Raw genomic sequence first — 71336 nt, forward strand, 5'->3', positions numbered from 1 at the left:
GAATGATACAGTTAAGGTCACAAGACAAGGACATAAAATCATGGACAAGCCTGGCATCGAAACCAGGACCTCTCAGTGTGCTACCATTACACAACTCGCGCCGTTTGACCATGCCGGTATAGGCTGTTAAACTCTATACCGATGGGAACAGATATCCATTCTCCAACACTCTCCTCAACTGTGAAAGTTCAGTATGTACCTCCACTGAATGGTCTGCTTCGTGCATCTGTGCCGAAACATTCAGCATACAACTGATGCAGCATGCTTTGACCCATTCAAGCTAAGTTGTAATAGGAGGGCTAATGCGGAAGCTCAGTCTCCATGAATGAAGAACTGAATTTATTACAGTTAATACTAACCTAATGCGGAAGCTATAGTACAGAGTAAGTAATGTAACTAGTAACTAAAACCAAAGATACTAACCTCAGTCTCCATGAATGAAGAACTGAGGGGAAAAGGAAAATAGACTAAAAACAATTACCTATATACAATGCAGTCACAGTATCAATACAACGGAAACGAAAAGTAAGATCATGTGAGTTTGGTTAGTGAGTCATGCATCGTTGTAACTAGAGTGCTCACCTTGCTTCGCCAAACCTGCACAGCGTGGCATGCATTAATTTAGCATAAATAAATACTTTCAAGCAGATAGCATCCCTGGCCCCTTTGATGTGTAAGAGCTTTCCTTTGTCTACTCATCACACTGCTTTCATCTTACAACTCCCTTCATCATCATTCTTATGTCTTATTCATCTTCCCCTCCTAGCCTCGCTGCCATACTCGAACAGTGACATGCATGAGTGTTGTACTGGAGAGAAGAAATAACCGATATAACCGAGATAAATGAATGACCAGAGAAAATATTCACACGTTTTCAGCATCAGAAGTTACGTAATTGTGGGCTGGGGAAGTGACTCTGCTGTGCAGGTAACTCCAACATGCCCACTCAATGCTTGTTGACTCATCCCAATCCCAAACTTGATCTGAGCTTCTTGAATTTTGATGCGGGTAATGGCTTTGTGAATATATCTGCCACTTGATTGGCAGTAGGTGTTGAAATAACCACCTCAGCCTAACAGGGCATATGGTGTAATGGCAGTGCACGCTGAGTTCGCGATCCAGAAGACTGGAGTTTGATTCCCAGTATGTCCAACTTTTAGGTTTCCCTAAAAGACCATGTGCAAATTCCAACATGGTGGACATTCTGTGGAATACACCGAGCACACCCAAATCTGGTTGCTGCCACATGAGCTGGGCACATGAAGTTAAGCATTAAATTAGCCGGCCTGACAAAGTTGTTAGAAGTTAGGAAGGAATATCGACATCCCATATTTTGGGCGCACGGACCTGCAGCCGCCAGAGATTTTCCTTTATTCCTTTCTTGTCTTTCTTGTAGATCGACGTTGCTGTAGGCTTAAAAGCCACTGGATGCAACCTTTTCTTGCTTCCCTCAGTTCTACTCTCATGAACTGAGGTGAGGTCTACCTTTTCTTATGTGACTACTCGTTACTGAGAGATCATGTACTTTACTTAGCACTTATTGTCCGCTAGGTACATTAATCACATCTAGTTCTACTCTCATGAACTGAGCGCTTATTGTCTGCTAGTTCTCTCACAAAAGTTTCAGGGGGTGGCTCAGAGCACTAAGGACCCAAATCTGGCTGCTTCAGACCACATGATTACATGTAGGAGATTAGCAGTAAGTCTGGCCTGAATATGAATTCAGGGGGTGATGGCTCACAGGTTGTTGGAACCCTGGTGGTTTGGGTCACATGTGGATCACATGGTCAATCCAATGTGAAGGGGGTGTGTTGAAATAACCACCTCAGCCTAACAGGGCATATGGTGTAATGGCAGTGGACACTGAGTTCGTGATCCAGAAGACTGGAGTTCAATTCCCAGTATGTCCAACTTTTAGGTTTCCCTAAAAGACCATGTGCAAATTCCAACAGTAGGGACATATTCCAGGTTCAAGATACCAGTTTTGATTTTTTTGCAGATCCAATGGTGTCTGACATCAATGTGTTTTGTTCACACATGGAATATAGGATTTTTGGCAATGGCAAGTGCTGATTGATTATTGACAAAGATGGTGATGGGTTTTTGGGAGGATATGTCAGAGTTGTGGAGTAGGTGATCCAGATAAGTAGCCTCTTTCCCTGCATGCGTGGTGGCCATATATTTGGCCTTGGTGCTTGATAGCGCTATCATGGGTTGCTTCTTTGAAGACCATGCTACTGTGGCACCACCGAATATGAAGCAGTATCCAGATACTGACCTTCTTGTGCTAGGATCTCCAGCCCAATCTGCATCGAAAAATCCACATAAACCCTTATCCAATTTCTTTCCATCAAATGTCAATGCAAGGTTGTGTGTCCCATTTAGATATCGGTACACCTGCTTAATAGTGGATAGGTGTTGTTGTCTGGGAGCCACAGCATGTTGAGATAACAATCCAATGGCAAAGGAAGTATCAGGATGAGTGCTAATCGCTGTGTACATTAGCAATTCAAGCATAGATTGGTATAGCGTTTGGTCGATTTCTGGTGAGTTTAACTTTTCAAGTTTTAAATTTGGGGTACTCATTGGTCATGCTTTTTCCAGCCTGAATCACATGAGGATGTTGGTGACATATTGTCGCTGGCTTATCGTAATAGTACATGCCACTCTATTGCATGTGATTCCCATTGCTAAAAACCAATGGACTTCTCCTAGGTCCCACATCTTGAATTTTCCGGTAACCTCGGCCTTCATGTTGGCCAACTCGGACTTTGGAGCAACGAGTAACAAATCATCAACATAGACGAGAATGAAGCATGAGTGATCCACATAGTATAAACAAGGATTGTATCTAGATTGCTGATATCCAAGTGACTTTAGGTGCTTTCGGAGCATGCAGTACCATTCCAGCCTGGCTTGTTTCAAGCCATACAGAGCTTTCTTTAGTAACCAGACCTTGCCCGGTGTTGTCAGGACTCCAGCAGGAGGTTTGATGTAGATCTCCTCCTGGAGGTCACTATTCAGGTAAGCAGTGATGGCATCTAACTGGTAGATTTCGAGGTTGTGTCCAGTGGCATAAGTGAGGCATGCAAATAAAGTGTTGCAGCCAAGTGTGGGTGAGTAAGTCTGGAAGTAGTCCACTCCCAGAACCTTGGTATACCCTTTTGCCACCAGTCTAACTTTCTTTTTTATGATTTCTCCTTCAGCATTAGTTTTCTCAGCAAAAACCAACCAGCCATTGTGGACTCAGATGCCTTTGGGAACATCGGTTTCCTCGAATACCTTTTGATTGATAGCATTTGGCTGAGGTGTTGTTGAACCTGGGCCAAATTGGCTGATCCAGGGGGTGATCTGGCCAGGGAAGTTCACTGGGGAGTATGCCTGGGGCTGCAGCAGCAAATGCTGCCCCTGGAATGGCGCTTGTTGTGCCATCGGTGCAGTTTGCACTGCATATGGTTGAAAGCCCCTTTGAGGAGGCTGGGGGTATGCGGTGCCTGTTGGCAACATGGATGGTTGTTGGTTTGCGGCACTCATTTGTGCCGGATGTGTCATGTAGTCTATGGCGCTTATCTGCGCCTGGTGTTGTTCTGGGGAGCCTTGCTCCCCAGGTTGTCGTATCTCAATGTCCAGTGGCTTGTTTGGGTCAAATTGAGGGTTGCCTCCCCCCAAGAACGACATTTTTGTCATTTTGTTTCTCATGGTGGTCGGAGGGGTTTAGGTTCTTGCATGCATGGGATTCACTGCAAGTGTGTGTGGTTTTACACATGAACCTGTGGTTCATGTAATCTAGGTGGGTTACTCCTAGCCGGGCAAGTTGCTCACCCAGAATTTCCCCACGCTCTTGGCTGTGGGCAATCGCCCCTTGGCTTTACTTCTTCTGCCTCCGTTTTTGGGGGCATAGTGATGCCAAGAGTTCCCTATCTTCTTTGATAGGGAGGTTTTCTGGTTCCCTCACATTTTGTAATGTGAGGTACTCATCCAGGTGGACGAGGTTGTTGCAATTTCCTAGGGGTTCCCATGTGATGTCCCCTAGCTCCCATTTAACCTTAAACCAGAGTTCATCATGAACCCATGCATGGTTTAAGATTTTGTGAACTACTGCTTTGCAATCGGGGTCTTCCCCGAAATCGTAAAATATGTTTACTTCCCTATTTGAGAAGATTTCTTGGTCATTCGGCTTGTGAGGTGCAAGCCAGGATATGTGGAATCTTGGGTGGATTCCGCATTGTTCAAGTTGTGATGGCAACTTGAGGACGTAGTTTGACATCTCTGGAAATGTTTCCAGAATTTCATAAGGCCCTATATACAGGGGCTTTAGTTTGCCTGCCCTCCCTTTGGGTAGGTTCAACTTATCTGTGGACAAGTATGCAAGCTTGCCTTTTCTCAAAGGCGGGTCCAGGCATCTTTTCTTATTTGCCTGGATTGTTTGAGCGGTGCGATTGTGTATTATTGCATCATGTGCTGCCATGAGGTTTTCCTTCGCCTTTTGGGCGAAGTCATTCACTCCCAGGTAGTCTGAGGGTGGTGCTGTTAGGCACATCTTTGGCATGTGGCCATAGATTAATTTGAACGGGGCAAATCCTGTTGATGTGTTCAAGCTTGCATTGATTGCAAATTCTGCCATCAACAGCTTTGCTGCCCAGTCACGTTGATCTGGTCTGACCATCACACATAGTATCTGTACTACTTTTTGTATCATTCTTTCTGCTTGGCCGTCGCCTTGCGGGTGGAATGCAGTTGTGACTTTCAACTGCACACCGAGTATTCGGTGTAGTTCGTGCCAAAATTTTGATGTGAATTTCGAGTCTTGATCTGATATGATCGAGTGTGGTAGACTGTGGAGTCTTACAACTTCACGAAGAAATACGAATGCTAGTTCTAGTGCGTTCGTTGTTGTCTTTACTGGAATTAGGTGGACGTTGGACGTCAACCTACAAATGATTACCCAGAGGTGATCATATCCCAAGCTTGTTGGGAATGGACCTGTGAAGTCCATGGCTATTGATGACCACGGTGTTTCCAGGGTTGGGAGTGGGTGAAGCAGTACGGGATTTCTCCTGGTGCTTTCCTTTGTTGTTTGACAAGTTCCGCAAGGCATGCAGATCTTGTGGGTGTCCTTCCTCATTGACTTCCACCAGAAGTATCGATGGAGGGTTTCCACTGTTTTCTTGGATCCTAAGTGTCCAAGTGTTTTGTGGATATTATTCCTCAAATGGACTTCCTTTCATAGCTTCCTTTTGGGACTACTATTTGGGTCGTCCCTCCTTCTCCAAGTCAGGTTATCAGCCCATCTTTTATGGAGAAGTTTTTGAAATTCCCCGGGTTCTCTAGGATTTCCTGGTGGATCTGGCTTTGCAAGTATCCAGATTTTATTGCCTCAATGAGGTCTTTTCCTTCAAATTGTTTTCAAAGGTTCTCTTCTGGAATTATGATTTCTTCCAGGTTCTGGGCACTCCCCCCTAGAGTTTCCTCTAGGTTATTGCTCCCCCCTAGAGCTTCCTCTAGGGTATTTCTCACACATATTGCTGCAAGTCTCTTTTTCTCTGAGTTTTTACTCAGAGTACTGCTTAGCAGCAGTTCTTCATATTCCTCAACTCTGTTGGGGATAATATCTTCTGCATTTTTATCCAGATGGATATCTGCCAACATGTAGTCATCAAAATGCAGATCCTCATCAGTTGACAAGTCGTAGTACCATGAAAGTGCATCTGCCACTTTGTTCTTGTGGCCTTCCACATATTTTATTTCACAATTAAAGCTTGCAAAGAAGGCTTGCCATCTCAGGTGTCTACCTGAGTTGTGGTTTTTCACTTTGAAATATCCCAAAGCTTTGTGGTCTGTGATTACTGTGAATTCACAGCCTCCCATGAGATCATTTTGCCATCTCATGAGTGCCTTGAGCTCATAGGTGAAGTACCTACCTTGTGTGTTGGTGAACTTTTTGGACATGAATGTGGCCAGGCAGCAAGTCTGCCACTTTTCACCTTGTCCAATTAGTGCGCCCATGCCTGCTGGGCATGTGTCTGTTATGACCCAGATGTGGAGTTTGCTCCTCTCTTCTTCTGAGAGGCTTTCCAGTGGGTTCCACTGGATGGGCTTCAGGATCGGAGCCCTGCATGTGAGATGTTTAATCTCATCAAAGCATTTCTGGTGGAGTGGTGTCCACCTGAATGTCTGCTTTTTGAGCAGATTGTTTGCAGTGGCCCTGTGTAGCCACTGACATTCAGCATGAATATCAACAGGTATTCTACCATTCCCAGGAATCTTAGGACTCCTGTGTGGTCTACTGGCTCTCGTGTCAGGGTTCAGCACCCTGCCCTAGGGTGCCCCAGACTCCCCAACCAATCCCTTCCTTCCATTCCTTCATTGTTGCCTTGTTGTTGCCTTTCTGTGTTGTGTATCCACATGCATGGGATAGCATGGGAACTTTCTGAGCAAGCAGCTTGCCCAGAATGTTCCCATGCTTACTGGGCACTGCCACCTGGATGTTCCCTCCAGGTCACACTTGGCATGGGGTTTGACAGCGAAATAAAGGTGCAGGGACCAAGGGTTTGATTGTTCATAGTCACGGACCATAAGATTCTAGGTCCATTTGTCACGACCCGACATATCCGACACTTCCCGCTACGCGTCCTAGTGCCACTTGGCCCGTCCCTCCCGCTATCATCATCATCCGTTCACCCATCCGTCCACCCATCACCCTCATCCGCACTTCCTCCCTCGCGCGCGTGCCTACCAATCTAGGTTACCCGCTTCACTATTGTCTGCCCCCAGCCGGACGGCTTGCTAGACGGCCGGATGGTTCTTTCTCTTTTGTCCGCTTGCGGACTATTGTTCTTCCTTTTGTTTCTTGCTTTCCTTTTGTTGACCAAGTTTGCCGATATTGATTATTTGTTCCTTTCTTCATTCATTAATATCGCGCTTGATCCGCCACTCCTTCCGGGCCGCTCTCATTTAGTTACTTGTGTTTATAACGCGTGTAGGTTACACCGGATGTACCTCAGTTCGTATATCGACTTGGATTCCCCTCTAAGCTCTTATCCTCATCGTAAGGCTCCTGTCTGAAATTGGGACACCAACGTAAGAACGAAGCGCAGCGCTCCACCCGAGTCGCTGAAGCTAAAGTCCCGCCCCTCCGACCTTACGAGCCCAGATGACTTCGCGCGCCTCGCGGGTCACCCGGATACGCGTCTGGCACGTTCCTGACACCATTCCTATAACACTAAGTCTCCGATTCCACTCCGGAGTCGTCTGTATCCGCCCGTTTCTAACATCTATTCCCCTTTGACATCTCCAAAAGAACATGGCATACATTGGACTGGCATAAAGTGGAATCTACAATGGATCTACTAGCACTAAGAATGGCTCAATTGAAGGAAAGGGATGACAATATAGACCAGGCATCAAAGGATCTAGAAGCCCAACAGTGGAAAAATGCGCAAGCAATTTGGGACAAATATGGAAAACCGCAATACAAAGATCCAATCAAACTGTTAGACACTGATCCAGGGTCGGCACCGAAGGTCGCCGATGTGGGCCGCTATAGGTCGCGATGGCCGTGATGCCGTGAACAAGGCCTGGGGGTAGGGCATTTGGCCTCAGCAACTCTAAAGGGAGTGCTGTGCCCCCTAGCTGTCTCTTGGCCCTCATTTCGGACTCACTGGGGTTGCCTTGTTGGGGTCAGGACTTAGAGGTCATGGTCACATCGATATTAGAGCTAAGGTACAATAAAGTATCATACAGGATATATATAGGAAGAAGAAATGAATGGAAGCGGACCCGGGCCGGAGGCCGAAGGGTCCGGAAGCAAACAAGAAGAAGGAGCGGGGTTGGCCGCATAGCGGCCGGCAATGACCGAGGGTCAAAACAAACAATAATAGATAAATAAAGGAAAGAGCGTAGGGCCGCGATAGCGGCGATGGTATCGTAGCGGCGCTGGACTCGGAGTTGGGCCGGAGTCGGGCGCGGGGATGATAGCGGCCCTGTAGGGGCCAAGTGGGCGGGGTAGGGGAGTCGCGCTGGGCATGGTGCCGGAGGCGGACTCAGGGTGGGGAGGTTGGTGCAGCAGCGGGGGAGTCGGCCAAGTGTAGGGGAGCCTAGGGGCAAGCGGGGAAGTGAGCAGGGAGTCCTCAGGGAGGATAGGGCTGAGGTTGGGGCTCGCGCTCACGCTCGCATAGCGGGAATGGGCTCGGGCGGCATCGGGACGGGCGGCTAACGGGCCGGAATGCACGGCCGTGACACAAACCCAGTACTATGGTATTAGTATATAAGAATTTCCTAGATAATCAACAAGGAAATAAAGGAGCGCTGAGATGGTTTGGGCCATATTACGTGGTAGAAAACCGACCATCTGGGGCGTATGTCTTAGCGGAGTTGGATGGAACAGTATTGTCCAAGCCCATAGCAGCCCAATGGGTAAAAATGTTTTATTTTCACGAGAACAACGAGCCTATCATACATGAACGGAAGCCTGAACAAGAGGGAAAATGGAAAACAATTGAGAAATGGCATAATTTGGAAAGGAAACAGTGGTTAGGAGAGGAGGAGGCTGACGGGACCCCATCAGAAAAGAGTGAGAATGGAGATGACTCAGGAGATGATGACTCAGGAGGATTATCTGACGAAAATCCAGAGAGTCTGGAGAAGTGTCAGGGCACAAGCCCTGGGCCCCCATTACATGTAGTCCCGTTGTAGATTAGTGTCACGTGACAGGTGATGGGTTGAAACCTATCGCTTATCACCCCGTAATACCCACACCTTTGTGACACTTATGGCCTGGTGACCTGAGCGAGCCCCACAGACCTCACACTTTTTTAAGTGCATGAGGTGTGATTAAAACTAATCTACACATCCTTTTTGCATCTGTTCCGGGGACGGTGCCTGACATGGCACCGTCATACCCCCAAACAGGGAAGCTTGCATCTGCAGCGAGAACAAAGGGTAGCTTTGTTAAAAAGCCGCGATCTCCCAATTTGGGAGATAACCTAAACACTGTGTCATCGGATGATGACGAAGACCTGCCACATATTGGTAGGACCTCAGGGACAAACCCTGAGGATCCCAAAAACTTACATGGGGTAAATGCAGGGAACAATACCCTTAGAACCCCATGTGCCAACATGATCTCTCCTAGAAAGAGAGAGTTCTCACCACTGGGTGAGGAGGCAAACATGCGCACACATAAGCGCGCGGCTGCCACACTAACAGCCTTAAGGGCTGGGTCAGACACGCCAAAAGAAGTCCCTGAGCCCCACTATCCTCAGGGAACCTCCCACTTGGTGCAAGACACTGACAACAACAGCAGTAACTCCTGCTGGCGCAGGAGGCCATTTGTGGCCCCAAGCAATGTGGAAAAATTGTCCACATCGTCTCGAGTCACCCGCATGACATCCAGCTTGCAAGATTGCAGCAAGCCGGTTCACTCCCAAGTCTATTTGACTGGGAGTTACACAAAACCATCAAACGATAACTCCCACTGGCACAGGGAGCCGTTTTTGATCCCAAAAAATGTGGAAAAATCTTTCACATGTCCAGCATCGTCTCGCATTAAACGCAAGACGTCCAGATTGCAATATAGCAGCAATCTGGTTCACTCCCTAGTCTATGCGACTGGGAGTTGTCATAAACAACCAACTGACCATTCCTGCTGGCGCAGGGAGCCGTTTGGAGTTCCAAAAAATGTGGAAAAATCGTCCACATCTACGGAATCGTCTCGCGTCAGCCGCGAGATGCCCAGCTTGCGATATAGCAGCAAGCCAGTTCACTCCCCAGTCTATGCGACTGGTAGTTGTGCAAATCGATCAAACGACAACTCCTGCCAGCACAGGGAGCCATTTGTGATCGCAAAAAATGTGGAAAAAACTTCCACATTGTCCACATCGTCTCACATTAACTGTGAGACGTCCAGCCCGCAAAATCGCAGCATGCTGGTTCACTCCCCAGTCTATGTGACTGGGAATTGTGCAAAACAATCAAACAACAACTCCCGCTTGTGCAGGGAGCCAGTCCTGAGTGGAGGAAATGTGAAAAAAACTTCCACACCACCGACACCATCTCACAACCACTGTGAGACACTCAGCGCTCTGTCTGAGAACGAGTGTACACACTCCAACATGGATATAAAGGCCATGTCATCCAGATCGACACAGACTCACAGGTTGAGCTCACTTCCGGACTGTCCTCAGATGGCCTCGGACCCAGCGTGGACACAGCAAAGGGACCAGGTGCAGGAGGATGGGGAAGCTCCCCGAAGTCGATTGTCCAAGAAACTTCTGGACTTTTTCCAGGTCCCATCTGAATGGAGGACAGGAAGTGATGAACTCCTTCTCAGGCTAAAGGCCCAAAAAATAATAGGAGAAAAGGTCAAGGGCAGATGCTCAGAGAGCACAGAGGCTCAGGGGAAGCCACTGCTGCCAAGGCTGAACCCAAAACTTTTGCCAAAAAAAGCGAAGTCACCAACTTCGGATGAGGTCACCAAAGTCTGTAGGAGTGCAATGTGGCAGAAGAAGGAGCCTAGTAAGGAGAACCCACAAATGAGCGGGCAACCATCAACACCAGGCCCCATCTTAGGCGATAAATGGCCCTCCTCGGTCACTTCACCCAGGCAAAGGATAAGTGGAAGTAACCTTCCGCAAAACCCCTCCAGTAATGCTGGAGAGAACCAAACAAACCCTCATGGGGACTTCACAAGGAAAACTTCCAGCAAAACATTGCTGGAGGATAACAGGCACCTCAAAAGATGGTACCACAAGGCCACATGGATGGCCGAACTTCTAACTTTCACCCCGCACATAGACAGGGTGAAGTGGGACTGGTTAAATAATGGTCCTACTCGACTCCCTGACACGAAGTGGTCAGGCAAAAATGATACAGAAATTTTCTGGCAGTGGTACACCACACTGCTAGGATCCCTCACATCACAAGGATATAGAGGCGCACACTACGATGAAATCCATCTGGATTGTCTCATTGGTGGATTGGCAGAGCCTGCACTCTCACACGGACTAAAACTCCGTGAAGAAGCCCTCCTTAGAGATAAAGGGGGGAAATTTCTTGAAGTTCTCGATACTCTAATGAGGACATATATCAAGGAGCCCGCCACATTGAAGGTGACGGAAAAATACTGCAATGTAAAGTACAATGCAGGAAAAGGACCCAGACAGTCCTACCCAGAACCATTGCTTAATGCTAGGTTTCTGGAAAACATCCTCCCTGAATGCAAGGAGGAAATAATCAAAATGGGATTCTCCTCTTTCGAGGAGATGTTCAGAACAACATCTCGCATGGACGAGATGAAAAACAGGCTGAGGATAGCTCCAGCCTACAGGCCAGAATGCTATGCCAGACCTGAAACCACCGCGACCACAAATCGTGAAAAGCCCAACCAGGCGGGAAAGGAGAAACACGCAGAGGCAAGAGCCAATGTGCAAGACCCTAAACCCAAATGGAAAGGCGAATCCTCCCTGAAGCAGTCAGGGAACACCAACCAAAGGCCAGTACAAGTACACAATAATTGCGGAATACCATTGTAGGCAAAGAGCTGCCCTGAGCACCAGTTAGTAGGAGACAGAAACCCAAGGCACAGGATCGCCAGGGAAGTCGACTACAAAACAGAAGGTGAAGTTGGAGATGGCTCCGACGAAGAAGAACCGGAGAATATCTCTGGTGATTTCGAAGTGGAGGACACCTCCAATGACTTTGAACCAGAGGACCCAAACAAGGGACCTCACTACTCACCCAGAAGAAAGGGCGAGGACATTAGCGTTGGGACCACAATAATGGCCCCAAGATCCAACGTCATTGAAAACAATGACGAAAAAAATACACTAAAACTGGCGATAAGCCAGACCAAAAAAAGAACTACCAACTCTTTGGTGATGACACCAAAGAGGGACACCCCTGAGAAAAAAACCTCGGAGGGAGACCCACTGAAGGAGGACCCTTTGGGGGGGACCACCCCAGAGTCTCCAGAAGAAGACGAGCTCTGGGTGGAGTTTATACTCGGCTGGCTAGCAGCCACAATCTGCCCTCTCCCCAGTAGAAATACTGGGCTGCATCACGCACGATTGGCCGACAAGGCCAATCAGCCCTCCTCGTACCTGAAGGAGGACCAAGAATTGGCAGATAAGATCAAGTAGAGATCCTAACTCCCACTTGTGCAGACAACCCAGTCCGCGCAATCTTGCTGCCAACTATTGGCAGCCTTCCTCTCATACCAAGAGGTTTTTGAAGGTCTACCCGACCATCGACCTATAGTAATATGCTATAGTTCAACTCCTCAGACTGAGGAGACTCCATTGTGTCTGGAAATGCTCCAGGCCCTCTCTTTTTTTTGTTTTTTGTTTTTGTTTTTTCTTTCTTCTCTGGCTCTTTCCTTGGGAAGGCCATAAACACGGTGAATGAGAAAGTCACCAATGCTTTGGTAGAAATATGAAAGAAAGAAACAACCCAGTCCTAGCTCAGAGGAACTGGAACTCCCAGATAAATACCATCTGGAAGGCAATTGCTCAAGGAACCAAACTCCTTGAACTCGCAAACAGGGATAAAGCTGAATAACTTGGCCCAACCTATGTGATACTCCCAACACACAACGTAGGTACTTTGCCTACGAGCTCGAGGCACTGGGTGTCCTCGAAGCACTCATGAGATGGCAAGACGATCTCATGGGAGGCTGTGAATTCACAGTAATCACGGACCACAAAGCTTTGGAATATTTCAAAGTGAAAAACCACAACTCAGGTAGACACCTGAGATGGCAAGCCTTCTTTGCAAGCTTCAATTGCAAAATAAAATACGTGGAAGGCCACAAGAACAAAGTGGCAGATGCACTCTCACGGTACTACGACTCGTCAACGGACAAGGATCTGCATTTCGATGACTATGTGTCGGCAGACATCCATCTGGACAAAAATGCAGAAGATATTATCCCTGACAGAATCGAGGAATATGAAGAACTGCTACTAAGCAGTACCCTGAGTAAAAACTCAGAGAGAAAGAGACTCGCAGCGATACGCGCAAGAAATACCCTAGAGAAAGCTCTAGGGGGGAGCGATAACCTAGAGGAAACTCTAGGGGGGAGCGCCCAAAATCTGGAAGAAATCATAATTCCAGAAGAGAGCCTTTGAAAACAATTTGAAGAGAAAGACCTCATTGAGGCAATAAAATCTGGATATTCGAAAAGCCAGATCCACCAGGAAATCCTAGAGAACCCGGGGAACTTCAAAAACTTCTCCGTAAAAGATGGGCTGATAACCTGACTTGGAGAAGGAGGAACGACCCAAATAGTAGTCCCGAAAGGGAACTACGAAAGGAAGTCCATTCGAGGAATAATCCTTGAAAACATCCACGAAACACTTGGACACCTAGGATCTAAGAAAACAGTGGAAACCCTCCATCGACACTTCTGGTGGAAGTCGATGAGGAAGGATACCCACAAGTTCTGCAGGTCTTGCGGAACTTGTCAAACAACAAAGAAAAGCACCAGGAGAAATCCCGGAATGCTTCGCCCACTCGCGACCCCGGAGACACCATGGTCGTCAATAGCTATGGACTTCACAGGTCCATTCCCAACAAGCTTGGGATATGATCACCTCTGGGTAATCATTTGTAGGTTGACGTCCAACGTCCACCTAATTCCAGTAAAGACAACAACGAACGCACTAGAACTAGCATTCGTATTTCTTCGTGAAGTTGTAAGACTCCACGGTCTACCACACTCGATCATATCAGATCGAGACTTGAAATTCACATCAAAATTTTGGCACGAACTACACCGAGTACTCGGTGTGCAGTTGAAATTCACAACTGCATTCCACCTGCAAGGCGACAGCCAAGCGGAAAGAATGATACAAAAAGTAGTACAAATACTACATGCGATGGTTAGACCAGATCAACGTGACTGGGCAGCGAAACTGTCGATGGTGGAATTCGTGATCAATGCAAGCTCGAACACATCAACAGGATTTGCCCTGTTCGAATTAATCTATGGCCATATGCCAAAGGTGTGCCTAACAGCACCACTCTCAGGCTACCTGGGAGTAAATGACTTCACCCAAAAAGTGAAGGAAAACCTCATGGTAGCACACGACACGATAATACACAATCACGCTGCTCAAACAATCCAGGCGAATAAGAAAAGATGCCTGGACCTGCCTTTGAGAAAAGGCAAGCTTGCATACTTATCCACGGATAAGTTGAACCTACCCAAAGGGAGGGCAGGCAAACTAAAGCCCCTGTATATAGGGCCTTATGAAATTCTGGAAACATTTCCAGAGACGTCAAACTACGTCCTCAAGGTGCCACCACAACTTGAACAATGTGGAGTCCACCCAAGATTCCACGTATCTTGGCTCACACCCCATGAGCCGAATGACCAAGAAATCTTCCCAAATAGGGAAGTAAACATATTTTATGACTTCGGGGAAGACCCCGATTGCGAAGCAGTAGTTTGCGAAATCTTAAACCATGCATGGGTTCATGATGAACTCTGGTTTAAGGCCAAACGGGAGCTAGGGGACACCACATGGGAACCCCTAGGAAATCGTAACGACCTCATCTGCCTGGATGAGTACCTCACATTACAAAATGTGAGGGAACCGGAAAATCTCCTGATCTAAGAAGATACGGAACTTTCGGCATCACTACGCCCCCAAAAACGGAGGCGGAAAAAGTGAAGCTGAAGGGCAATCACCGACAGCCAAAAACGTGGGAAGATTCTGGGTGAGCAACTTGCCTGGACAGCCACACCATGGGCTAGACATCACATGGGCTAGGCGAGTAACTCGCCTAGACCACGTGAACCCCAGGCTCACGTGTAAAACCATATGCAGTACAAACTGCACCAATGGCACAACAAGTGCCATTCCAGGGGCAGCAATTGCTGCTGCAGCCCCAGGCATACTCCCCAGGGAACTTCCCTGGCCAAATCACTCCCTGGATCGGCCAATTTGGCCCAGATCCGACAACCCAGCCAAATATAGGCTGGGAATCAGCCATTGCATCAGCAGCAGCTGCCCAAACAGGTCAACTTCGTCAGGAGTTGAAAGAGATAAAGTCCCTCGTAGGAGGGAGATGAGGGAGCGACAGCGGCTCCTTGTCCAGGCCGTCCAAACGAGCATGGTCTGACAACTCAAGGGTGTCAGATGATGCCTGCAATAATTGCGCCCATTGGAGGCATGAATACAATAGGGCATGCAGAGATGCTTCGGCATCTTTGCCTCTCTGAAAGACACAGAGAGAGAAGTCGACCTCCAGAAGAGGGAGATCGAGTTGTTAAAACGCGAGCTTGAAGAGGCATGTGCACTGGCAGACCTCGCTGCCAAACCCATTATGATGGGGGTGTCCCAGGTCAGGGGGAGGGGATACGGTTCCGGGCCTCATGAGGCATGACCCCATATGGGGACTAGCGCACCAAGGGGCAGGGCACCGACTATCCCACCACCCCGTGGGCAGGCGACCCTGTCCGGGTTGCATAAGGACCCGCCCTCAGGAGGGCAAACCCATGTCGAGGGGAGATGGGAAGATGGTAGGCAGCCAATGACAGACCCCCAAAAGGGGACCACTACCAGAGGCAGCAGGCTGCCAAGTACCATGACACCCTATGGGCAAGCCACCCTACAGGGAAGTATCCACATGCTTTTCGAGATGGCCAAAGCCAACAAATTCTCGGCCCAACCCAAGCTGAGAGCAAGCTATCACCCCCAGTGATAGTGGACAACACAAGCCAACTCCGAAAGGAGTTGGATGAGACAGAATCCCTCATGAAAGGGAAACGAGAGAGCGAGACAAGCTCCTCACTCAGGCCATCCAAATAGAGACGACCTGATTACTCAGAGGTGCCAAGAAATGCCTATGAGAACCGCGCCACCCAGAGGCAGGAGTACAAGATTCGCATAGAAGTGCGAAAGATTACCTCTCTCCAAAATGAAGAGAAACTGATTTCCAGAAATCGAGGAACTTGAATATGAGCCTGAGCTCACTTGCACATGGGCAGAATCCCACTGCCAAGTCCACCATGATGGGGCCTCCCAGGTTAAGGGGAGGAGATGTGATATTGGGACCCTGGGTCCCCATGACCCCTCTCTACAGTCCACAGTCTGGCCTGTAAACACAGCCCATCTCAGGGCATAGCTACTGTGGGTAAGAAAGTGTAATAGATAGGAAGGCAAGTAAGATACAACTTGCCTACTGTGGGTAAGAAAGTGAGAAGAAGGTTAACTTCTCACTTTCCCACAGTGGCCCCAATATGGCGAAAACTTCCGGGGATACCCAGAAGTCACATGAGGTGGGATCCGGGGTCGGATCATGCGGCGTGCAGAGCGTGCGGTGCAGGAAGTGCGCGGGAAGTGGAGCGGGTCCGGATGTGGGTCCGGGTCCGGGCTAAGTCAGGGTATGTGCCCTGACAGTAACCCAGACAGGGACTAACACGACTGGGATGGGATACCACAATTCTCGCTACCCTGTGGGTAGGTGACCCTGTCCGGACTGCAGAGTGGTGCTCCAACAAGAGCACAGACCCAGGTTGAGGGGAGGAAGGAAGGCAGTAGGCAACCAATAGCAAACCCCAGGCTGGGACCACTGCTAGAGGCGGCAGGCTGTCAAGTACTTTGACACCCTATGGGCAAGTAACCTTGGTGGGAGGCATCCAATGCAACAGGGAACTGTTCAACCGAGATAAGATAGTGTCAGGGCACACCCGCCTGACCCCGCGCCACGCCCCGTGCCGTACTGTTCTACTCCATGACCCCCACTATCAGCCCCGTCCCTCCTTCCTCACTTTTCCCCTTTTCTCTCTATTTCTATTCTATGGTCGATTTCCCTTTTCTCCATGTACCACTACATACCTAACCCCATTTCCCTGATCGCTGCACACGCCACGCACACTCCTGCCTACTGAACGGCTGCCTCCAGGATCTCCCGCGGAGACACCCGGGGAGGTGTGGCTGTGCACGGAGATGACGTGGCCTCCTCCACGTGACCCTGACCGCATGTATATAATAGCGCCTGGGGTGGGAACAGAAGAAGCAGCCTTCTTCTCAACTTCCCACTTCAGGTAAGTACCATAGCTTTTCCCTTTTAATGATAACTCAACTTCTCACTTCAGCCTAAGTGGTCAGGGACACTCACCCTGCGATGGGATCGCCGCTACACACAGCCGCTATCCGTCCCACCGAGTCCCGTGTGCAGGGACCTCACCGCTTTCGGAGCTGTCCCTGACAGATAGATCTCAGTCCAAAAATCCTCATGAACACTGGGGAACACAGCATGGGAGCTGTGGCAAGAGGCAACAGCCTCCAAACAGCACCGGAACAAAGTTCCGGGGACTCATGCTGGCCATGAAGTCGAACAATCATTTGCTCCCAAACCAGGAGCAACTAGTACTCTGTCAAGCTCCACACTTGGCAATGTGGCTCTAACCACGGAAAACAAACAGCCAGATGAACAAACAAAAATCCAGAGCACAAATTTCTCTGGCAAAGTGGGACCCACTCCACTCTTGTGAAAATGCAAGAACTCGCACACGAAACAGTATGCAAAGCACTGTAAACAATATTTTACAGACCTAAATTATCAATTTGAGGAGGAAACACAGGCCAAAGATGCAAAACATCTTTGGAGAATTTCCCATTGGGAAACTCGATATTTTAAGACTTCATATATACTTATCCCTATGTATAACACTGCCCACTTTAAAAGACATTCACTCCTTTTCCTTTTCTTCTTTTATAACTTGATGTACAACGTTGCCCACTTTAAAGTGGCAAACACATTCCTTATTCATTATTCCTTTTAAAGCTTAAACTTTCCTTTTCTTTTTATCTTGTATGCATCACAACTGCAACGCAAGGGGGGAGAGTGTCAGGGCACAAGCCCTGGGCCCCCATTACATGTAGTCCCGTTGTAGATTAGTGTCACGTGACAGGCAATGGGTTGAAACCTATCGCTTATCACCCTGTAATACCCACACCTTTGTGACACTTATGGCCTGGTGACCTGAGCGAGCCCCACAGACCTCACAAGAAGGTGATGAATCTACAAACACGACAGGGACGATTTCGTGGAGATAACATTTGAAATACCTTACAAGGAAAGCCAGGCACAGTTAAATAAGGAAATATTATATTGGGATGCAGTGTGGGATAAATGGACCATCAGAAAACAATTGATAAAAGAGGGAAAGGATTTGCTGAAGGTAATTGACTCATTAAGTGAACAGGCAAGGGAAGCAGTGAGGTACGATCCACGATGGGACTATAGGGACCATGAATGGAAACATCAGCCTGGGTCATATATGAGGTATAAAAGTCCTGAATCACCGAGAGGACGCCTCTATTTTCCTGTGCCCATGCACCTTAACTGGTTTCACATCTTGGAAAGGAAAGAAAGCTTCTCAAGCGAAGTTTCTTCAGTTAATTAACCCACATTAATGGATTCAGGGATCAACCAAGACACATACAATACAGGGTGCCCATGGTGGTGGAACAAAAAGTCAAAGCATGCACAGTAAATAATCAGGGAAAAAACATAGTATAACCATAAAAAGCTAACAAGTTATAAAAAAAGGAAAAATAAAATGAAGAAGGGATGGACTTCGAGAATCTGGAAGTGTGTGGTCGGCTGTTGCACATGGGCAAGGAGAGGCTGGAAGAACTGGCGATCTAATCAGCAGAAGAGCAGACAGAGTGAAGAGTTCCCCCTTGAGGAAGTGGCTGAAGCGATCATCAATGACCCGCCAACACCTGAACAGGTACAATGAGTAACTGGCAGACCACCAGTAGTGGAATGCCTGGCTTTTACATATCGGTATGCAGTGTGGGATGTGATGGCAGTGCATGGTCTATCTGAAGGACTTGCTATGATCCACATAGACAACTACATAGCCAACGGACAGGACTGGAGGGAAGTGTGTCAGATACACACCAGAAATATGTATATGGGTGTAATAATAAATATTGTATATTGACTCGGAGGAAAGGTATAAAATAACTTAGAATAATTCCACAGCATCAGAAAGACCCCTCATACTGAACAAGACTAGTCCACAAAGCATGAAGACTACTCTATACATGGTGATCGCAATAATCCTGGGCCTGATCCTAGCTTTAGCAGGCTGGCGCTATGGATTTACACCCAATAAGGACAAGGAAAGGGAACCAGAGAGCCCATTAACGTCCGACAGAGACAGAGGCAGTTCATAGGAATATGGAGTATTGAGAGACATCAAGCTCTCAGGAATTGCTGGGGGACCGGTATCTACCCAAGAACCAAGGGAGGAAGCCAATGGGCAGGCAATTCTACGTATCCTGCAACCTTTCTCACCCCTACTAACCCAATGGAAGGAGGAAGAGGAGTAACATCCCCTTTATTGCCTTTCTGGGGGCAGGAAAAGGTACGGATCCGAAATTGGCTGTCCCAGAATGGCAAATGCTGATAGCCAAGACTATGAACACAGCCAATTGATAAATTCCCAGACTCTGTGTGCAGATCCCAATGTACTCTAGCGTTAAAGTAAACAAAACCAGGGATAAGGTAGAGACAAGTAGTGTCTCATCGGCCCAGAAACAATTGAGTAGCAATTGGGGGATACACGAGTAAGACACAAGGAATCGATCAAAGAGGGCGCAAGATCCCAAATAAATTGAAAACCCGAAGATGACTTGCCAGTGAGACAATCCAGGAAGTCACCAGGGAGAGGAGTCATGAGAAAATCAGAGAACCCCAGTGACAGTGGCGGTCTAAGATCGGAGTGCATGCCCAAAGGAAAAAGCTGAAGGAGGATTTGGTCTAAGGGAACAGCCAGGAGAATTGAGACGTTGAGCTATGATATTGAAGACCAAAGCAGAGCAGATATCAGAAAGGTCAAGCAGAGAGGAACAGGGAAGTGGAACGGAGAAATGAGGCTGCAGATGGACTGCCTCGCAGTCATTGGAAAGATGGAGGAACAAGACACAATCCACAAAGGGAAAGCTCAGAACCCCAGAGTACCAATGGAGGATGAAGTATACAGAAGCAAAAATATATATAAATCAGAGGAGGATGAAGACAACTTAGCTAGAGTCCTGCCCCCTCAGAATAATCTGAACTAGCTTATATCTGAATATGTCTACTGTCCAGACTGCCAAATCGCCAGTCTCCCTAGTCAAGCGAGGTCAGATGGAAGGCTGGATTCCGAATCACATCGTAGCAGCAGGAGCAATCACAACCTTGGGAAAGGTGACAATCCTGGAAACAGATGAAATGTCCACTAATGCTGATAGCCATGGGTCGGACTCCAAGCTTGAATACTTGATTGAAAGGGTGAGGAATAACCTTAGCCAGCGACAAACAGTGGACAGGGAATTATTGGAAAGAGTGGGGGGAATTCTGGAAGAGTCCTGCCAACAATCCGATAGTAAGCACATGAAGACAAAGACAGAGGAAGTTAAGATAACCCAGATAGCCACTGTAGATATGGATTCAGAAGATTTACAGGATGTGGAATTACAGTATCCCAAAAGTAGTATTGCAGAGTATGCATATAACTGGACGGATCCCCCCATCAACCAAGTGGCATCGGTACCCCACAATTCACCTGAACCCACCTGGGGACCTACCCAATCTTCTTATGTACCCCACGTTGGAACCATGGCATCCCCAGCATTCGCCAAACTACTCAAAGAAAAGATGTGCACAGACTATGACCAAGGTTACCCCAAGGGCATTAAATTCATAAGCATCTTACTCAACAAACACCTAACGCAATTGGAACGAGACTTGGACAAAACCTGGAGAACTACTCAAGAATGCACTTCGCTAATTCAAGATGAGATTGTGCTTCGAGAAAATCCGCACAGGATGGGAACTTTATTCAAGTTACACGAGACAAGGCTGTTGGTACGAGATCTGGAAGAAGTAATAGAATTGGTAATAGGGAGGATTACATTGGAAGCCACCATCTGCAATGACCATGGAACAGTAGACTACATCGACAACAATCTATGTCAAGCATGGGGACAACTTCATCATTTTCTCCATCTATCCCTCGAACATTTAACCATACCCCACAAAGAATGCTCTCTCTCAAATTCTACCATGTCATCCAAACATTTGTATACAAGAAGCTTCAAGAGTTCGATCCCAAAACGATGGAGGAACTTCAAGTAGCCATGGAAATGTACCGATTGGACCAAGATGTGTTGTTTGCCAATGAAACCTGGCCGGTTGAGCGAAGGGAAAGATATTGGAGGTAGCTATAAGATACCTTGACGTGAAAACACACTCTCACCCAATCACACTACTGCCCAATCAACCCCAAATTATCTTCTGAATACATTCTTTGTACCACCACTAGCACAGAATATGAAACATTTTCGCGCGTGATTACTGAATGTGCATGCAAACTTTTGCTAACTTGACAAATACCAAGAAATAGAATACAACTTTAGTACCATTGGAAAGGTGGGAATAAATGAAAATTTATGACACCAAGAACGTGAAAACCATTCAGAAATGAATGAGATACAAGGACATGAAGTTAGAAACCTGAAAACACATGGGAAGACAGCTTCTAGAGGTCCAGAGCCCCAAATAAAATACATAAAAATATGATATTTTCGAGGACAATCTACTATAACAACGAACAATACATATGAAGGACTAGGATGCAATAATACAAAGGGGAATCAGGGGAGATGGATGAAATCCATGCAAACCACTAAACTATGACAGACCATGGCAGGAATTTTAGGGAATGATATACTAATGAAGTGGAGAGCTATAATACATTCATCTGAACAATTCTTGACTACTAGCAACTTTTTCTTTCAGTTCTAAACCTGAATAATTCACTCATTTATCATTTCAAGTCTCATTTCAATTAAATGTTACTGGATAAAAATAGAATAAATCAGCTGAAGGTCTCAGCGCAGCCATACACATAGTAATGCAAAGTTTGAATTCAGAATGACCAAGTCATAGTGAACTTAATGGTAAATATGAGGAATTTGAAATAGAAAACTGCGACAAATGCAGCACAGTCAAGTTCTGATTAACCATTAAAATAGCTTAGGTGAGGAAGGACAATAAGGATTCTAGGCACAGTCTGACCACAGTAGAGCCACAGTTCAGCGCAGCTGAGCACAGTAGAACTATAGCATGAAAATTTCATTTTTTATTCAGTTTGAGGAGAATGCACTTGTCAGGGCACACCCCACCTGACCCCACGCCGTGCTGCCCTACTCTGCTCCCCTGCTATCACTCCCTGTTTCTTCTTTCCCCTTTCCTTCTTTCTTTCTATTTCCGTTCCATGGTCGACTTCCCCTTCTCTATGTATTACTACACACCTAACCCCACTCCCCCAATTGCCACACCCACTGTGTGCGGAGATGACGTGGCTCCTCCCACATGACCCCAACTGCATGTATATAATAGTGCCTGGGGTGGGAACAGAAGAAGCAGCCTTCTTCTCAACTTCCCACTTCAGGTAAGTACTGTAGCTTCTCCCCTTGAATGATAATGCAACTTCCCACTTCAGACTAAGTGGTCGGGGACGCTCACCCCACAATGGGACCGCCGCTATGCATAGCCGATGTCTGTCCCATCGAGTCCCTCATGCTGGGACCTCGCCGCTTTCGGAGCTGTCCCTGACAGCACTGTAAATAAATCCTGTAAATACAAGGTAGAGTGTGAAGAAGGAAGGCAACCCAAGGAGTATAAAAGGGAGACCCTTTCTGCGACCTTTTGCCCCCCTCAGAGAAGTAAGAAAATAGAGTATTATCTTTCTCAAGCATTTCTGGTTGTCACTCCAGCACGAAAAAGTGATATACAGTTAAGATTGCCACTGTAGTAAAAGGCAGCAATTAGGGAGAGAAATATTAAGTAAATATTTCAACAGGAGAGCTGGTTAACACTCCATATTTCAAAGTGTAAACACAAAACAGTTATTTTGCTACTGTTAAAACAAGCAATAAAATAAGACAAAAATAAAACAAACTCAAGGGACACTTCAGACACAATCTAAACCCATTAACTGAGTAGAATCTTCGAAACTTCACCAAGTAGAAGATTTAATTCAATAGAGGAACAGCTCTGCAGGGCTTGGTTTATCTGTAAGTCAATTCTCAGAAACTTTTAGACTAACCCATAAAATAGAATTAGCCAAAACACTCAGATTGGTACTATAATTACAACAAATATTACTAGTACACTTCCCCATCCTGACTAAAGAACCAGGGAACAGCGTGGTGGTCTCATTTGAACCTCCCAACTGACCTTCCTTTGTTCTCTCCTTCACTGCAACATTAAATACGAAGCAGACAATGGCCTAAAACAGTTCTACTTAGAACTGTCTAAAGCAGCATCCCAGATGGTGACACCACCAGACCAGGTGTCCTTCAATGCCAGGTTTCTAAACTACATTCCCCTTGAATGGAAGAGGGAAATGGTCACTCATGACAGAATCAGAGTGGACTTCTCGGAGATGTTAAAAGCAATATCTCATGTAGATGAGATAATCGATGGGCTGAAGATGTCTTCAGCCTACAAATTGGGATATTATACCTGAACAACCACCATGGCAACCATGAGCCGCGGTAGAGCTCTCCCATCAGGAAAGAAGGCTGAAGAGCTGAAATCCAGATGGAAAGAGGATACATCCTCGAAAAATTCGAGGAAAACTGACCAAAAGTCAGTCCCAATTTGCAGCAAATGCGGCAAAATAGGGCAAACAAAAGATTGCCCAAAACATAATGCAATGAGCAATGAAAAACCAAGGCACATAGCTGCTATGGAGATCGCAAACGCATCAGAAGAAGAGTCGGAAGACTCATCAGACAAACAACCAGAGAACAACTCTGGTAACTCTGGAGCATCAAGCTTCGAAGTAGAGGACCCATACAAGGGACCTCAATACTCACCTGACTCAGAGGGTGAGGAAGTCAACATTGGGACCATAAGAATGGGCTGTCAGGGCATGCCTTCAGGTTGTTAGCATAAGTAGCACATTGCCACATGACCCATATCTCCATCAGCTTCTACTTCTTTTCTTCTTCTTCATCTCCAATCTGATCTGATCTGCAGCTGTCAGCTATGATGCCACATGATCTTCTATCTTTCTTGATCCGATACTACCGGTTATTAGCTAGTTGACTAGTTACCACCTCTACTGTGTATATATGACTGCGTGCTGGTGTGGGCATGTCCCCCAGCTTTGATATCAATTAGGTTTCTGGGGCATCCTTCGTTGTGAGCATGCACGACCCTGACATGGGCCCAATGTCAGTTGTCAATCACGATGACATAAATTATAGAATCAAACTGGCTGTAGTGTGCCAGTTAGAAACATGGCAGACAAGAAAGTCGCCGAAGCCTTGGTGGAAGCACCAAGAAAAGACGCCTTGGGGAAATACACCAAAGTACCCAAGGAAAACAAGGAGAAAGGGAAGAAGGACCAAAAGTCCATCGAAACCCAGACCCCCTTGTTTGATGTGAAATTCCACATCTTGAAAGACATGGGAAGATACCCAGCAAACAGACCGCTCTCAACAAAGAGAATGCTGACAGCCCATATAAAAATAGCAGGCGTAAAAGCCTACATGCTATTTGACAGTGGAGCCAAAATGGACGCTATATCACCGGACTTCATCCATGTGGTCCATATCCCAATTCTCCAATTGGAGCACCCAGTCGTCCTTCAAATGGGGATGAAAGGAACAAGATCACAGATCCTGTTTGGAACAAATGTGGACATTGAGATCAATGGCCACATAGAAAAACACTACTTTGATGTAATTAACATCAATAGATATGATGCCATATTTGGTGCCCCCTGGTTAAACAAAAACCAGGTAAGTTTAGACTTCCAGTCCCACAGAGTGAGAATGGTGAACAAGGGCAACATAGATACCCTTGGAGTCAGTGAAGACCATGTGACAAGATCACACAGATGGAAAACTCGAGCAAGAGCTCAAGAACAGCCAAAAAAGAAGCCCCCCTGACAGGGAGGCAAGATTAAAACACACCTCAGGGTAATCGAAAGAAAGTACCCTGAAGGTTGGCCCAATCCTAGTCCAGAAGGACTAGAACTTCTAGATGTACCACATCTGGAAGGTCTCCAGACTCCTTCCCAGTCGCTCACATGATTTCTCCGAGGTTTAGCCGCAACTTACATTGCCTCCAAAATCTGTCGAGCGACTGGTACAACTTGCAACACGTGATGTTCCCACGCTAAGTTGTAATGAGTTGTACATAGGTTACGGAATATAATTTTAAGTATTTACACATGTGGTCATTGCACCCAACCCAACCCGTGGAGACTAAGGGAGCACATCCAAGGTTGTGAAGTTAATATCCGGGTGTGCGCGAAGATTAACAGTTTATATATTACTTGGTTGCCAGTCATTTGTTTGTGCCTGGTGGCATAAGTGGTATGGTGCTAGCTGGGGCTATGCAGTTTTTTTGAGTGGCACATGTTCGATTCTCACTTAGGAAACTTTTTTTTTTCATACCCTCCACTCCTTAGTGTACAGAAAACAACCATTTCACACAATTATTCCATGGGAGGGCCCGAAAAAGGTTTTCCTAAGTGAGAATCAAACATGTGCCACTCAAAAAAACTGCATAGCCCCAGCTAGCGCTATACCACTTATGCCACTGGGCACAAACAACTGACTGGCAACCAAGTAATATATAAACTGTTAATCTTCGCGCACACCCGGATATTAACTTCACAACCTTGGATGTGCTCCCTTAGTCTCCATGGGTTGGGTTGGGTGCAATGACTGCATGCATAAATACCCAAAATTATATTCCGTAACCTATGTACAACTCATTACAACTTAGCGTGGGAACATCACGTGTTGCAAGTTGTACCAGTCGCTCGACAGATTTCGGAGGCAACGTAAGTTGCGGCTAAACCTCGGAGAAATCATGTGAGCGACTGGGAAGGAGTCTGGAAGGTCTCTCCATGAACAACCCCAAGTTCGAAATACTCAGGGAGTGGTGGAGAGAGAAATTCGAAACTGTAATGGCACCAGTGCCATTAGAAATGCCTCCCTTGAGGGAGGTGAACCATCAAATCCTGTTAAAGGATCTGAACAAGAAATTTTAGGAAAACACCCCGAGATGTCCTGCAGCACTGCAGGAAGCACTAGCAACCAAAATAGATCGCTATGTAAAAGCAGGATGGTGATATCCTGTGAGCAGCAAGCAAGCATGCCCACTACTGTCATATCCACCCATGGCCATGGCCTTCCACTACCTCTGATCCTTCCAGACTACCTCCGCTCCTTCTTCACTAACCTTGGAGCTCCCACATTCCACAATCACCTCCGACTCCCTTGATGGTCACCACCCCCTCTTTTCAATATACTGTATTACCTATGCCTCCCTAAGTACGGAGCCCCAAAGGCTTCTGGACAGCTCCAACCTCTGCTAGTGCACTCCCACCCCTGCTGGGCAATTCACTTGCTTGCCCTGCAAGTCTACCTTTGGGCCTATCCCTCCTTTCCATTTCTGGGTTATCGCCCGCCATTCTGCTAACTCCGTAACCCGACTCATCAGTAATATTCAATTGGCTAATGTTTAACTCTGTTAGCTCCACTCCGCTCGGCCCCGCCATTCATGGGCCTGCCCTTGCTGTAACTATATATACTTAACTTGTACATAGGTTACACCCCAGTGATAAAATCGACTAGAGTTGATAGTTCTCATTGCCAATAAGTAAATTAGGGCACGGATGTGTAACTTGGCACAGCGCTCCTGGTCCGAGTCGCTGAGGCTGAAGCCCCCTGCCATGAGACAACTCCTTCATCTCACTTCTGGTCTCTAACACCTACTGTGTATCCGCAAAGCAGATGGATCTTTGCACATGGTAATAGACGCAAGGAATCGTAACTCAAACACAATCCATGACATCACACCAATGCCAGACATGTGACTGATCCAAGAATCAGTCGCCAGAGCAACATACCAATCTAAGATCGATATGTCGGATGTGTATGAACAAATACATGTGGATCCAGACAACGTCCATAAGACGACATTCTCTACACCCCATGGGATGTTGTAACCAGGCAAAAAGGCTGCTCAGGCAAGAGAGTAGGGACCTGGGGGTAGTGTCTGAGTTGGGTTGGAAGGAGGGAGAAAGGATGGTGGCAACAGTGCCGATACTGTGCTGTGGTCTGGGTGCTAGAAAATAATCAATAAAATCTCACTAATCATGTACTCACTCCTGGTCCTTCTTGGACAGTCGTCAGGAGGCTTCTTTAACGTATGGAAGGATCGCTCAACACCACATTCTTTGTAGCACAAAAGAGGGGTCCAACAACTGTAAGTACAACACAAACTGGGTGTATATATAGAAAAAAAGAGAAATCAGAACAAAAAACAAGGAAAATAGCCGATGGATGGTGGAAATGGAAACAGGAAGAATGTTGAGAACTCGGCTAAGAAACAATGGGGCAAAAAAAAATGTCCACAAGGCAACAATAAAATCAATAATTGAGGCCCATAAGGTCAATATCAACCATCAATCTCGCTTCTCCACCGCATATCCGTCATCCTAACTCCCGTCCCGTCATTCCATCCTCTTCTCCTGATTTGTCGCTGTCCTTCAAGCTCAAAATCGTGTGAATTGGTGGAAAATTGGTGGAGATATGGGGGAAATGGTGGATATCCGTGAATTTTGGGGAAGTGGCAATATGGGTCTTGAGAAAAAAGCATGGAAAAAATTGGAGAAAATGTGGAAATGTGCAATGGGCATTGTGAATATGTTGGAGGCTTGAGGGTGCTCGTTGGAGCCTCGAAAAACATGGTTCTGGCCTTGTTTGTGTGGTACTTGCTGTGCCCTCCTACAACATACAACTCGAACACGATGCAGCAAGGAGACTGCAATGCTGTAACAGGTCTATCAATACTCGCAACTCAGGTCTAGGGGGGGTAGGTCTCTCTCTCTATCTCTCAGGTAGGTATGGGTCCTGCAAGTACAGTGCTGATACTCTGTCTAACCTCCAACTAACTGTCTGTACAGTTGTCACGGAAGAGTCCGATACAAATATAAAAGGAAAGTCACATGCGTGAATGAATGAAAATAGTAAGGAAAATAAAGAACAAGTCATATCTCCTCAACCACTCCGCCAAATCCGACGATCTTGGACTCGTCAGAACCACCTTTACAGTCTCTACAACTCCTACTATTACCACGACTCACCAATCCTAGTCCCTGATGCAGTAGGGGGTGAAGTGTGTGATAAGTGTTGATTTAACCTGCATGGACTTGTCCCCACAACAATGCTCCCTGTACTTTCCAGCGCATGTTGACCTGGGAACTACAAGGAGAAGTAGGCAGATGCCTACATGTCTGGTTCAACGATATATTCACCAGCACAAGCTCAGTGGAGAACCACAATAAAGCATTATTGTGGTTGTTCACTTGCCTCAAGGGGGCAAAGTTTTATATAAGAAAATTCCAGCCATTCGCTCCAATCCTAGACATTCTAGGAAGCTGTGTGGATGAACAAGGCATCCATGCTCAAGTGGATAAAATGGAAAAAATCCACAACTGGTGAGATGTCAGGGCCCAGCCTCGGACTCGGAGGCTCCCTGATGTCAGGGACAGCTCTGAAAGCGGCGAGGTCCCAGCGTGAGGGACTCAATGGGACAGGTGTCGGCTATGCGTAGCGACGGTCCCATTGCAGGGTGAGCGTCCCCGACCACTTAGTCTGAAGTGGGAAGTTGGTTATCATTAAAAGGGGGGAAGCTACAGTACTTACCTGAAGTGGGAAGTTGAGAAGAAGGCTGCTTCTTCTGTTCCCACCCCAGGTGCTATTATATACATGTGGTCAGGGTCATGTGGGAGGAGCCACATCATCCCTGCACACAGCCACACTCCCCTGGGTATCTCCGTGGGAGATCCCGGAGGTGTGCTGCTCTGTGAGCAGGAATGCGCACAGCGGGCATGGCGATCGGGGGAGCGGGGTTAGGCATGTTAGTAATACATAGAGAAGGGGAAGTCGACCATGGAATGGAAATAGAAAGAAAGAAGGAAAGGGGAAAGAAGAAACAAAGGGTGATAGCGGGAAAGCGGAGTAGGGCGGCGCAGCGTGGGGTCAGGTGGGGTGTGCCCTGACACCTGACCTCAACCCCCATCTGACCTGTCCTCACACTATGCAGGGCATGAGATGAGAAGAAGGGTAAAGGTCTCATCTCCCCACATGGTTGCTATATAAAGGAATGGGTCACATGCCCACAACTATACAGCTCCTATTGTGTAGCTTTCCCACTGGGTTTTGGTGCTGGCTGGGGAATTTGTTGAGTTTCAAGGGACTTCCCTTGACCATTGTGACTTTTATATTAGATAGTTAGAAGTCATATGATGTGTAAGGCAGATGCCGAAAAATGTTTTCATATTATCGAATACATAACCCAAAAACCTTGTACCGCAATTGTAACATCCTCACCATTGTGCCACCACTGTAAACTCAACCTGTAACCTTGGAACCATGTCCACCTCCCTATTCATCCTCTCCATGACAAAACCGCAACGAGGAGGGCATTCCCACGCCCAACCTCCTGCTGCCCGCTCCCACCAGTCCACCGGGTGGTTGAGCAATCACTCCCATCCAACCGGAAGTTCCCTATCAGGAACTGTAGCCTATCCCACCTCCTTAGGAGAGGGATATGGTCCAGGCAGCTCCAGGATACCTGGCCACACACCCATGGGTCCCACTTCCCACGGTCACCCACTACCGTGCACTGGTCCACCAACCCGCTTTCCCCAACAACTCCTGCTACCGGTACGCTCCCATGAGCACCAAGTCACCGATAGCCACCATCTGGGTGACTCCCTTTGGGAGTCCCAGTATCCCTCACTACCGGCACGCTCCATTGAGTGCCAAGTCACCGTTAGCCAAACACCTCCAGCACACCCGCTACTGGCACGCTCCCAGGAGCGCCAAGTCCCCGTTAGCAGACAGCCAGGTGGCTCCCTCAAGGAGCCCTCATCATACTCGCTACCGGTACGCTCCCAGGAGCGCCAAGTTACCGTTGGCCAACCCACAGGTTGTACTTCCGTACACTCATCCTATTCCACTCTCCCTCCGATGGCTACGCAGCCACCTCCATCAGTGAGTCGAACGGCTCAGGTTGGGTTCCCTGGAACCCATTCCCGTAACACTTAGCATGGAGGGACCTTGGCCTCAGCGACTCAAGCGGAGCGCTGTGCCATTGCTGTTTGTTCATTTGGTCCTTAATTTCACAGTAGGTGAGCAGGAAGTCTCTAGGGGGCATTTCAGGTCGATTTCGGACTGAGCCAAAATGAGTATGTACAAGCGCCGATATAATGGAGGGGGCAAAAGCACAAGGAAACAAAGGGGAACTGAATCGGAGCGAAGACGTCCAAATGGGGACAAAGGGTAGATGAGGGGAAAACGCGAGAGATACATTACAGGCAGCGAAAGTGCCGAAGGCGATCCACGAAGCTCGGAGGTTGCGGAGCTTATGGAGGTTACGGGGGCGGGGTTGAAAGTCCGAGGAATATTGGCAATGGTGTTTACGTAGTATGAGGTCACCAATGCAATGGACTAAGACCGAGGTGGAGTCAAAGTCCAAGGTAGGGACTATGACGGAGGCTCGGAGCAAAGGTACGAGCGGTGCCCAAGTACAAAGTACGGGACAGCGGTGGAAGGTCGTAACTTGGCAGGAGGTCGGCAGAAGAGTACCAGAGGGAGGAGAGAGGAGAAAGGTAAGGGAGAAGGAGTGGTGGAAAGGGGAGTTGTCAGGTCCGAAGGTGAGTATTGGAGCAGATGGGGGAAGCGTAGGAGGGTGATGGGAGGGTGGAGGTGTTGTGAAGGAGGAGCGGAGTAGGAGGAGGAGGAGTAGTAGGAGGGTGGCGAGAGGGGCAGTGTTCGGTCTGAGGTGAGTATCGGAGTGGACAGAGATAGGGGAGGAGAGGGAAGGAGGAGTAGAGGTTGCATGGGAGGTAGAAGGAGGTGTGTTGCCAGAACCGAAGGTGAGTATCGGAACGGACAGCAGTAGGATAAGACTCCGGAAGGTGGAGGAGGAGGAGGTCCGGAAGTCGGGTTGGGATCAGGTATGCACGGATATGACAATAGAGGTGCTTGTCCATACAGTCATTCACCCCTCAATGAGACACACCCCCCAATGATAAATCACCACATAACTTCCGAGCCCCCCCACCCTTTGTGATGAGATTTGGCATGTATATAAGTCGTTGCTAGGACTACTTATGTACCGAGTTTGATGTCAAGCAGGCAAGAAGTAAAGGAAAAAATCGAGGAAACATAGGGAACTTGGGTGTGAGGAGTCACCGTGCTTGCAACTTAACCACTCCAGTTTCATTGCTCTCTTCATCTTACCAATAGCTAGCCAGACAGCTAGTGAGCAAAAGGCCAGTGTTACATGTGCCAGTATTTGTTTGTTTTGATGAGACACGGAACCTAAGTCGGAAGCATGTTTTCATCTGTTACCCGAACAATCTGTAAATGAAATCACCATGCCCACAACCCCCAACCCCAATATTGCTCTGCTTGCTTCTTTTGACAAATGGTCCGGCATGCCAACTCTTTGGAGCGCTGTAGGCAGCTTGCAGCTGAGGCAGCAGAGCTGCACATGTGGAACACCGTCATTTCATATAGATCTCAGGTCCTGGATGCAACACAAAATCACAAAAAAGCTCCCAGCACCAGGGAACATGCTTCTAATTGTGATGTTTCCTATTCTACATTCATGCGGAGGCTGAGTGGTGGGAAAAGTCGGCTTGAGGCCTCAATAAACTGGTCGTGGCTGAATCAGATTGAGAGTGACACCCTGGTGGAATTCCTTCTCCTTATGTCTGACCGTGGATTCCCTGCTACCTGTGATCGTGTGAAGGAATATGCCTTGGAAGTTGCCCAGATACGCCACCCAAACCTTACTGGGCTCGGTAAAAATTGGGTTGATGGGTTTCTAGTATGCAACAAAAACTGACTTGATGCCAAGTGGAGTACCAACCTTGAAAGTATTCGGGGTGGTGCTGTAAATCCTGCAGCTGTGCGACACTGGTTCCAGCTGTTACAAGCTCAGTATGACCATTTCAAATTTAGACGTGAGGATATCTACGCAATGGATGAAAGCAGCTCCCCATTTGGGACAGGACAAAAGGCCAAAGTCATTGCATGCAAGATGACAAAAATAGCACACATTCAACGTGATGGGAACTGCGAGAATGTGAGCGTGATTGTAACTGTCTGTGCAGATGGCACTTCAGTGCCTCCAGTCGTCATCTTTAAAGGGCAGAATGTGAACTCCAAGTGGTTGAAGGACAATCCTTTGGAGGCCGCATGAGTTTCTTATCCATAATATCACTGCACATGCTTATACTTCCACTTTCTAGGGTCACTGTTTCAGAGAAAGGGTGGACAGACAATGAGATTGGCCTTGATTGGCTTCAAACTCTTAATGCTGCTACACAGGGAAAAGCTGCTGGCCACCCCCGTCTTCTCATAGTGGATGGACATAACTCGCACTACAGCCTTGACTTTATAACCTATGCACGCAACCACAATATCATCATTATATGTTATCCTGCACACACAACTCATGTCCTTCAAGGACTCGATGTCGTCGTATTCTCCCTCTTGAAGCGGAGCTTCTCTAAACAACAGGACGCATTCAACTTGCAGAATTACCCCAAAAAACTGAACAAGTCATCATTCTTATCGGTCTTTGGCCACGCATGGATGGAGGCTGTGAACTCAACTCACATTATCACCAGTTTCTGAGTGACTGGTGTCTACCCTGTTAATCCATCTGTCATCCACCCTGAACAACTTGCTCCAAGCATTGAAAATTCCACCCAGGGAGACCTTCCCCTCCCTGTGACCTCACCTGTTAAGCGCATTATGCACTTTCATGGTCAGCTGATGGCCCATGTGTACCAGCGCGATGATACCCCCTCACCGATGGATGACTTGCAGGATGTTCAGATGTACCTAGGGGGTCATGATGGAACATACAGCGAAGTGGATAATAATGAGTGTGACGGACCAATCATTAATCCCTTATTGTTTGCTGTGTCTCAGACAATACATGTCCGCACACCACTGCAACCTTCTGGCTCAGATGCTGCAACAGTCAATGCTTGTTGTCAAACTCCTATCTTCCCTCCTTCCTACTCTCAGGCAAAGAAGCGCGCTGTTGATGACCTGGAACATATCATGTCATTCTCCTCATCCTCAAATTCTATCGTATCTTCCTCACCTCTTTGTTCAACCTTTAAACTACCCGAACGTGCATATGGGCACCTCAGCGATCTTCCTCCTATCAATTGGGATCTGATACATGATCACAACTCAGAGCACAAGACTCACCCTGAATTGATGAAGGAGATCAATGAAATGCGACACGAGTTTTGGAAGGCAAAGACACTGGTAGAAAGAGCCGTTAATGTGGTGGATGCAGCAAATGCCCAGTTGGCATTGGGAGGAATGTATGTGTCTAAATCACAGACACAACTTCTAGCATGGGAGGAATTGGAAAAGTCAAAAGAGAAAGAGGAGGGTGGATGTATCAAGGGAATGTTCAGCCACATTGTGACACATGAAGGTTTTTTGAGGGATCAAGCTGAGCGCACTCAATGGAGGCTGGATGAGGCTGAGCTGGAGAAGCTGAAGGAGGAGGCCAAGGAGGGATGGAGAAAGTTCAATGAGACACAGAAAGCAGAGGTGGCAAAATGGCAAGAGGAAAAAGCGTGCTTAGTTGCGCTCAAACAAAGAGTGCTGGCAAAGCCATCGGAAATCCGAATGAGGGGTTGGATGGCTCAGAATTATCCACAGCTCCAGCAGAACAAGCCCCCTGCAATGCCGGAGGTGCCAGGGTGTGCTGAACAAGTGGCTGATGGGGTCAGCGGGGGTCCAACATGAGCGTGTGAACACACTGTCACACTCTGTCACAGGATACCACTGAGGGGTGAAAGCGCCCATTTCATACTCACTCCCATACTCACTTCATGACAGGACTCCACTCAAAATATTGCTGGCCACTGATTCATATTTACGTTCTTCATGTTATTCAAATTTATCAATTTTTTTCATGGAACTTCGTTACACTGAGGCCCAGATTAGTGAAATCTGCACCATTGGGGGGTGAATGAGTGTATAGTAAATAATATGGTGAAAATCCTGTAGCTTTATGCATTGTTACTCTATCCACCCACATAGCATAATAAAACCATTCAGACCATTTGTTTCTGTTTTGTCATATCCATCCCCGGCCATCGACTTCCGGTCCCTCCGATCCCTCCATTCTAACTCCGCTCCTCCCTCACCAACCTCGGAGCCCCCATATTCCGCAAACCTCTCGGTACCCCTCAATGGTCACCACCCCCTCATTTCAATTTATTACCTACGCCTCCCTAAGTACGGAGCCCTGAAGACTTCCGGACAGCTCCGACGTCCGCTAGCACACCCCCGCCTCTGCTGGGCAATACACTCGCCTGCCCTGCAGAGCCCACCTTCAGGCCTATCCCTCCTTTCTGTTTCTGGGTTATCGCCTGCCTTTCCGCTAACCCCGCGAACCGACTCGTTGGTAATATTCAGTCGGCTAAAGGTTAAACCCTGTTAGCTCCACTCCGTTGGCTCCGCTAATTGCGGAACCGTCCCCACTGTAACCATATATATATCCCACTTGTACATAGGTTACGCCCCAGTAGTAAAATCAACTAGAGTTACCCCCCTAGGTTCTATTGCCAGTCAGTAAGTTAGGGCATGGACGTGTCACTAGGCACAGCGCTCTTGGCAGAAGTCGCTGAGGCCAAAGCCCTCCGTTATGGAGACACTCCTTCATCTCGAGTCTGGTCTCTGACATGTTTCCCTTGCAATTCTTCCAAATTGCATCTAGCCAATACCTATGTCCTACTTCTAGCATTCCATTTGCCCCCAGGTTCTCTGCAGAAGTGTGAATTACCGGAACTTTACTAATGTTTGAACTGCATCCTTGAATTCCAATCCATTGTCTGTAGTTATTTGTGGAATACAGCTGAATCAGCACATTATGTCCTCGAAAATAAACCTTGCTATTCCGATTGAGCTTTTGTCATACAGCATTCACACTTCAAGCCAACCTGACAAGTCGTCTCTGGCATCCACTATATAATTATACTTCCGGCTCTTTGGCATATGGACCGTGTCCAATGCAAATTTCTTCAAAATTGTTTTTACATACATTGGTCTTATTGGAATTTTGGGCCTGTAATTAGATCTAAACTGGCATTCATGGCATGTTTGGCAATACCATTCCACAAATGTGAACATTCGTGGCCACCAGACTTTATCTGCTAAATTCTTATAGGTCGGGAGCTTTCCCTGATGTCCGGTCTCGTCATGCACTTGCTTGCATAGATCCCAACACTTCTCTAAGTCTTCTATTACCAAAAGTGGTGGTTGTACACCGTTTCTTCGCCAGAGTCTTGAATCTCCATAGTAGAATTTCTTGACCTGCATCAGGACTCTCCTACGCTCCATAGCTCCTTTTGGTAATTCCATAGTTGTCAGGTATTTCTTGATTGGATCAAAAAAATCCGCCTCTTTCTTTAAATCCACAGGCTGTTCCCTTAGTGATTTGGGTTGTTTTTCCGGTTTAATTTGACCTTCCATGTATCCTACCCATCTTAACCAGTTAAGAGGTTCCACACCAGTATTAGATATAACTGTAGGGTTTTTCCATCGTACTTCCACTGGTAGACATTCCTCTTCTCCTGAGTCCATCTTTGCAATATGTTGTATTATCCATTTCTGTTCATTCTCCCAATCTAATTCTTCCTCATTGCTTGAATATTCCGATTCCGAGTCTGCCTCATATTCCTCTTCTGAGTTTTCTAAATCCATGTCATAGTCTTCTTCCTCTGAAAATTCCCCATCCTCTTCTTCTGAAGCTAAATCCTGTTCTTCGTAGTAATACCATCCTGCATTAATATCCCTAGCATATTGAAATGCGTCATCTTGATCCATTTCCCTGTCAGACTCCTTGGAATCCTCTTCCGAAGGTCTTCTTCATCCAGACCTTTGTGTTGGGTTGCCGGAACGTGTTCCATTTCAAAATTAAACAAGTGTAGATAGGATACCCATCTTGTCATGGGCACATTTGGCAGATCCGGGTTATTTACCATCTGGATTACCGACCTTGCGTCCACCTTGATCCGAAAATGGTATCCCCACAGGTATCATCTGCATGCTTTGACTGCCTGAAATACTCCGTACAGTTCCAATTTGGGTTGAGAATAATGGGATTCCATTTCATTGAATGTTCTAGACCCAAATTCTATCGGATATTCTATTCCATCCTCCAACCTTTGGAATAACACCCATCCTACACCACTCTGCACACTATCTACTGCTAATGTGACTAGTCCTTCATCTGATTCTCTGTTTTCCTTGCATTCCACTTGTCTTGCTAATTCTAAACTTAATGGCCTTAATGCTCCTACACCCAATGCTGCTTCCTTCAATATATCCATTGAGTCTTGTGCTTCGTCTGTCCATTGGAAGTCCTCATCAGCTCCCTTCCTTGTGTACATAGTCAACGGCTTAGCTATTTTAGCAAAATCTTGGATCCATCGGCACACAACTCCAATGGTTCCTAGAAATCTGCATACTTCCGAGATGCTCTGGCAACTTTCCCATTTAAGGATCTTGGATAGGGTACCGTGACTTATGATTTGTCCAATTATGGACACGTTTCTTCCTACTAATTGTAATTCGGGGTTGCTAATACAAATTTCTTACCTGAAATAGTAACTCCGCTGATCTCGATTCTCGTTAGTAACTTGTGTAGCGATTGTGCATATTCCCAAACAAATTGGCAGATTTTGGGGTTCTTGGGGATGGTCTCTCCCTGGTACAGGGTTGGAGGTCCCTTGAGTGCGATTTCATCAACAAACACCCCCGCTCTGTCTGCCATTCCCTTTATTATATGATAAGATCTTCTACAAAATTCAATTACTGAGTTCATGAATCCCTGCAGGAGACATGTGAGCTGCTGCAGACCTAAGGAAAAGCTGTCAAGTGACGGCTTTCAGGAGCTAATGTGCATGCATCATAGCCAGAGTAAAGATTGGTGATCCCATAAGTTGAATGACCTGCAAATTGTTCTGCGAAGTCATCAACACACAGTGGCAAGCTGGCATCTTTGATGGTTTTGCTATTGAGCTTCTGTAGATCATGTACTAGTCTATAAGTGTTATCTTTCTTTTCTACTACGAATATTCTTGATCAGTATGCCGACTGCAATGGCTCGTATACATTTCCTTCTTGATGTTCCTCTATTAAATCTACTATTTTCCCCTCCATTGCCAACAGGAATCTGATTGGTTTCTCCTGCCATGGATCATGCTTAACTGTACATATCACATAGTCAGGAAAATATTCTCTATTAAACACTCCTCGCTCTTTACTAGAATAGGCAAAGGCATTTGGGTGCCTGCCTACTATATAAACCAAAAGATCAACCTCTGTGGTTTGGAGAAACCCTTTAGGTATAGTGTCTATCATGGCCTGGACTCGTTCGGGTGTAAACTTTTCAGTGTATTTAAAGTTCTCCACCGATATTGGCGTAAATGGTATTGGCTTGATGTAGTCGATCACAATTTCTTTATATTGGGGAATTGGAGCGGTTGGATCCCCGACAGAGACAGGCTTCTTTTTCTGATCTACCCATTTGTACTTAGCTGCTTCTACCACCCTCGCTATATCCTTGGCAGCTTCTCCAGCCTTGGTTGCTGTTAAACCTCGTGTTTCTAGTAGCCAATGAATAAAATATTCAAATCTCCATACTGGTTCTAATCCCGTTAAATCCCATACTTGTTGTAACACTCCAATATATTCTGTATTCCCTCCACTCTTTATTATTTCTGGATTTATCAAGTCATTGGCTGGCATGATTAGCTTGGATTCCGTTCCTGCCAGTCCAAGTGACTCATATAACAGGTTGCCTATTCTAGGCACAGCTGGGATTTTATCTTCTTCTGCTCGTTTTGAGCAAGTAATTTCTGATCTTTGTCCATCTATTATTCCCTTGTATGGTACTTCGATGTTTAGATATGCCCTGCTAGATGAATAACATTGCATAGGCACGGATTGTAGATTCCTATTGTCCAATACTCTTGTGACTACTACCTTAATTGAAGGTCCATCTTTTCTCCCTGCTACCCAGGCTTGAGCTACCATTCCCTCGCCCGGTGTATATTCTATTTTCATTGTATGGTAGTCCATGAACAGTTGTCCTAATACTACCTTCCATTCTCCTATGGTATCTCTGCTCGTAACGAAGAAGTTATGGTCAAATCTGACCCCTCCGATGCTGATGGGAGTCTCCCTGCATATTCCTAATAGACCAACAGGTGATCCGTTGATTCCCTTCACTTGAAATTTCCAGTACTTCGTAGTATCCATTGGTAGATTCAATTCCTTTTGAATATCCATGGACATGAGGTTGAGTTCACTCCCAGTGTCCAGTAACATTTCTACTTTGAAGTTATTAATGTGTCCCACAACTTTTCCCGAAGCCATGGTTATGAATTGTTGCTGCATTGATATTTGTTCATCCTGTCGGAACTCCTTGGGGATTTCACTTAATTGTACCAAATAATCTTCTGTATTGTCTGTATCATATTCTTCATCTTCAAATGATATCCATCTTACTTCCCAATTCCCTAGTACTTCCTTGGTATCCACTAGTTTATGGTGTGACTTAGTTGCTTCCTGTACTCGTTTGGCCAATGTAATAGATGACCCTAATACATCCCTCATGGTTAAACTAACTGGTTGGCACATTATTTTCTCAAAGACATCCTCCATCTTGATGGATTCTTGGACATCAGCAGAATACTTGAATTGTTTGGCCATTCTTGGTTTCTTGACAGCATTTGTCATTTCCACATCCTGGCTGACCAAAGGTCTGGGCAGATTCTCGGATGGTTTAAGGACCACGGGGATCTCTTCCACATCTTTTGATTTGCTCTTAACCTCTGGTATAGTAATTATTACTTCTGGCTTCATCTGCACTTTGACGGGTCTCTTGATCAGATCAAATCTCTGCTTTTTGACAGCTTTATTTGTCTTAGTTACTTCGTATGCATTAGCCTCGTCTGTCACTCCCATTAATGAATTGGATTGGCCAAATTTGAATACAGGTTCTCCTCCTGTCATTAATTCTAAATGGGCTACCAAGCCAGACAGCTCTTTTCCCTTTATCAGCTTTCAAGATTGCTTTCACCATTCCTCCTTCTATATCCCTATTGGGCATTTCTAACCCATTCGTTCTAATTATCCATCCGTCTTCAGTGTAACATATCTTGCTGTTCCATAGCAATAATAACGTCTCCAGACAATTCTTGAGTCCGAAACTATGAGTATTTATCTGACCACACATCCAGCATGCCTTAGGCAGTCCGAATGATGGTCTCTGGTTAATATTTGTGAAAGTAGCCAGCTGAATTTCCAATTGCCCCAATTGTTTGGTGAGGCTGTCTATGTTGCTTTGGATGGAAGAGGATGGTGTCGACAGGACTATTCCTCAATGTCATATCCATACAATCCCGACCTCCGCTCCGGGCTCCCGGAACTCCGAACTCCGACTTCCGGAGCCCTACTTCCCTTCCATCACCTTCTCCTTGCCGACTCCCAAGAGGTTATCCCACCTCCGGCTCGCACACCACCTTCGGTCCGACTCCAGAACATTCCGGGTCCGACCCCAACCTCGACACCTTCCAGACGAGTATGCAAAACCTATGCTCCCGACTCCGGACCTCCGCTCCGGAATCCCGTTCGCGTCTCCGTCTCCGGAACCTCCGGTCTTAGCTCCGACCTCGGACTTTGACCCCACCTCCGCTTATACCCATTGTATTGGTTAGCTCATTCCATTTAATTGCCTTTGCCAATATTCCGGAGTTTAACTTCCGAGTTTGGACTTTCCGGACTTACGTCGGACCTTGCAACTATTGCATTGTCCTATTCAATTCCGCTATTCTCCCTCATTCCTATTTGGGCTGCTGCTTCCTTCCTATTCAGTCAGCTAGCCATTCCCCACTCCCAACCTCCTTCCTTCCTCCTTGGGCCTTGGCCCTTCATTCCTCCTTTGAGAAACACCATTGAGTCAAACCCTTGACCCTCGGTGTTGTTCCTCTTTCCATCTCCCTTTGTCTCCTTTCATCCTACCCTCGCTCCTTTTGATTCCGGACCCCTCCTTATATACAATGTACATAGTAACTTGTAACCTCAGTCCGAAATCGACATGAATTCCCCCCAAGAGACTTTCCCTCTGCTAGATCCGAAATTAGGGACCCCTAGGACAACCAGCAATGGCACAGCACTCCGCCTGAGTCGCTGAGGCCGAGGTCCTTCCACGCTAAGTCTCCGATTCCACTCCGGAGTCGTCCGAATCCGCCCGGTTCTAACACTCGATACTCTTTGGTAGAAAATTTTCCCCTTTCTACATCTGGGACCTTAGGCGTAGCTTCTCTCTCTTTGGGTCTGTGTCATATCCCGGAATCCCGACCCTGCACACTCCCACCACACCACACCTTCCTAACAACTTCACCATCCCCTACACCATGCCTCTGTCAGGGACAGCTCCGAAAGCGGCAAGGTCCCTGCATGCAGGACTCGGTGGGACGAAGAGCGGCTGTGCGTAGCAGCAATCCCATCGCGGGGTGAGCGTCCCTGACCACTTAGTCTGAAGTGGGAATATGAGAAGAAGGCTACTTCTTCGGTTCCCACTCCAGCCGTTATTATATACATGTGGGATCAGTCACGTGGGGGGCACCATGTCACCCCTGCACACAGCCACGGCTCTCCGGGTGTCTCCATGGGAGATCCCGAGAGGGCTCGCTGTGGGTGCAGGGCGAGTGCGGCGGTGGTGGCGGCGATGTAGGGGTGGTAAGATACAGGAGGGGAAATAGGCATGCATGCCGGTGATACATTGAGCAGTGGAAAAGGTGGTCCATGTGAGAGAGAGAGAAAGGAAGAAGGGAAGAAAGGAGGAAAGGAGGAAGGAAGAGGGAGAAGTGGTGCGGAGTGGGAGAGGGGAGCGGGGGTCGGGCGGGGTGTGCCCTGACAGCCTCCCCACTCCCCAAGTCACCTCCCTTCCTAACTGTCTCAGCTCCGGTCTGGATTCGGCACACTGAACCTTGGCCACTCCCATCCCGGAAGCTCGGTCCTGAGTCGGAACATTCGGAGACTTCGGATTTGCTCCGATATCCCGATGGACCTCCGACATCCTGTGACATACCCTTAAACCATTTCTCCACCCATTTCATTTATTGGAGTCACCCAACATCCTTTGGATACGCAACTCCGCTTTCGGAGCTACCCGCATCCTTCAGTGACCTCACTCACGTCATCACTTATTAGTCACCTCCCATTCTTAGCACAACTATCTTCTTCTTACCATTCAGTCAGCTAACCCCCCTTACCCATTTCTCGTTCCCATTCATTTTCCGGCCTCTTACTCCGCCCTCCTCGACCCGACACCTCGGTTCCCTGTTAAAGATATCGTTCGGGACCTTTCGGTACCTCTCGGTATCATTCAGCACCTTTCGGTGTTTGTCAGGGCACACCCACCTGACCCAGCCCCACCTAACCCGGTGCCCCACCATCCGCTCCTCCTGACCTCCCCCCTCTTCCCCTTTTACTCTTCTCTTTCTTCTTCCCCTTCTTTTCTCTTCTCTTTCCTCTTTATTCCTTTCTTATCACACAGACGACTTCCTTTGTATCAATGTACCATTGACCCGGCTGCAGTGTAACGTGCCCGGACCTGGACACACCAGATGACCCCCCGCATACCGGACGCTCCTAGGACCTCTTATGGAGGTACCCGGACGGATGTGGCTGTGTGCTTAGATGACATGGCGCTTCCCACATGGCCTTCAACCACATGTATATAAACTGGGAACTGAGAAGCAACCTTCTTCTCACATTTCCCACTTTAGCCTGAGTGGCCAGGGACCCCTGTCTGCTTCGGGCCTGTTGTTACACACACCCACGTCATACCTACTGGACCCTCAGCCCCAGGCGATATACCCGGGCACTCTCGACCCCGGGTCAGTCCCTGACAGTGTTCCTCTATTATCATTCGGACTTTGACTAAGTCCTTTCCATTCCCCCTTATAAATACCCATAGATTAGAACCTGTAGTTCCCCAGTTCTAATCTCAACTAAAATGCTACCCAAAGTCCCTCTGAGTGAATCCCGTTCCCTTTCTACAAGATACCTCAAACATAAGAAATACAAGGACTAACTGAGACATAATGGAGGCACAGCGCTCCCTCCGAGTCACTGAGGCCGCATCCTTCTTAGAGCCTCTTGTACCATCCAGCAGAACCGGGCTTCCTGGAGAAGCTTCAGTCCACTACCGGAGCTCTCGGATCCCCCTCTAGTTGAGCCCTGCCTATTCGGACTCATGCATTTACCCCTCTACGATCCGGGTTTTTGACAGTCTGCTTTTGCATACATTTTTGTCAGGGACGCATCCATGGTCAAGGCGGTCCGGGCGTAGCGTCCGGTGCTAAGGACCTCACGGGGGGTAGATTGGGTGTGCGTACTGGCAGGCCCAATGCGGGACAGCGGTCCCTGGCCACTTAGACTGAAGTGGGAATGTTGAGAAGAAGGTTACTTCTTCGGTTCCCACCCCAGGTGTGTTTATATACATGCAGCTTGGGTCACATGAGGTCCGCCACGTCACCCCGCATACAGCCATGGTCACCCGGGTGTCCCTGTGGGGGATCCCGAGGGTGTATGCTGCACACACGTGCACTAGGTTGCACCCTAGAGCCGTCTGGGGTCGTCTGGGGCTAGGCATGTCGTGTGCGTGTTGCAGGCAGGTCAATAATACATGGATATAAGGGAAAGGTCATCCATGTGAAATAGAAATAGAAGTGAAAGAGGGATAGAGGGGGAAGGGATATGAAGGAAGGGTGCAGGGTGAGAGAAGGGGTACCGGGTGAGGTGGGTGTGCCCTGACAATTTTCTGTACTCTTATGCTTATTCTTTTGTACTCTTAATACTGGGGGATCCAGTTCAGGATATAAATCCGCGTCACTTTGGTCCAAATCATACCCATCATCCAACCTGACTTCCTCTTCATCCTTGGAATATTCTTCCTGGTAAGCGTCATCTTCTAATAGAGTTCGTACTATAGATACTACTCTATCTAGGCTGGGAGGTGCTGTATATACCAGCGCTGTGTAACCTTTAGATCTTCTTTAACGAGCCCCCACAGGGTTGACGGAAGTCCTCAGAAGAATCTATGGTTAATAATCTTTTCTGTGATTAAATCTTGTCTGTTTTTTTTTTTTTTTTTTTTTTGGTGGAACCTTTGGTAGCTTTCGCGGGCAGGATGCCTGAAGGTTTGTAGGGAAGGGCGGGGCCTTCCAGAGAGCAGTGATGATGGGTGCCTCTGTATGACGGGAATTGCCACCACGGGGAAATGCATTTCCGCACTTGGTGAAGTGGTTATCGCTCTGTGTGGGGCTCCCATGACCACGGGGGGTCCGGTATACCCACTAAAACCCTGTTGCACTTCAGCCAATTCTCAGGGAGGCTTAGTTCGTTCTCTAGGGTGCCGCACCAAGTGTGTAGAACGAGCCATTTGGGGAGGGCTCTGTTGCGGTATTTCTTTATATTTGTGAGGTTCCTGTCCTGATTTAGTTTTTCGTTTATGGCAGCTTTATAGGTGTTCATGGCTTCGTTCAGTGAGATCTTTGGTTGCCCAGTCTCATCATCGCTGAGGACTCTCTTGCATCTCAGTTTCCATATTTGCCAGGCACCTTCGGTGATGGCGATTCTGAGGAATCTGGACATGCCGTGGTTTATAGTGCCGTTACGATTTTTGATAATGGTTAGTGGGGCAGCCATTATGTGGTATATTCCCATATTAATGGGCCAGTCTATACCTTTTATTAGGCTCATGATTTTTATGGCAGCCCAGAGTTTTGGGCCCTGGTTGTGTGGGCACTCAAAGATCATGTGGTTCATCGATTCTAGGGCGTTACACTTAATGCATTGACCTCTGTCTTCGTAGCCCGGGATTTTGCTCCAGTAGGTGCCATCTTTGTGGGCTCCATGGACAAGTTTCCACAGGAAGTTTCTGAGGTTGGGGTTCAGATCTTTCTTGTTTTTCAGGATGGCGAGCCAAATGAGGTTGTCATTGGGGGTGGGGCAGTTTAGGTCTCTCAGTACGTCTCTGATATGGTTCATGTTTTCTGTTGCTCTGTGGTTCTTTTTGTGGGGTTTCTTGGCTGACTCTCGGGTTATTAGTTTTGTGATAGTCGATTGGGTCAGGGTTCTTAGTCTCATGCCGTTCTGGGTGAGGGGGAGGTTGGGGGTGACTGAGCCATTGTCAGGGGTTTTTGTGGATCCCAGTGTTGCAAGTTCATCGGCATTCTCATTTCCGGCACAGCTGTTATGGCCTTTTATCCACTTGATCGAGACGATGCCATTCCTCGTTCAGAGGGAGCTTATGGTATTTTTGATGGCTAGGGGTTGGGGAGTGCTGATGTAGTCTTGGTCCTCAGCTTTTTCGAGATTTATGGTTAGTGCGTTCATGCACCATCTTGAGTCGGTTTTGATGTGGAGTCTGGCTCTTAGGGGCGTTGTGGTAATTGCGTGGTTTATTGCCAGTACCTCAGCGGAGTTGTTTGTCTGGGGGAAAACCCGATCTACTGGGGGGCTTGCATTGTCTGGGCACTCGGGGGCGATCCAAACTCCGAAGCCTGCCTTGGCATCAGTTTCGCCGTTTCCTGTACAGGATCCATCTGTGTATGCCACGGTATCGGTGCTTAGTTTCTTTGGGGGGGTGAGCCTGAGGGGGGGGGGGGGGTTGGTTATTCTTTTCCCGAAAAATGCGGAAGTAGTCTGAAGCATGGTCTTTTGGGTCGGGGAAGGTTTTGATAACCTTAATACTTGAGGGGCCGTTGAGGGAGTGGGATTCGATGATGGCCCTCTCGTCACCTGAGGGGGGAGGGCGGCGTATGGGAGCTGTGTGGGGGTTGTATTGGGGTTTCAGGTTTGATATCATGTTGTCAGCTAGTTGGTAGCAGGTTTCGGGGTTTTTGCAGCCGGCCATTTTGAAGTTGGTGCATGGTGGGCAGGAGCAGGATTTGTTCCATCGTCTGTGTTGTGGGTCGTCTAGGATGTTCGCTAGGATGAGGAGGTTGCCGGTGCGCTGGCAGTTGTGAGTGTTTCTGAGGCATTTCGCTGCAGGCGTATTTTCTCTTGATTTGACGTGCTCTTCTGTTCCGATATGGTACCATGCTGGGAGATCCAGCCTGATGTTCAGGGGGAGGTTGACATCGTCAAGGGCTAGGTTGTACTTGGCCCCAGTGTTGAGTATGGCTTTAATTTTGTGCAGGAGGGTTTTGCTCACATAGCGGTGTTTGTTAAAGATCTGTTGGGTAAAGATGTCGATTATTTGGGGGCCGTGGGCCTCTTGGTCGCGGGTGTGTTTTGGGAGTGAGCAAATTATTATGGCCTCGGCAGCGTCGGCAGCAGGTGGTCTGTCAGGAGATCTATCTAAGATCTTTTTCAGCTTCATAAGGTGAATTGCTTCGTTCCTTGCTTGGATATTTAAGATGTTTCTTCCCCCTTCACTAGTAGGGCTGTTCAGGGTCCTCATGCTGAGTGAGGGGAGTTGGGAGTTCCATATGAAGTTTTTTATTAGGGTGTTTAATTCCTTTTCGATTTTGGCTGGCATGCCTTGGGCAGAGGTGTGGAATTGGGTCATTCCGCCGGTGACCATTTGGGTGATGAGTTTTCGCCCTTCGATGGTCAGGTAGGTTTTCTGCCAGTGTTTAAGGCTTGTGTTGATTTTGGCCATAATGTCCGGCCATGGGTCGATCCCGGTAGGGCGGTTACCGCACTGGGCACCTAGATACCTTGTGGTCTGGCCGTCTTGGAGGATTGTCATGTCGATGTGGGAGGGGTTAGATGAGTTGGGGTTTAGTTTTCTGGTGTCAAGTAGGTTTTTGTGGTATGTCGCTGAGCCGACGGGGATAACCATGGATTTTCCTTGGTTGAATTTAGCTCCTGAGGCGGTACACCAGGTGTCGAGGATGTTGAATAGGTTAGTTACATCGTCGTTTTTTGAGAGGTAGACCGCGGCATTGTCAGCAAATAGGAGACAATGACTTTTTGTGTGAGTACTGGTGTTTTGATTTCAAGGCCTTGTATTTTACCGGATTCTCTCAGCATAGCAGATAGGGGTTCAATAGCTATGTTGAAGAGGAGGCATGACAGTGGGTCGCCTTGACGTACTCCTCGGTCTATTAAGAATTCATCACTGATTTCGCCATTCAGGATCACTCTGGTACTGGGGTTGGAGTAGAGGGCCTTTATGGAGTTTATGGTGGGTGGTGGGATCCCGGTGGCTTCCAGTGTGCGCCAGAGGTAGTCGTGACGGATCCTGTTGTATGCTTTTTCTTGGTCTAGGGCAACTATTGCACCGTCTTGACTGATGATTTCGCACAGGTCTATCATGCGGTTGACTAGGTCAATCTGATTGTGGATGCTTCTGCCTTTTATGAAGGCAGCCTGGCATTTATTTATGAGGTTAGGGGCGATTGGCGCTATTTTGTTCATGAGTGCTGTTGTCATGATTTTGTATTCAGCATCTAGTACAGTGATTGGTCTGTAATTTTCGATTTCTTGTTTGTCTTTCTTTTTATATAAAGGGCACAGCCAGCCAGCAGTGAACTGTGGGGAGGAAACACCTCACATTTCGATGTCACTAATTACATTATGGAGGAGTTGAACTATATCTACATGGCCATCTGCCTCTGCTGCCCATCTTTTGTGGAGTTTCTTGTAAAGTTCAGTTGGGATGCCATTGAGGCTGGGGGCTTTACCGTTTGGGGACTGTCTTAGGGCGGTTAGGGTTTCGTTGTAGCTGATACCGGAAGCCATGGGAGCAGTTTGTGTTGCAGGTGTGGTTGTGATAGATGAGAGGCATTCGGTGATGCAGGGTTCTCTTTCTGAGGGGGGATTAAGTTGAGGTCTCTTGATTGCACGGCGTTGTAGTGTTCTGCGGCAATCTTAGCCATTTCTGAGGAGTTGGAGGTGTAGCGGGGAGGGTCAGAGTGGGGGATTTGAAGTTCAGATATAGTGTCACATGGCCTTTTATTTTTCCCCCACCTGCACCAGTATTTGTTTATTGATTCAGCGAAGAGGTGCTTGTTTGTATTGGCTGTGGTCTTATTATTCCTATGCCGGGTTCTTTCCACCTCCTGGATCCTTTCAGTTAGCATCATGATCTGGTATTGGGTTTCCTCTAACTGGCACACTGTTCGGGGGGAGCTCAGTTTCCGGACAGCTTTGTTTCTGCATTTCTCCAGACAGATAAGAGTTGAGTTTAGCTTGCCTGACTTGGTTTTGGCGAGTTTGCGTGCTAATGCTATAATGGATTGGGTGAAGTGGAGGAAGCAGTCTTGAACTCCGGGTGTTAGAGTGGGCGGATTCAGACAACTCCGGAGTGGAATCAGAGACTTAGCGTGGAAGGACCTTGGCCTCAGCGACTCAGGTGGAGTGCTGTGCCATTGCTGGTTGTCCTAGGGGTCCCTAATTTCGGATCTAGCAGAGGGAAAGTCTCTTGGGGGGAATTCAGGTCGATTTCGGACTGAACCAAAACGAGTATGTACAAGCGCCGGTATATATAATGGAGGGGGCAATAGCACAAGGAAACAAAGGGGAATCCGAATCGGAACGAAGACATCCGAACGGGAACAAAGGGAAGAAGGAGCAGAGCGGTACCGAAGGTCATAAGGCAGGACCTGTGATACATCCGAAAGGAGGTAGGGAGGGCAAGGCCCAGAGGGGCAGGAGGATGAGGAGAAGTGGGGGTGATGACTAACTGGCTAGAATGGGAAGAAGCAGTAGTCCAAATAGGGATGAGGGGTAAATGCGAGAGATACATTACAAGCGGCAAAAGTGCCAAAGGCGATCTGCGAAGCTCGGGGGTTGCGGAGCTTACAGAGGTTACGGAGGCGGGGTTGAAAGTCCGAGGGATATTGGCAATGGTGTTTACGTAGTATGAGGTCACCAATGCAGTGGACTAAGACCGAGGTGGAGTCAAAGTCCGAGGTAGGGACTATGACAGAGGCTCGGAGCAAAGGTACGAGCGGTGTCCGAGTATGAAGTACGGGACAGTGGTGGAAGGTCGTAACTTGGCGGAAGGGTGGTGGAGGAGTACCAGAGGGAAGAGAGAGGGGAAAGGTAAGGGGGAAGGAGTGGCAGAAAGGAGGGTTGTCAGGTCCGAAGGTGAGTATTGGAGTGGATGGGGGAAGCGTAAGGAGGATGACGGGAGGGTGGAGGTGTTGTGAAGGGGGAGCAGAGTAGGAGGAGGAGGAGTAGGAGGAGGTTGGTGAGAGGGGCAGTGCTCGGGCCGAGGTGAGTATTGGAACAGTGGCGGTAGGGTATGACTCCAGAGGTGAAGAGGGTGGAGATCCGGAAGTCGGGTCGGGGTCGGGTATGCACGGATATGACACCGGGGGTATTTAGTGCGGTGAGTTGGTTGGTTTTGTCCAGTGCTTCATTCCCAAGATCTTCGGGTCCTTTCAGGAATTCATGGTCGTTTACTAGGTAGTTTGGGATTGCCCATCTGCCTTTGCCAATGTGTGGTGCGTGGGGATCATGTATGTCTATTGAGATCAGCTGGTGGTCAGCTGTTGGGATGCCTGGGTTTTTGATACTCCAGGTGAGTGATTTATTTATTATTTCATTTGTGGCATAGATCCTGTTAATTCATGACATATGAGTTCCTGTACAGTGTCCAAAGGTGTAGTTTTTTGCTGGTGCCAGGTTGGCTTGGCGCCATCCATCTTTTAGGTTGTGGAGGTAGAGGAGTTCTTTTAGGGCCACTACTGCGGCATTTGCATCTTCATGTTGGGGGGAACGGTCAATTGCTTCTTCGACAATGTTGAAGTCACCCAGGGCAATGTCGACCTGGATGTTTTCTGTGACTTCACCTAGTTTCTGCCAGAATGCGGCGTTCTCAGTACCTGCCCCTCTAGTGTTCGGGGCATATATTGTTAATAGTGTGATCTCGTTGCCAGGTGGCCATTCAATCGTGGTGAGGATGGCTTGTCCAGGGATAAGGTTGGTCGATTCCGTTGGCTTCTTTTTTATGATGCTTTTATTGATGATAATTGCAATGCCAGCGGCTCTGGTGTGGGTCGGGTCGAAGGAGTGGATGATGTGGAATTCATTGTTGTACCGGTTGGCTAGTAGGTCTTCTTGGGGTGAGTCAATGTGGGTTTCTGATACGCACATCACAGCGATCTTATCCTTCTTCATTTTATTTGTGATAAGGTTCCATTTTTGTTTAGTCTGTGGGCTGTTGGCTCCTCTAATGTTGAGGGCCGCAATGGAGAGGTGGCCGTTTGGGGTCGTTGGGGGTCTTCCACCTCTTAGGTGGAGTGGTATATGTGGGGCTGGGGTTTTTGGTCCATTTTCCAATCCCTGGTGACCATCATTGGGTTTTGATAAAACGGTATAAATTCTCTGCCCTCTGGGCACCAGGGGCTGTGGTCTATTTACCAGTTGGGTATTTGCCATGTGATTGGGCTTTGGGGGGTTGATCTTTTTACAGGCATTTTGGTGTTTCCCGATCTGATTGCCAGCCGGGGTTCAGGGTGTTTTCGGGCGTTTTGGGATCAAACTACTGGGCTTTCCTGTCGCCCATGGGCTCAGTAGGGTGTGGGGAAGAGGGGAGGTTATGGGTTAGTTAGGGTTTTCAATTGAATTGTAGTGTTTGTGAGGGAAGTATTTACAGGACAGGGCAGAGTAACTACATGATGTGAGCGGGGCTCTTTTGGTTATCTAATTTATTTTGCCATTTGTCCATGGTTCGGGGTGAAATCCTTTTAAGGTGCATATCAGTCAAAGTTGTATTTTGGAGGGATGAAGGAGAGGAATCGTGAGCCATATTGGGTGGGGGGACAGCCACATCCTCTTCCACATTGGAAGTTTGAATAAGGCAGGTGTCAAGGGAGGGAGGGGAATGGACCTCCACTAGAGCTGGAGGGGATCGCATTGCTGTCGGTATCCGCTTCCATGTTGGCATCTTGTTTGGGGTACCGTTGATTCCAGGCAGAGTGAGAGTGGATCGGGCAGCAGTGGAATAAGTGGTCGGAGGCTTTACAGGTGTTACAGACTCTTTGTCTGTTGAAGGCGTGTCCGGCTTGGGTTCTCTCACTTACGAACAAGGCCATTTTGAAAATATGGGACCATTGGTCATGTGTGGTTTCTCGTGCCTCTTTGAGGGTCTTGAAGGGAGGGTCTATATGCAGCTCCCACATGGTTACCGATTTGTCCAAGGTCAGCCTTCTTTTTTCCTCGGTGTTTTCGTTATATTCCTTTCCGTTGGGGGCATATCCTCTTGGGATTACTCTGACGCTGTCTACAATTTCCTTTATTTGGTCAGTTGTCATGCTTGCCTCCTCTAGGAATGTTCGGAAGGGGCTTGGTGATTTGGTGATAGTTTGCTTGACAGCATCTTTAATGTTGTTCGCATCCTTCAACCTGTTGCCCATTCCCACAATTGAAATCATGAAGGAAGAAGGCTTGAATCTAGTGCTGATAGCGATGAACCCAAACATCTTGCATATCCATAAGTGTTCGCATATGAGGAGGTCAGCGAATTGGGGGTTCAGGCCATCAATTAAGAAGCCCCACGGTTTAGCATATTGGGGGGTTCTGCCATGTCTGAGGTCAATGGGGACAGGGGGATAATGCTCACTTCTCCTACTTGGTGTGGGAATGCTCTTTTGAGGAAAGCTTCCATGTTGGTCTGGAAGTTGCTGGTGTTTTCTTCACTGTGGGCGGCATCTAGGGGTAGGACTAGAATGGCACCTGCCTTTTTTAGCCAGGTTTGGCACGGTCAGGGTTTGCTCCTTCAAGGAGGCGACCTGGGCAGAGGCCGTGTGCGTAAAAGTTGGCTAGGCCAGGGCCGAGAGGTAGCCAGTTGAGGTCATCTCTTCCGTCATCGGGTTTTTCTGCAAGTACCGGCATGAAGGTTGGGTGGTCAGTGGCAATGGGGGATCCATCACCATCCGTGGCTGGGCTCCGGGATGGAGGGAATTCAGTGGGGTTTATATTTTTTAGGAAAGCCACTGAGCCTCCAGACTCAAAGTCGAAGACATCGGGGGTGGGCACAAGGGAGGGTTTGAAGTTCTGGGGGGTGGTGAGGAGGGGCCTCATCGCTTTAGGGGGGAGAAAGCGGGGGGGGGCCTTTAAAGGGCCCTGGAGTCTTGCGGCGGTGGGTGATCTTGCATGTTTCCTCATTTCATTTTCGGATGCTGGAGTAGGGTCTTGGTTTTTACCGCTTCCTTGGTAGTTCTTCCCAAAGAGGGGGCTGGGTTGGGAGGTGTCTGTATTGTCAGAGTCGGAGTCGTGGGTGATCTCCTCATCCCGGTCAGCTATAGTGATGGCAAAATTTTGTGGCACATTAATTATAGCTGCTGCCATTTGTTCATCCTCAGCCCTCAGCAGGGATTGGAAGGTTGTATGGAGGGGTACGGATGGCTGTTCAGACTGGGACCTTGTCAGAGGTTATGGGGTGAACAGGGGGGATATTTACCTCCATGGTTTAGCAGGGGACTTGTTGGGGGGGGAGGGAACTGACACAGTTCCTGCGGAGTTACCCATTTTATTCCCGGCTGCTAGAATGCATCGGTATTTTCGATTGGTGGTTAGGGGGGGTTTGGGTTTTTCCAGATCCGGGTGGGGGGCAATTTTGGCATGTGGGGTGGGCCGGGGTCGGGTTGGTTTGTTTAGTCATTGGGGGTCATTTACCAGTGGCGTTTTGGGGGCAAATGTTCAGAGTGTTACAGGTAGGCCTGGGGGGATAGTGGTGCCCCTTGATTCTACGAGATATTAGGGTGTAGCGGGTTTCTTGCCCAGATGTTGTAGCCATGCCAGGGTGGAGATTTGGCAGCAGCGATTCTGGTTTAAGTCAGCAGGCAAATTGTTGCAGCGGAATGGCAGGTGGTAATTATTTTTATTTTTATTTTTTGTTTTTCCGCACTTAGGTTGTTGGTCAGGGTTTTCGTCAGTGTGTTGTACATTGTCATAACTACCCTTGAGATCTCATCCACTGTGGCTGGGGGGGGAGTCTCCCGGCCCTACTCCTATCATGGGCGCAGGGAAACTGGAGCCGGGGCTGCAGAGGTATGAGAGGGGGTGTCTCCAGAACACTTGGGAGATCCGAAACTCGCTTTTGGGATACCAAGTCGAGCTTAATGGTGCAGTTTGGGTGTGTCATGGATATGCTCTTGGAGGGGTTGTTGGGGAGTCATATGGTTGAGATGCAGATTGGCGTAGTTATAAAGGGACAGGGCGATTGGGTAAGGGGGTGAGGGAGAGCGTTTCCTGCTGGGCCATCTTGGCCAATAGTGGCCAGGGACTGCCTGGGTAGCCGTTAGGTGACGGGCCAGGCTTCGGTTGTGATCGGTGGCTAGTGGTGGGTTAGGGCATCATTTGGGTGAGCATTAGGGAGGTGGTACTTGTGGTTTCATGGGCACTGTATTGAGGTTAGGGCTGAGGTGGGCGATTGGTAGGTTTCATAGGGCTCTAATTTAATTTGATTTTGGGGGGTCCCGGGCTTGGTTGTCTGCTCGGGCTGTGCCCTTGTCAGGGGGGAAGACAGATAGAGGTAGAACCTCCTGACTCTGCAAGTCTATAGTGGGACACCTAGTCTACGGCACATAGGCTCTGTGGATGTTCCCATGAACTGTCCTAGTTCTTGCGGAACTACCCATAAACCCAATTGCCTAGGCTGCACTCGGCGTTTTATAAGATGGCAATTGGGCACTCATGGTCGATGGCCCTGGGCTCAGGGTCGGCACAATGCCCACCCTGGTGCTGCCTGAGCTGTTACCCCCTGGTCGACATTGCCGCCCCTTTTTCATTTCTCTCTCTCTCTTTTTTTTTTTTTTTTTTTCACTTTCTCGTGCATGTACTAGCTCGCTTTGCTTTTACCTTTCTAGTTTAACGACTTCGCAGTCGAATTAAATCTTGTCTTAATAATGATTGGGCGATTATGATGAAAGATCTATGATACACGTCAAACTCTGAGTGATTATTAACATTGCGCTTTCAATGAGAGAAGTTGTTGTTGTTGTTGTTGATATCATATTTGTTACCCCACGATCGCGTTGGCATGTGACAGAGTGGCATATCCCACTACATTACATCTGTACATGAGGGGACTTTCACAATGTGGAGTGTCATCAGGTTAGTAGGGTCAGGGTGACAGTGTCCTCTGGGGTCTGGTTTCGGGTTGATTTGGTTCGTCTGTGGATGACTCCCCAGGTTCAGTGCTGTCATGATGGGTGGTTTTCTTGAAAGTTTCGGTTGATGGGAACTGAGGTACGATCAGGGGTAAGTCTGGGTCTCTTATCGATGGCATGTGACTTCTTTAGGTACTTTGCCAGCTTGAGGATTCTTTTCGGTCTCCCCATCAGCACCATGGGTCTGGTCTGCCATCCGCTACCCAGCAGGTGTTGAAACTTCCTGAGTTGCAGGCAGTTTTGTAGGACATGGGTTCATGTCTGGACCGCTGCACCGCACTGGACTGGCCTGGGGTACCCCCATAATGGGTTGATGGGAATAGGCCATATTTGGCTGCCAGGTACACTAGTCTCCTTGCTTGGATTCTCTCTAGCGCTTTGCCTGAGACTTCCAGTAGTTGGATTAGTCGGTATGAATGTGGGAGTGAGTAGTCCCTGTTGGGTTTCTGTAAGGCTACTGCTATGGATGTCTTCCATAGTTTTGGGTGATAACCTGAGTCTGCGCAGAGTCTGAGGAGGTGGAATATATCTTTGTCCAAGGTTTTCCATGCCCAGTGCCACGCACGGTGTAGGAGAAATAACAGTCACACTATGGAAACCCATTATGGAAATATGCCAGATAAATCACAAAACCCCATACAACAAGTAGATATGAGAAAATAGAAGGACCTGAATTTTAACGAATTTTGACGAGATTTTACGAATTATTATGACTACATACAATAAAATGGAAGAAAGGAAATTAGCAAAAATACTTCAAGCTTAGCATCAACGAGACGGAATTCTCGGGGGAATTTATAGCAAATATTAACCCAAGAATCAGGACAATCGACCAAGATTTGACTATAAAAACAGCCAGAGAACCTCCACGGAAACTACTTTCCCACATCTGCACATGTAGCCGAGGATGGAAGTACCATGGAACAAGGATTCCTCAGGAACTAATGCAAAATTCAAAGTCGTGTTTATAATAGGAAATGTAGATGTCCCCCAAACGGACCCAATGAAAGTAATTACAGGGAAAACTACCCATAAACGACGGAGATATGACTAAAACTCCTGGAAAACGAGGACAACGTTTAAAAAGCAAGCGCAAAGAACAAGCAGTAACGACCGAGACGAGCTTGATAGCCCATTAAAAAAGAAGGGATCTAATCTTAATCCACCGAAATTTTCATAATAAAAGGATCACACATTGATGAGATATCCAATAACGGGAATAGCAACATCAAAAGTCCGGACTCAGGGAAAAGACGATGTTTACAAAGGATCCATAATTAAAACATACAACGAAATTTACACGGAAATTATGAAAAATAGGGAACTATAGTTATGCAAATTTTCAGCCCAAACGGTCCAGCCGTTGTGAAGTTATACCAATGATGGGAATATAGAAATCCGCATCATGTTTAATGACATGTGAGGGTGGCAATGCAAAGGGAACCAGCCGTCGGAACCAAGATCTGCACTTCAGCAGATCGCAAAGACCAATTTCCGTCCAAATAAGGAAGAGCCCGGTCAAAACAAAGCATGGAAAGTGCAAAACAACCTTAGATCATGAGGGAAAAATCTGAAATAAATCACGGAAGCCCATATGAAGGATATAAACACCCACACATACCATAACTCCCAAACAATTAAACAGAAACAGCACCCACATACAAACAACTATGGGAACGACACATGTGATTACCGAATGTGTGTGTGAACTTTTGCTAACTCGTTGAATACCAGCAAATAGAACACAACTTCAGTACCATTGGAAAGGTGGGAATAAATGAAAATTTATGATACCAAGAACGTGAAAAACCGTCCAGAAATGAATGAGATACAAGGACATGAAGTTAGAAACCTGAAAACGTGTGGGAAGACAGCTTCAAGAGGTCCAGAGCCCTAAATAAAATACATAAAAATATGATACAGTTCTCCAATAAACCGTTGCAATGTTTTGCACTTTTGACTTCATGACCTTATAGCATGATGATGATGTATTCTAAAATTTCAAAAAAATATTCGAAACATGTAATAGTATCCCATTTGAATATGTACCAATTATGTAAACAATATGTCCATTTTTGGTAATGTTATGTAATTTACAAACCACCCAGGTCATTGCAACGGTTTATTGGAGTACATTTTTGGGAAGGGAAAATGGCATTAATTAATACTTTGTATAGCCACCTTTGCTCTAACCACTGCCTCAATCCTCCTAGGCATACTCTCAATCAGATTCTGGCAAATACTTGGATCTATCCTATCCCACTCCTCCTGGAAGCGATCCCACAGCTCCTGAACACTACTTGGAGGTTCTTCATATTCCCCAAGCTTCCTCTTCACATGATTCCAGAGATGCTCGATTGGATTGAGGTCTGGAGACTGTGAGGGCCACTTCATGACCTCAATAGAGTGGTTATTGAACCAGTTTTGGGCCTTTTTGCTGGTGTGTTTGGGGTCATTGTCCTGTTGGAAGAGGACATGGGCTGGGTTTTTGTGATAATATGATATGGTTTCCTGTAGTTCCTCATCCATAATTTGGCAGTACAGGTCCCCATCCATCTTCCCATCAATCTTGCATGCCATTCCAACCCCATCCCAGGTCATACAACCCCATACCATGATGGAACCTCCACCAAACTTTTTTGTGCCTTGCACCAACCTGTCAGTGAGAGGCTCCCCCACCCACTTCCACACCCATTTCCTCCCATCTGAGCCCAGACGATTCACCTTAGTCTCATCAGACCATACAACTCTCTTCCAGTCCTCTAGAGTCCACTCCTTGTGGCTGAGGGTAAAATCCATCCTGTCCCTCTTGTGATGCCTGGTGAGCATAGGCCTTTTTTTCTTCACCACTGCTTTCCAACCAGCTTTTTTGAGCCCTTTACGTACAGTCTCAATGGAGAGGGATGTGTCATTGATGTTTCGGAGTATTCAGGTGACTTGGGATGAGTTGTCAGCCTTCCCAGAGTTGATGAGACAACAAGCATGGCGAATATCAGTGTCAGAAAGCTTGGATGGATGACCACCACTGGGCTTGGGAACATCAGAACGGTGTTTAGACCATAGGTGAGTGACAGTGGAGTAATGGTGGCTAGTAAGAACTGAGATTTGGTGAGCACTATGGCCAGAATCAATGAGGGAAAGGATTTGTTCAACTTTTGAAGTGGCTAAAGGGTGCATTTCAGATTTGGGGCCTTATCATGTGAAGTCCTTCGGTATTTATGCTTTATTAATGTCCTTTTGTTTACTAGTGTGTACAGTAAACAATATCACATGACATGTCACATGATATTCCTATTTTCTGTTCAGCCTGGGGGTACTCCAATAAACCGTTGCAATGACCTGGGTAGTTTGTAAATTACATAGCATTACCAAAAATGGCAATATTGCTTACAGAATTGGAAGATCTTTAGATGAGATACATTCCCATGTTCTGAATATTTTTTTGAAATTTTCAAATCCATTTTCATTGTGCTATAAGGTCATGAGTTGAAGAGTGAAAAACATTGCAACGGTTTATTGGAGAACTGTATCTTCGAGGACGACCTACTATAACAACGAACAATACATATGGAGGATTAGGATATGATAATACAAAGGGGAATCAGGGAAGATGAACAAAATCCACAAAATCCACTAAACTACGACGGACCATGGCGGGAATTTTAGGGAACGATATTCTAATGAAGTGGAGAGCTATAATACATTTGTTTGAGTAATTCTTGACTACTAGCAACTTTTTCTCTCAGTTTTAAACCTGAATAATTCACTCATTTACCATTTCAGGTCTCATTTTAACTAAATGTCGCTGAATAAAAATGGAATAAATCAGCTGAAGGTCTCAGTGCAGCCATATGCATAGTAATGCGAAGCTTGAATTCAGAATCACCAAGTCATAGCGAATTTAATGGTAAATATGAGGAATTTGAAATAGGAAACTGCAACAAATGCAGCGCAGTCAAGTTCTAATTAACCATTAAAATAGCTTAGGTGAGGAAGGACAATAAGGATTCTAGGCGCAGTCTGACCGCATGTCAGAGACCAGGTTGAGACGAAGGAGTATCTCCGTGGTGGAGGGCTTCAGCCTCAGCGACTTATGCCAGGAGCACTGTGCCAAGTAACACGTCTGTGCCCTAACTTACTAAACTGGCAACCAGAACTGAAGGGGGATAAACTCTAGTCGATTTTATTACTGAAGTGTAACCTATGTACAAGTTGGGTATATATAGTTACAGCGAGGGCGGGTCCGCAAATGGCGGAGCCGAGCCAAGTGGAGCTAGCAGGGTTAAACATTAGCTGATTGAATATTACCGACAAGTCGGGTTACGGGGTTAACGGAAAGGCAGGCAATAACCCAGAAACGGAAAGGAGGGATAGGCCTGAAGGTGGGCTCTGCAGGGCAAGCAAGTGTATTGCCCAACGGAGGTGGGGGTGTGCTAGCGGATGTCGGAGCTGTCTGGAAGCCTTCAGGGCTCCATACTTAGGGAGGCGTAGGTAATAAATTGAAAGGAGGGGGTGGTGACCATCGAGGGGTACCGAGGGGATTGCAGAATATGGGAGCTTCGAGGTTAGTGAAGAAGGAGCAGAGGTAGACCAGAGGAATTGGAGGGATCGGAAGTCGATGGCTGGGGATGGATATGACACTGCAGTAGAGCCACAGTTCAGCACAGCAAAGTGCAGTAGAACTATAGCATGAAATTTTCATTTTTTATTCAGTTTGAGAAAAATACACTGTAAATAAATCCTGTATATACGAGGTAGAGCATGAAAAAGGAAGGCGACCCAAGGAGTATAAAAGGGAGACCCTTTCTGCGACTTTTCGCCCCCCTCAGAGAAGTAAGAAAATAGAGTATTATTTTTCTCAAGCATTTCTGGTTGGCACTCCAGCATGAAAAAGTGATATACAGTTAAGATTGCCACTGTAGTAAAAGGCAGCAATTAAGGAGAGAAATATTAAGTAGATATTTCAACAGGAGAGCTGGTTAACACTCCAGATTTCAAAGTGTAAACACAAAACAGTTATTTTGCTACTGTTAAAACAAGCAATAAAATAAGACAAAAATAAAACAAACTCAAGGGACACTCCAGACACAATCCAAATCCATTAACTGAGTAGAATCTTTGAACTTCACCAAGTAGAAGATTTAATTCAAGTTAAAATTCCAAATTAAACAATGCTACACAGAATTACACCTAGACAAATTAAGAAATTTCAATAAAGGAACAGCTCCACAGGGCTCGGTTTATCTGTAAGTCAATTCCCAGAAACGTTAGACTAACCCATAAAAATAGAATTAGCCAAAACACTCGGATTGGTACTATAATTGCAACAAATATTACTAGTACACTTCCCCATCCTAACTAAAGAACCAGGGAACAGCTTGGTGGTGGTCTCGTTTGAACCTCCCAACTGACCTTCCTTCATTCTCTCCTTCAACGGCCAGTGAGGCCAGATATGCCTGGGGCATTTAGCTGAGCAGTGGTGAAGATTGAGTCCCACACCTCTCTTTTGGTTATGCATGGGTATTCCAGGTCTTCATTCCTTGGGTCCAGATCTATTGGAGGTGCATCTCTTAGGTCCGGTGGGGGTGGTAGGAGACTTTCCCATAGTGTCTGGCATTTCTCCTCATGGCTTAAGGCTGGGGCCCTGTTCTCCCCATGGGATATTGGTGGGGATACATATGTTCTGGGGGGTGGCATCTTCCGTGATTTTGCGGAAGTACTCCTGTTTGGTCTTCCTTATGCGGGAAAGTACCTCTTTCTGGAGTGACTTGACTTGGTCCACCAGGTACAGTTCTCCAAAAAACCGTTTTGATGTTTGGCACTTTTCACTTGATGGGCTTATAGTATTATGGAAACATGTTCTAAAATTCCCATAAAATCATGGAATATTACTTGCTATCTCATCTACAGATATACAAATTATCTAAGCAATATATTTATTTTTGGTAAAGTTATTTGATTTAAAAGGTGCCCATGTCATCGAAACGGTTTTTTGGAGTTGATTTTTGGGAGAAGAAAATAGCATTTATTAATATTTGGTATAGCCACCCTTTGCCTTAATCACTGCCTCAATTCTCCTAGGCATACTTTCAATCAAATTCTGACAAATCCTTGGCTCTATCTTGTCCCATTCCTCTTGAAACTGATCCCACAGCTCATGAACACTATTTGGAGGTTCTTCATACTCCCCAAGCTTCCTTTTCACATGATTCCATAAGTGTTCGATTGGATTGAGGTCTGGGGACTGGGAGGGCCACTCCATGACCCTAATACCATGATTGTTGAACCAGTTATGGGCCCTTTTGCTGGTATGTTTGGGATCATTGTCCTGTTGGAAGAGGACATGGGCAGGGTTCTTGCCATAATATGATAGGGTTTGTTGGAGTTCATCATCCAGGATTTGGCAGTAAAGCTCCCCATCCATCCTCCCATCAATCTTGCATGCCATCCCAACCCCATCCCACATCATACATCCCCACACCATGACTGATCCACCACCAAACTTTTTGGTCCCTTGCACCAGCCTGTCACTGAGAGGCTCACCCACCCTCTTCCACACCCATTTCCTCCCATCTGAGCCCAGGCGATTAACCTTGGTCTCATCTGACCACACCACTCTCTTCCAGTCCTCCAGAGTCCACTCCTTGTGGCTGATTGCAAAGTCCATTCTGTTTTTTCTATGCTTCCTGCTCAGCATAGGCCACTTCCTCTTCACCACTGCTTTCCAACCAGCTTCCTTCAAGTGCAGGCGGACAGTCTCAGGTGAGAGGCTCTTGTTGGTAATTTTTTGGAGCATTTGGGTGACTTGGGAAGAGTTGTCAGCCTTGCCAGAGTTAATGAGGTGTTGGGCATGGCGAATGTCAGTCCCTGACAGCTTGCGTGGACGCCCACCACTGGGCTTAGGGACATCAGGACGGTGTTGAGACCAGAGCCGAGTGATAGTGGAAGCTCCATGGCCAGTAGTAGATGCAATCTGGCAAGCACTGTGACCAGAATCAATGGGGGAAAGGACTTGTGCAGTTTGTGAAGCAGATAAGGCTTGCATTTTAGATTTGGGGGCATTATAATGCAAAATCCTTTGGTATTTATGCTCCAGCGATGTCAGTCTGTTTACTAGTGTGTACAGTAAACAATGTCACATGACTTGACATGTGATATTTTGTTTTTTAGGTTGTTCCAGGTGCACTCCAAAAAACCGTTTCAATGACATGGGTGCCTTGTAAATTAAATAACTTTACCAAAAATAGACATATTGCTTAGATAATTTGCAGATCTGTAGATGAGATATTAGGTAATATCCCTTGATTTTATAAGAATTTTAAAATGTGTTTCCATAATGTTATAAGCCCATCAAGTGAAAAGTGCCAAACATCGAAACGGTTTTTTGGAGAACTGTATGTTGCAGGGCGGTGGAAGTCCTGGCTCCATGCTTTGAGTGCTTCTTTTGCCTTGCGAAGCTCATGGTATGCAGTCATGAGCTCCTCCATCCACCACGGTTTTGCTGCTTTGCTGGGGCGTCTGACTGGGACTTGTTGATGAGCAACAATTTGATCTCGGAGCTGGACTATGAGCAAATACTCAGTCTTAGCTAATATGCATGAAGAACTGAGGGAAAAGGAAATGAATTCAAATGAATGAATATATCTGTGGCCTGGCACAGATTAGTCCGAAATAATATAAAGGAGGTCTTGTGACTAAGTAGTCACATGGTGGATTCTGGGCAAGTTGCTCTCCCAGAATGTTCCCACGCTAACGCAGGAATGTGGCTGTTCAGGTTAGCTCCGTTGGAGTACCCTCATAGCACATGGTTCCTCCAACAGGACTGTGATGCCAGCTGCTTTCTCTAAGTAGCTGTGGATGGTTGCCATGGCTTCATCCAGTTCCTCATTGGATGCAGAGGTGTGGTTTCCACTGAGTAGTGTGGAGACTAGGACATTGTGTGCATCTCTGTTGGATTCAACAGTTGCTGCTAGAGCTTCAGAGAACTTCTCCTCTGATGCCTGCTGTCATATCCCAGAATCCCGACCCCGCGCACTCCCACCACATCACACCTTCCTAACAACTTCACCATCCCCTACACCATGCCTCCCCACTCTCCAAGTCACCTTCCCTCCTGACTGTCTCAGCTCCAGTCTGATTGCGGCACACCGAACCTTGGCTACTCCCATCCCGGAACCTCGGTCCCGAGTCGGAACATTCGGAGACCCTGGATTTGCTCCGATATCCTGACGGACCTCCAACATCCCGTGACATGCCCTTAAACCATTCCTTCACCCACTTCATTTATTGGAGTCACCCAACATCCTTCGGATACGCAACTCCGCTTTCGGAGCTAACCGCATCCTTCGGTGATCTCCTTCACGCTATCACTTATTAGTCGTCTTCCATTCTTAGCACGACTACCTTCTTACTACCATTCAGTCGGCTAACCCCCTTTACCCATTTGTCTTCCCCATTCATTTTCCGGCCTCCAACTCCGCCCTCCTTGGCCCGACACCTCGGTTCCCCATTTTAGATATCGTCTGGAACCTTTCGGTACCTTTCAGTGTTTTCCCCATTTTGTCATTTCAGGCTTTGACTAAAGTCCTCCCCATCCTCCTTTATAAATACACATAGATTAGAACCTGTAGTTCCTCAGTTCTAATCTCGACTAAAATGCCACCCAAAGTCCCTCTGAGTGAATCCTGTCCCTGTTCTACAAGACACCTCAGACATAAGAAATACAAGGACTAACTGAGACGTAACGGAGGCACAGCGCTCCCTCCGAGTCGCTGAGGCCGCATCCTTCTTAGAGCCTCTTGTACCATCCAGCAGAACCGGGCTCCCTGAGAAGCTTCGGTTCACTACCGGAGCCCTCGGACCCCCCTCTAGTTGAGCCCTGCCTGCATTCTGTCAGGGACTCGTCCGGGGTCGAGGGGGTCCGGGTGTAGCGTCCTGGACCGAGAGCCTGGCGGGGGGCGGATCGGGCGTGCATACTGACAGGCCCGATGCGGGACAGTGGTCCCTGGCCACTTAGACTGAAGTGGAAGGTTGTTATTATCATTAAAGGAGAGGTATTGTACTACTTACCTGAAGTGGAAGGTTGAGAAGAAGGCTACTTCTTCGGTTCCCACTTCAGGTTCGTTTATATACATGCGGCTTGGATCACATGACGGGTGCCACGTCACCCTCGCACACAGCCGTAACCACCCGGGTGTCTCCGTGGGAGATCCTGAGGGCATCCGGTGCAGGCATGCGTGCTGGGCACAGCGGGGGGTCGCCCGAGGTGCCCAGGCCGGGTACATGGTGGGCGCACTGCAGGTGGGTCAATGGTACATTGATACAGAGAAAGTCGTCCATGTGGAATAAAGGGAGAATAAAGAAGAAGTAAGATAAGGAGAAACAGAAGAGGGGAGGATGAGGGGGGAAGAAGGGAAAGGGGGAGGAGGTAAGGAAGGGTGGACTGGTGGGGTACCGGGTCAGGTTGGGCCGGGCGGAGCCGGGTCAGGCAGGTGTGCCCTGACACATTCGGACTCATGCATTTACCCCCCCTCTTCCATAACCGACGGGTTTTTGACACCTGCTTCCAGTTGAGACTCCCCTCACATGGGTTCTCTACTGTTTCTCTGGGTGTGTCAGGGCCCGGCCTCGGACTCAGAGGCTCCCTGACCTCAACCCCCATCTGGCCTGTCCTCACACTATGCAGGGCATGAGATGTATAGTAAAAGGAAAGATAATATATACACTTGCCTATGCGGGGCATGAGATGAGAAGAAGGGTAAAGGTCTCATCTCCCCGCATGGTTGCTATATAAAGGAATGGGTCACATGCCCACAACTATACAGCTCTTAGAGTTGTGTAGTGTGACCCGGAGGGAACATCCAGGTGGCAGTGCTGAGTAAGCGTGGGAATGTTCTGGGCGAGTTGCTCACCCAGAACTGTGGCTGTGACCCGTGGGAACATTCTGGGCGAGCTGCTCACTCAGAAAGTTCCCACGCTATCCCGTGTGCGCGGATACACAACACAGAAAGGCAACAACAAGGCAACAATGAAGGAATGGAAGGAAGGGATTGGTTGGGGAGTCTGGGGCACCCTAGGGCAGGGTGCTGAACCCTGACAGGGTGGGTGTCAGGGGACGACTCCCAGGTCCCCATGACCCTCCCCTATGGTCCACAGCCTGTAGTGTAACCAGCCCTGTCCAGGGCACAACTCTACTGTGGGTAAGAAGATGAGAAGGAAGCTAACTTCTCATCTTCCCACAGTGGCCACCATATCAGGAAAACTTCCGGGAATATCCGGAAGTCACATGAAGGCAGGATCCGGGGCCGGATCATGCGGCACACGGAGCGTGCGGCACAGGAATGCGCATGGGAAGTGTAGCAGGTCCGGATGCGGGGCCGGGTCCGGGCTAGTCAGGGTGTGTGCCCTGACAGTGGGCCTATTTGGAAAACTAGTGCATGGTGGTCCAAGAGACAACCAATTTCTGTGTCCACATGGTGTCCCGTTAGGACACCTGCCTCGATTGCTGTTGCGTTAGCAAAGGTGAGGATGAGTGACCCTGGCTGTCTGTGTGTGTTGGGACATTTGGTTCACTACATAGTGCAAATGTGTTCCCTTCAAGCCATTCTAGTGTTTTGGTTGTGCAGTTGCATGGGTAGGGTATTTGGTCATCCCAGTCTGGGTGTTGCATATTCCAGTCTCCTGTCAGGATGGTGGGGATGTCGATATCCAGGTTGGAGTTGGCTAGCCTGTTCATTGTGAATTCCCGGCTTTGCAGGGTAGCTAGTGACTTCTGGTTGTAAATATTAACTAGTCTGGTTGGGGGGTGGTTTGTACCGTGTCTCTTGACCTCTAATATCATGTAGTCAAGGTCCAATGCTAGGTCACTTCTGAGTGTAAGGTCAATTTGTGAGCTCTGGCAGATATATGCCAGGCACCTTGGCCATTCGCCAGTGTTGATTGGGAGTTTGGGCAGTACTGTTTGCCATCCCTTTAGGGTGACTGATGCATACGTCCCATTGATCTTTTCCCACCACAGTTCCTGTATCAGCAGGATGTCCATTCTTGGGTTCCTGCATTTTACTATTGTTTGCATTACAGCTTGTGTGGCCGCATTGGAACGGTTCATGTTTATGCTACAAACTGTAAGGGCAGTTGGTAGTTTGGGCTTATAGGTCATTGAGGTGGGATTGGGGGGAGGGCGTCTCTTCAATATCCATCTGTTCCTCCTCTGACATTGACGGTGTGGAGGGGCAGACATAGCAGGTGGGCTTTAGCTTTGAGTTCACCAGTCTCACTGTGGATGCCCTTTGGGCTTCCCATGACTGGTTCTGGCTTAGGATGCGGCTCACATCATCACCCGTTAGGCCAATGTTAACTGAGGCTTCACCCTCTCGTTCGGTCAGGTTTGGGTGCTTCTCCTTACCTTTTCTCTTATTTTTCTGCCTGGGTTGCAGTGGTTGCGGGGTTGATGTGGCAGGCATGGGCATGAGGTTCTTTGGGATGGGTTTGAGGCCCATCCTGTTCCTCCTGGCATTGCATTCCTTGTGGTCACATGCATGCACTTCTTTGCAGTTGATGCATCGTAGTCATGCATCAGGTGGGTGTTCCCCTGTGGTGTGGTCTTTCGAACCGCATTTGAAGCATCGTGATTGTCTGCAGTTCTGCATGCAATGCAAGAACATGCCGCATTTACTGCAAGCATGGACTTGGATGCATTCCTCATACAGGGTGATAGTGCATCTGTAGTTAAATAAACAGATGGCTTGGAGCGCTAAGATAGCGTCTCTGTCTTTCTTGTTAGCTAGGTCTAGTACAATTGAAGCAAAATTCTTAGCATATATGATTTCATCCAACCCGAGCCATTTGAGCGGGCCCCACCGTTTTAGCTCCCAGTATTGGGGGATGTAGGTCATCATCTCTTCGTGGATCATGCTGATTGGAATCGGGATGTTGTTGCAATGCATGGGGATCTTGTTTATCTTGACCCGGAAGTGCTCCATGTCCGGTAGGGCAGACAGCACTTCATTGTCGGTGATGGTCGCAGCGATTTCTTTGCCATATTTTTCCAAGTCCGTGGCACAGCAAGTGGGGGCCATTGTAATTTTGATGTTGCCTGCTAGGGAGTATCCGACTGCCATGACTCTCAGGTAGTGTGGGAGGTTCTTCGTGCCGAGCATGTTGTTGATTTTCTTGCGGGTCGCTAGGCCGTTTGGTTGTTGGTCTGGTGGGATCAGTGGATTGACACGTATGATAAGGATGTGAGGGTTTGTGGTGGGTGCCTGCATGTCCATGGTTGTCATCTGGGGTCCGGGTCGTGCTATGTGTGTTGGCACAGCCGGAGGTGGGCTTGCCACTACACTTGCCCAGGATGTCTTGACCCGGTTGGTTTTGGTCAGGGGCAGGTTTGCCATTGGTGCTGCCATCATGTTTGGGTCACATGTGTTGCAGTTACAGGGGAGGGCGGCCGTGGTGGGTGTCTCTGTAGTTAGTAACCTATCTGTCAAATACGCATTAGCTTCAGTCAGGCAGCTTATGTTAGATTTGACTGTTTTCAGTCGTTCTTCCAGTTCGCTGTCATGTGAAGGGGTGGGGAAGGTATCCAGGGTTGCCGGCCTTGGTAGGTTACTATACCATAGCGTGTACTCGTCCAGGAAGTTCTCCCACAAACCTGCGAATCTAATGCCATTAAATCTGTCAGTTAAGTCGTGCATTGCCTCAAACATGTTGTAGACAGTCCTATGTGTCTGGTCTCCTTTCTCTGCTTCAGGGCTTTCATTGGCGTACCTCATGTCATTGTCCTCTATCCCAAGTTGTGTCTGGGGTGTGGGTGTGAGGTGATGATGTTCGGCCAGTGGGGGTGTGTCGACTTCCCATTGGTCTGCTGGTGAGTCCGAGTCCGGGGTTGTTGGTCTGCCAGTCTGGATACTTTCGACCACCAGATGGCTGCTCGAGGTGGTCAGGCTGGGGAGGGGGCTGGTGTACCTATTGTCGAATCTAGTCTTGGTCGCACAGGTCTTTTTCACTGTGGTGTCCCAGGGATCTTGTTGATCTGGTTCGGACTGGCCCCTAATCGAGTTTTCACTGTTGCCACATGAGTTAAACTGGTGGTGCTGGTGAGGAGTGCCTGATCGTGTATCGTATAACACTCGTTGGTTGATGGCATGTCATGTGTTGTTTGAGCTAGTAGTCTTTTTGGTGCTGTCCATCCCACCAGGGTTGGGCTTTTTGCGATCATCCATTGATAGGAGATTGGGTGAGTGGGTGAGGGTGAGGATAGGGTTTTTTATGGGGGTTTGTAGTGTGTTTTGATCTCTCTAGACATTAGCCCTCTCTTTTCAAGGTGGTGTCATGTGTCGATGAGAGAAGTCAACTAGTGTCTTCATCGTATATTTCTTCCTATTGTCTGTGGCTCTATAGAGGTTTAACAATACCGCCTTAGCTCCTGCCCAGTCATTGTCCTGGATCTGTGGTAATGAGCTTATAACCTCTTCCGCTGGTCCTCTTGAGTATCTAATTATCCATCTACATTTCTCTTCTTCCATTAATTGTGCTGATTTGGCTAGAGCTTCAAAATCTGATAAGAAATCTTCTATATCACTTCCCCAGAATGCGGGTGCATCCCAGGACCATTTTCTTGGCATCCGAGTTCTGTTCATTTCTGAATTAGTGATTTCCGATTCGGGTATTGTTCCTACCGATCCAAATTCAGAATCAGTTCCATTGGTTGTGTTTATCTCAGCAATGTTTGTTTATTTGTTATAAGAATTCCTGTAGAGTTAGCTAGGTTTTATACACTACCCCTGTAAGGACCACCAATTTTGAAGGAGAGAACGAAGGAAGGTCAGTTGGGAGGTTCAAACAAGACCACCACCAAGCTGTTCCCTGGTTCTTTAGTTAGGATGGGGAAGTGTACTAGTAATATTTGTTGTAATTATAGTACCAATCTGAGTGTTTTGGCTAATTCTATTTTATGGGTTAGTCTAAAAGTTTCTGAGAAATTACAATAGAGGAACAGCTCCGCAGGGCTTGGTTTATCTGTAAGTCAATTCTCAGAAACTTTTAGACTAACCCATAAAATAGAATTAGCCAAAACACTCGGATTGGTACTATAATTACAACAAATATTACTAGTACACTTCCCCATCCTAACTAAAGAACCAGGGAACAGCTTGGTGGTGGTCTCGTTTAAACCTCCCAACTGACCTTCCTTCATTCTCTCCTTCAGTGGTACTTCTTTGTTGCGTTCAACATGGCAGAGGCTTTAATGAAGGATCTCATCAATATGTTGAGAACTTTGAGGAACATGCCCTCATCTCCTCTGAGGAGAGTTTCGTCTCGGAGTCTTATCCCAAAGTCAAATGCGGGTCCCCCTAATCTGTGAATCAAGCAGTCCAGATGGACTTCATCAAATTGGGGACCTTTGCATCCTCGCAAGGCGAGGAATCCCAGTAGTTTGTCTGAACCGTGTGAAGCTTTGCTGATGGTAGCTGTCAGCGACTGAACATTGGCCGCTAGTGATACAGGCGTCCTACTCACGACCGAGCTTTAGCGAGGAATATCCCCACTGATCTCGAGGTCGAGGCTACTTAGGTGAGTGGGCCGGGATTTCGGCTTCAACGACTCAGGGAGGAGCGTTGCGCCTCATCCTCGACACGGTCCTGATATTTTAGAAGGTGGAGGTCTTATGGGGAACAGATGTAAGCTTAGGGGGAAGTTCTAGTTGATTTTGAACTACAGTACAAGCATTAGTTACAAGCTGTATATAAGCGCTAGGGAACTGAATAGAGAATAGTCACCAGATCTTGCAGAGATTGCAGGCGGAGAAAAGAAGAAGGAAAACAAACAAGAAGCACATGTTTAAGACAGTGAAGGTCAAATGTGACCTTCGCCACAAGATAACAGGGTGCAGCGAAACATGGGACAAAAGGTCACAGCGCTCTGCACCGCTAGGTCGTTCAACGACAATTAGGAGAGGGGTCGTGGGGAGGTGGCGGGAAGTGGTTAGACAGCAACGGGCGGCAAGCGGAGTGGGTGGGGAGTGTTCGGGCATCAGAGAAGGTCAGGGAGGAGGTCGTCTGACCCCGGGGAACGCCGGGTCGTGACAGTATCCCCCTCTTAGGACTGAACCCTTGAAGTCCCAAGGAAACTGGCGTGGGAACCGGTTCGGCTGAGCCCGAAATTTTGGTTCCGCTGGTGCGGTGATCGAACTTACCACCACAACAACCTGATCTTCCATTCTCATGGCTCCCAAGAAGAATCCAGCGGATATAAGGACGTGGAGCAAGGATGACATTGTTGATCAGTCCGATGACGATGTGGAGCTGATGGAACAGAAGCAAGTGGAGAGGTTGTGGCGTCGCAAGGCTGAGATTGCGCATCGTGAGGCCCAACAACAAGAGGAGGTGGCCAGGGCTCGAGCTGAGGCTGCATGCCTTGCTGCTGAGGAGGAGAGGCGATTGAAGGTGTCAGATGTGGTCACAGGCAAGGTGAGTACCCCAATCAGTATGACCCTTGCCAGGAACCTTTACTGATCATCCTGATCAAAGCGTCCTGCCGCTACATCGGTGGCGGGGGAAGGACTACCACCCTGTGAACGCTGTGTGAAGAGGGGTGTGGAGTGCGTTAAAGGCAACAGCGATCGTGGCATCTGTGCTGCATGTCAGAAGTCCAGGCAGAAATGTGTACATGGGGTGGGAACGCCTCAAGCCACAAAGTGACCTCGTATCAAGGTGCCGAAAGGAGAGGGGTCAACGATGGATGTGGACGATGTGGAGATGGAGGAAGATGAGGTGGTCAACGACAAAGACAGGATCTATGATGTGCTCCACAACATCCATCAAGCGATCTCTGGTTTAACCACCGTGGCAGGATGACTGTTGGAACACGTTTGTGACACTGAAGAGAGGCGGTTGATGGAGGTGAGGGCGAGGCATGAGGCGAGGGAAGCGGGGGAGAGGGAGGCGAGCGTGACAGGGTCTAGAGTTGATCGGCCTGCAACATCCATGTCCGACTCCTACTCTACTTTGTTCTTACATGATCCTTAACGCAATCCATCCATTCCATCCCATGTCTTAGGCACGTGTTGGTCCCAGCTTATCCGGGTATCGTGAGTGAAAGTCTGCAATGAGGTCTGAAGCGTGACCAAGTTTGGTTGAGGGGAGCCACTCAGTCTCTTCTGTAGTCCCTTTGTAACCATCCCAACGTACGAGGTACAACAGCTTGCAGCTTCACCAGCGATCGATTTTAGAGTCGAGGATCTCGGCGATCTCATATTCGAGTTCGCTGTCGATTTCGATTGGTGGCAGTGGCAGCTGTGTGCGGTTCGGGATGGGGTTGGGGACAGTGGGCTACAGTGGGCTCAAGTTGGGAGACATGAAAGACTGGGTGCACAGCCTTCATGGTGTCAGGGAGGCAGAGAGTACAAGAATGAGAACCTGGCTGTGCGATGATCTCGAATGGCCCAAGGTTCTTATTGGCGAGCTTCACCGAAGGCCTAGTGGTGCGGAAGTACTTGGCCTTCACAAATGCGGAGCTGCCAATGTCAAATGGGGGAGCAGGTAGCCATCAAGCATCCGCAGGGCCTTGGTAATGTTGCTGTGCGTGGTTCATTTCCTCACATAGGAATTGGTGGAGAGAGTCGAGATCGACCAAGTACTCTTGGGCTCACGCCGAAGTCAGATCTCACTCAGGGTGTACAGCAAGGTTCGGGTGGTAACCTTTGTTCGCAAAGAATGGTGAAACACCGGTTGTAGCATTCGGTGCATTATTGTAGGCAAACTCCACCAGAGGCAGGAGCTCAGACCAATTGTCCTGCTGGTAGTTACAATAGACACGCAGATACTGCTCCAGTGTTTGGTTCATTCGTTCGGTCTGACCGTTGCCTTTGGGATGGTAACCCGAGGTGAAGTGTAGGCGAATGTCCGAAGCCTTGCCAAGGGAGCGGAAGAAGTGGGAGACAAATTCTGAACCCCTATCAGAGGTTATGTGGGATGGAACGCCATGCTTGGAGAAGACGTGAAGGAGGAACAACTTTGCTAACTCCGGGGCTGTTATGGTATCGGTTGTTGGCACGAAGATGCACTGCTTTGATAGCCGGTCGATGATAACCAAGATAGCTGTGAAGCCGGAGGAGTTGGGAAGTTGCTCAATGAAATCCATTGATATGGAGTGCCACAGGCATTCGGGAATAGGTAGCTGTTTGAGCAAGCCATACGGCTTGTGTCGTGGGGCCTTGGCATGGGTGCAAGCTGTACAAGAGGACACATAGTCCTTGACAAACATGCAGACGCCTGGCCAGGTGTACTCTCGGCATAACAGATCCAAGGTTTGGTTCTGCCTGAAGTGGCCAGAGAGCAGGTGGTCATGCTTATACCTCAGGATGCGAAGCCGGAGGTCGTTGGCATTGGGGACGTAGATTCGGTTGTCTAGCCATAATAGGCCATCTACGTCTCAAGACCAACGGGAGTCCTCTGGGATCAGGCCAGCAAGGTAGTCAGCGATGGCAGGATCAGCGGGGAGGGCAGCTAGGATGTCTTTGTGGATGGGTGTCACGACCGACAAATCCCGGGGCTCCGTCAGCGGCGAACCAATGCCGATAGGCGAATCTGCCGACCCGAAACCCATCCTAACCAGCCCCCAACCCCATGTCTGGCCCCCTGCCTTACTGCGTGAGACTTGGCCAAGAATCAGAACCTAGACCCTGCCGGTATTCCGACCTTACCTCCAGTTCCTGAGCCCTTGGCGCTCCCGGCATTCAGTCACGCCTGCCTTGTCTCCATCTGAACCACACTCATCACTTCCCACTATGTGGTCACAGCCATGCCCCACTTCCGTGCATTCCGCACCCTCTGCCCACTCCGCACCCTCTGCCCACTCTGCACCCTCTGCCCACCACTGTACCTCTGTTGGCCTTCATGCTGTCCTTGTGTGACAGTGCTGGCAGATCAACCTCTGTTTGCGGACTTGTGTCGGCACCGCACCGACCCCGCTTATTTGCGGACTTGTATCAGCGCCGCGCGCTGACCTCCGCTTTCCCTCTGGCCATTTGTCACTT

The 71336-nt window shown here is 47.8% G+C and overlaps 6 protein-coding genes and 2 non-coding genes across 8 annotated transcripts; 6 read left to right on the forward strand and 2 right to left on the reverse strand.

The window, feature by feature from the left end:
- The first annotated feature begins 1078 nt into the window (after positions 1–1078).
- EI90DRAFT_t310 lies at positions 1079–1152 on the forward strand. Its single transcript has one exon. It is a non-coding gene; the product is annotated as a tRNA-Ala (tRNA).
- Positions 1153–1836: 684 nt separating this feature from the next.
- EI90DRAFT_t311 lies at positions 1837–1910 on the forward strand. Its single transcript has one exon. It is a non-coding gene; the product is annotated as a tRNA-Thr (tRNA).
- Positions 1911–8885: 6975 nt separating this feature from the next.
- EI90DRAFT_3023408 (uncharacterized protein) lies at positions 8886–12137 on the forward strand (the record flags this gene model as incomplete). Its single annotated transcript, XM_039057866.1, has 2 exons — positions 8886–11501; positions 11532–12137. The coding sequence occupies 2 exons, from the start codon at positions 8886–8888 to the stop codon at positions 12135–12137; spliced, it is 3222 nt and encodes a 1073-aa protein (XP_038907859.1).
- Positions 12138–20097: 7960 nt separating this feature from the next.
- EI90DRAFT_3023409 (uncharacterized protein) lies at positions 20098–21227 on the forward strand (the record flags this gene model as incomplete). Its single annotated transcript, XM_039057867.1, has 2 exons — positions 20098–20871; positions 21096–21227. The coding sequence occupies 2 exons, from the start codon at positions 20098–20100 to the stop codon at positions 21225–21227; spliced, it is 906 nt and encodes a 301-aa protein (XP_038907860.1).
- An 11646-nt stretch (positions 21228–32873) lies between these two features.
- On the forward strand, positions 32874–33893 carry EI90DRAFT_3137996 (uncharacterized protein; the record flags this gene model as incomplete). The annotated part of the gene is made up of 1 exon (XM_039064879.1): positions 32874–33893. One exon carries the CDS (start codon positions 32874–32876, stop codon positions 33891–33893), a length of 1020 nt encoding a protein of 339 aa, XP_038907861.1.
- Positions 33894–51284: 17391 nt separating this feature from the next.
- On the forward strand, positions 51285–52317 carry EI90DRAFT_3023411 (uncharacterized protein; the record flags this gene model as incomplete). Its single annotated transcript, XM_039057868.1, has 6 exons — positions 51285–51425; positions 51470–51526; positions 51708–51778; positions 51924–52001; positions 52043–52065; positions 52157–52317. The coding sequence occupies 6 exons, from the start codon at positions 51285–51287 to the stop codon at positions 52315–52317; spliced, it is 531 nt and encodes a 176-aa protein (XP_038907862.1).
- An 8760-nt stretch (positions 52318–61077) lies between these two features.
- EI90DRAFT_3023412 (uncharacterized protein) lies at positions 61078–61545 on the reverse strand (the record flags this gene model as incomplete). The annotated part of the gene is made up of 2 exons (XM_039057869.1): positions 61078–61302; positions 61354–61545. 2 exons carry the CDS (start codon positions 61543–61545, stop codon positions 61078–61080), a joined length of 417 nt encoding a protein of 138 aa, XP_038907863.1.
- Positions 61546–65128: 3583 nt separating this feature from the next.
- EI90DRAFT_3095542 (uncharacterized protein) lies at positions 65129–66522 on the reverse strand (the record flags this gene model as incomplete). The annotated part of the gene is made up of 4 exons (XM_039062519.1): positions 65129–65215; positions 65269–66364; positions 66386–66428; positions 66495–66522. 4 exons carry the CDS (start codon positions 66520–66522, stop codon positions 65129–65131), a joined length of 1254 nt encoding a protein of 417 aa, XP_038907864.1.
- Between the last annotated feature and the right edge of the window lie 4814 nt (positions 66523–71336).

The sequence above is a fragment of the Cantharellus anzutake genome, assembly GCF_015039405.1.
Source record: "Cantharellus anzutake strain C23 chromosome Unknown EI90scaffold_208, whole genome shotgun sequence".
NCBI lineage: Eukaryota > Fungi > Basidiomycota > Agaricomycetes > Cantharellales > Hydnaceae > Cantharellus > Cantharellus anzutake.